The sequence below is a fragment of the Rutidosis leptorrhynchoides genome, chromosome 3, assembly GCF_046630445.1.
Source record: "Rutidosis leptorrhynchoides isolate AG116_Rl617_1_P2 chromosome 3, CSIRO_AGI_Rlap_v1, whole genome shotgun sequence".
NCBI classification, from domain to species: domain Eukaryota; kingdom Viridiplantae; phylum Streptophyta; class Magnoliopsida; order Asterales; family Asteraceae; genus Rutidosis; species Rutidosis leptorrhynchoides.
In genome coordinates this window covers 506,299,550-506,371,638 of record NC_092335.1, presented here as the reverse complement: position 1 = coordinate 506,371,638, position 72,089 = coordinate 506,299,550, and the positions used below count along the sequence as shown (strand labels likewise).

The 72,089-nt window shown below is 32.6% G+C and overlaps 4 protein-coding genes across 4 annotated transcripts; 2 read left to right on the top strand and 2 right to left on the bottom strand.

The window, feature by feature from the left end:
* Nucleotides 1–35,413: 35,413 nt before the first annotated feature.
* On the bottom strand, nucleotides 35,414–35,811 carry LOC139898253 (mitochondrial import receptor subunit TOM7-1-like). Its single transcript, XM_071880985.1, has one exon. It carries the CDS (start codon nucleotides 35,778–35,780, stop codon nucleotides 35,556–35,558), a length of 225 nt encoding a protein of 74 aa, XP_071737086.1. The 5' UTR covers nucleotides 35,781–35,811; the 3' UTR covers nucleotides 35,414–35,555.
* A 1,447-nt stretch (nucleotides 35,812–37,258) lies between these two features.
* LOC139898252 (uncharacterized) lies at nucleotides 37,259–39,111 on the top strand. Its single transcript, XM_071880984.1, has 2 exons — nucleotides 37,259–37,436; nucleotides 38,777–39,111. Exons 1-2 carry the CDS (start codon nucleotides 37,269–37,271, stop codon nucleotides 38,825–38,827), a joined length of 219 nt encoding a protein of 72 aa, XP_071737085.1. The 5' UTR covers nucleotides 37,259–37,268; the 3' UTR covers nucleotides 38,828–39,111.
* Nucleotides 39,112–47,652: 8,541 nt separating this feature from the next.
* On the top strand, nucleotides 47,653–54,941 carry LOC139901829 (uncharacterized). Its single transcript, XM_071884502.1, has 10 exons — nucleotides 47,653–48,001; nucleotides 48,230–48,708; nucleotides 49,064–49,452; nucleotides 49,546–49,805; nucleotides 50,127–50,277; nucleotides 50,377–50,642; nucleotides 51,107–51,229; nucleotides 51,347–51,649; nucleotides 54,598–54,723; nucleotides 54,841–54,941. Exons 1-10 carry the CDS (start codon nucleotides 47,653–47,655, stop codon nucleotides 54,939–54,941), a joined length of 2,547 nt encoding a protein of 848 aa, XP_071740603.1.
* Nucleotides 54,942–57,130: 2,189 nt separating this feature from the next.
* On the bottom strand, nucleotides 57,131–57,802 carry LOC139901827 (putative F-box protein At1g67623). Its single transcript, XM_071884501.1, has one exon. The coding sequence runs from the start codon at nucleotides 57,800–57,802 to the stop codon at nucleotides 57,131–57,133; it is 672 nt and encodes a 223-aa protein (XP_071740602.1).
* Between the last annotated feature and the right edge of the window lie 14,287 nt (nucleotides 57,803–72,089).

The window sequence follows — 72,089 nt, the reverse complement described above, 5'->3', positions numbered from 1 at the left end:
ACATCATTCGATTCATATATATAAAACTATCTTATTCGAAGGTTTAAACTAGTAATCACTAGGACATAGTTTAGTTAATTCTAAACTTGTTCGCAAACAAAAGTTAATCCTTCTAACTTGACTTTTAAAATTAACTAAACACATGTTCTATATCTATATGATATGCTAACTTAATGATTTAAAACCTGGAAACACGAAAAACACAGTAAAACCGGATTTACGCCGTCGTAGTAACACCGCAGGCTGTTTTGGGTTAGTTAATTAAAAACTATGATAAACTTTGATTTAAAAGTTGTTATTCTAAGAAAATGATTTTTATTATGAACATGAAACTATATCCAAAAATTATGGTTAAACTCAAAGTGGAAGTATGTTTTCTAAAATGGTCATCTAGACGTCGTTCTTTCGACTGAAATGACTACCTTTACAAAAATGACTTGTAACTTATTTTTCCGACTATAAACCTATACTTTTTCTGTTTAGATTCATAAAATAGAGTTCTATATGAAACCATAGCAATTTGATTCACTCAAAACGGATTTAAAATGAAGAAGTTATGGGTAAAACAAGATTGGATAATTTTTCTCATTTTAGCTACGTGAAAATTGGTAACAAATCTATTCCAACCATAACTTAATCAACTTGTATTGTATATTATGTAATCTTGAGATACCATAGACACGTATACAATGTTTCGACCTATCATGTTGACACATCTATATATATTTCGGAACAACCATAGACACTCTATATGTGAATGTTGGAGTTAGCTATACAAGGTTGAGGTTGATTCCAAAATATATATAGTTTGAGTTGTGATAAATACTGAGATACATATACACTGGGTCTTGGATTGATTCAAGATAATATTTATCGATTTATTTCTGTACATCTAACTGTAGACAACTAGTTGTAGGTTACTAACGAGGACAGCTGACTTAATAAACTTAAAACATCAAAATATATTAAAAGTGTTGTAAATATATTTTGAACATACTTTAATATATATGTATATATTGTTATAGGTTCGTGAATCAACAGAGGCCAAGTCTTACTTCTCGACGAAGTAAAAAAAATTTGTGAAAGTGAGTTATAGTCCCACTTTTAAAATCTAATATTTTTGGGATGAGAATACATGCAGGTTTTATAAATGATTTACAAAATAGACACAAGTACGTGAAACTACATTCTATGGTTGAATTATCGAAATCGAATATGCCCCTTTTTATTAAGTCTGGTAATCTAAGAATTAGGGAACAGACACCCTAATTGACGCGAATCCTAAAGATAGATCTATTGTGCCTAACAAACCCCATCCTAAGTACCGGATGCTTTAGTACTTCGAAATTTATATCATATCCGAAGGGTGTCCCGAAATGATGGGGATATTCTTATATATGCATCTTGTTAATATCGGTAACCAGGTGTTCACCATATGAATGATTTTTATCTCTATGTATGGGATGTGTATTGAAATATGAAATCTTGTGGTCTATTGTTACGATTTGATATATATAGGTTAAACCTATAACTCACCAACATTTTTGTTGACGTTTAAAGCATGTTTATTCTCAGGTGATTATTAAGAGCTTCCGCTGTTGCATACTAAAATAAGGACAAGATTTGGAGTCCATGTTTGTATGATATTGTGTAAAAACTGCATTCAAGAAACTGATTTCGATGTAACATATTTGTATTGTAAACCATTATGTAATGGTCATGTGCAAACAGGATATTTTAGATTATCATTATTTGATAATCTACGTAAAGCTTTTTAAACCTTTATTTATGAAATAAAGGTTATGGTTTGTTTTAAAAATGAATGCAGTCTTTGAAAAACGTCTCATATAGAGGTCAAAACCTCGCAACGAAATCAATTAATATGGAACGTTTTTAATCAATAAGAACGGGACATTTCATTACTGCCTCTATTGCATAGACAGTGTATAGATAAATTCATATCTTAGCATATCTGTTATTGTTACCTTTGCCTGACAGCTTCCGTAGATTCCTCCATAACTTATGGAATTTTAGTATTATATATACATTTGTAAATTATGTATTGCAGGGTACTAATCTACATCCTATAATCTATTTCTTATCGAAAATCCTTCATCTGATCGTACGAGATGAATCCCTCCACCAGTTCGAGTCCCTCAGATTCCGACAGCTATTCCGATATGGATTTCCACTCGAACTTCGAAAGCAGTGTAACCGGAATGAATCAACCAATCAGCCATCCCCAATTCATCTGATGGGTTTGTAGTCTACTAGATCATTGGAGACAAGAAGAAGGTGATCCCTTCCATCCACCGATTTTCCCTCTTGGCGAAGAACCTGAAGCACTTACCGGCGAACCTATTCGTAATACCATTTCCTCTCTCATTTTTGGAGTATATTGCCACGACTATATCACAAGTCAGATTCAAAACCTTATTCATTCGCTCGTTCCTACCGACAATCATCCCGGAGTAATAAAGTCAATGAGTTTCACGCCCGAGTTGTAGCCTTGGAAAATATGGTGTAAAACGTACCAGCTTCAGCAACATCAACGGCATCAACTGTACCACCAACAACAACACAAACCACAACAACACACGCCTCAACATCACAATATGTACCTCGAGCATAATCATCGTTCTACATGACGTTCTACATCATTTATCTTCGTTCGACATGGCGATTATGTAATCTCTAATGTTTTAGAGATTATATATTCTTGTTCTAATGGTAAATCAAATGAGTTTAATATCATATTGACTCATTAAATCCATGGTTACATCTGAAGAAAATATATATGTATATATGTTTTCATAAAGATTGTAATTAAAAATTCTTTTTTACAAACTATTAATGATGAAAATATTTTAACGGGTAAGTAATACCCAAGGAATATTTAGATTTCACATTAATAAATTACACTATACATTCTTCGAATCTGATTCAACAAGCCATTTACTATCCTACTTACATCCACAGATATACGTATCCGTTCACCGCAGAATAATCCTTTTCATTCAATTTCATATTTGGATTTTGACCTATCAGAATCCGACAAGTGGCATAATGAAGAAAACATTGGACAAAATAAAATTTGTTAGAAACAAACAAATTAACTATGAGAAATTTTGTTAAGAATTCACGCTAACAAAATCCTAGCTAACTGTTCCTAGCTAACTATTAATTCCTTATTACATTTTATTATCGCAATTTATTTATCGCAGTTTATTTATCGTAATTTATATTCTCGCAATTTTATTTATCGTCATTTAATTTCTGTTATTTATTTTACGCACTTTATTTGTCGTCATTTAAATACTGTTATTTACGAATTTTAAATATCGGGACACGTATACAATGTTTTGACATATCATATCGACGCATCTATATATATTATTTGGAATAACCATAGACACTCTATATGGAGTAATGATCGAATTAGCTATACAGGGTTGAGGTTGATTCTATAATAATATATATACTTTGAGTTGTGATCGAGTCTGAGACATGTACACAGGTCACGATATGTATTAATTAATTCGAATATTATATATTAAACTATATATGAATTATTGGACTGTTAACTGTGGACTATCGACTGTGGACTAATAACATTGGACAATTTAAAATGAATTAAAATATTGATTATAACATATGAAACTAAATATTTCTTCAAGTTTGCCACTTGATTTCATCTTAAACCTCATTTGTATCTTGACGATTACAATCTGCGTTCAAACCTTTCATGATTATTGAAAACACCTCAATCGAGAGGATGAACCAACCGCACTTCATCTACGGAAAAAAAGATTGATGCATATGGTTATGCACCTGAAAAACTCTCGAAATCTGAGTAAACGTTCAAAACATATCTGTGCTAGCTCCTTTGCCATTGTTATTACCGAAATAACATTGCAATTCCTTTCCAAAGTAGTAAATTTTGTCACAGCTCCAGCAAATCAACATCGACCTTTCATTCGAATAAGCCTTATTATAACCTTGATATATAAGTCTACCTTTCATCATCGTTACCAGGGAACCGTTCATATTCCACCACATTAGTAGTGACCTTACCAACAACTTCATTACTCATTGATCTAAGACTCTCCGAAAAACCAATATATTTGTTCATTAAAACCCTATCATACACTCATCTGCATCTTGTAACGATAGTTGCCATATCAAATACCGAGAAGCATTAATCATTAATTCTCAAATATCTCAGCGTTCCTACGTCAATAGTTATACATCTGTATATAACGTATATCTTCTAGACTGATGAATTTCAATTCAGAATCCCTGAATTCCTGAAAAGCACTCTAGCTTACGAATCAGATCTCCGAATTCTGAAAAAGCTGATGAAGCGGCGAAAACTGAAGACTGCCTTAACAGTTAAAAGTTTGATGATAAAGAATGGAGTGTTGAAAAAGCTCAAAAGTTTTGATTCTGAAAAATGAATTGAGCAAACAATGAAGGAGGCTATGGATAAATCACAAAGTCTAAACCTGCTTCAAAGAATCCAAATGATCCAGTATATGCTGAAGTCATTAACGAATACCATGCTCCTGACTCTACACTTTTACAAATAAATCTTCATCAACATCCATCGATATTAGAAATTCTAAGATATCATCGTATCTTTCATTATAAATATCCTCGATATTTCTGAAGATATTTTCATAACTATTCTTACCTGAAATTATTAATCTATTCGTGCTATCAGTGTTACATCATATAAGAAACTGTTAGTTTCTATATTCTGTAAACTTTCGAGTTTAAACTATGAATGTTTTCGAAGTAGTGTTGGAAATTGATGCATAAGTTAGTATAATATAATGACACTTGATCAACGTGATTATATTACAGTAAGTCATGCTGAGTTTCTAATGGAACGTGATGATTCACAGATCATAATGTCATCATGTGCCATATTACATGTCTCTTGCATTCTACCTAATCTTCGAACATATCGAGAACATATCTTCCTAATAGTTCTATCTTTTCTCTTGAATTCTGGTAATATAACCAATCAAGATCATGCTATTACAATCTCTCTCTTAGAACAATAGTCATATTCATTCGAAACTTCATACCTACGAATTCTGGATCATTAATCGCTTGACTTAAAGTCGGGAAGAGAAAACAAAAGTATGGAACTCCAAAATATAAAGGAAATGGAGAGAGTGGATTTATAGTGAAATATTCGACAGAGCAATCAAAACAAATTATCTCATTTAATCAAAGAAGATCCTAATTTCCTTAAATTCCGAAGAATCAAATCTTATTACAAAGATTTTCTCCAAATTCCTTGAACTCCGGAAATCAACCATATCTACATCAAAGGATATGACGAAACATTATTTTCTCATTTCACTCTTTTGTGATAGCTTCACTTATACTCTTCGCGTAATCGAATTGTTTTATCCATATTACTTAATGATGATAAAACTCAAATTTCCAACTCATATGAGTCATGAAAACATATTTATTGTCAGCCATGACCATCCCAATCAAATTTCGGGATGAAATTTCTTTAACGGGTAGGTACTGTGACGACCCGAAAATTTCCGATCAAATTTAAACTTTAATCTTAATATGATTTCGACATGATAAGCAAAGTCTATAAAGTTGAGTCTCAAAATTTTTGAACTATTTTAATATATTCGTTTGACCTTTGATAAGTTCCGACGATTCACGAACAGTTGTTTATGATTAGATGTGAATAGATATATAAAAATGACATTAACAAAGTATTAAATGATATATTCTGAGTTTAATTATTTCAATCTATAATCTGGAATATTGAAACAGAATATTAAACATGGTAGTTTGAATATATATATATATATATATATAAAAGATACTTACAAATTAAAATATAGTGATATATTATAAAAATAAATATTAAAATTAATATCAATATTATTATAATTAATAATAAGAATTATGAATTTAGTTAATATTAAGATTATCATTTTTCATTTCTTTTATAGTTACCATTATCATTAAAATCATTATTAATTCTATAAATACTATTATAAATACAATACAAATTATTATTATTATTATCATTAATAATAACATATGTATGAGTGTCTTAAATAATTATTTTTATTATCAATGATGCTAGGATTATTAATAACTATTAATATTATATTTATTTATACAATTACTATTAATATTAATATTTTTACTTATTATTAATGAAATTATCCATATATTTAAATAATTATTAGTAATAATTTTTATTAAAAAAAATTATTAAAATCATAAAAAAAAAACTTGATAAACTGATTACGTATGAATTTTTTTTTTGTTTTCATTCAATTCCGTTGCACATCACAGTCATACTATAATCAAATTTGTTTTCTATCACAGATCCTGGTTACCAGTCGAATATATCACAAATACAAAAATACAAAATATGTTGAACATCTCTTTCACTTTTATTTTATTTAATTATATTTCTGTCCTTGATAAATAAATTCTGTCGACTAATAATACTATAAGATTTGATCAAATTCAGTATAATGAATGCATTCAAATTTTCCACCATCACTAACAACTACACAAACTCGATTCCAGTTTTTATTTAATTAAATTTAAATAGAAAAAGGCAAAGTTACAGCTCGTTTCTCTGTTTTTGCTCCTATTTTTCAAATTGAACAATTTCAAAATCAAATTCAAAATGTGTAAATGAGGTTTTGTTAGAAATCCTAAACTCAAACTAACTGCAAGTTTTCAAATCGTAATTCGTGAAATCAAAGTTTAATTTCGAGGTCAAAGTTTTAATTTTAAAAGTCAACGAAATTGTTCATCAAGAAATTGGTGATCGTTTTGGATGTTTTTGTTGAAATTAACGGTCCACAAAGTTTCTAATGATGATTTAAAACATATTTCATGTTGTAAGTATATTGTAAAACATCTTAAATTTTGAAATCAATAATTATTTTTTTGAGTTTTAGCGAAGCAATAACAGTTGCTGTAATGTTTTAAATTTTTTTTTCTTTTGATCCAAAACAATAACGGAGTGGTATCTGTTTTCGTTTAATCTCTAAAACTCAAAAATTTATTCGTTGTATATTTGGATTTGGCTTGGGTCGATTGTTTTGATGAAAGTGAAGAAGATATATAGACAAAAAATATATACGGGTTACATATATGAAAAGATAAAGTAAATCAGAAAAATAGAATTGGAGCCATGGTTAAGGAGTTTGACGGGTGAGCGAGTGGTCGAGGGTTCGAGTCTCGGCTTGGACAGTTTTGTATTTTTGAGCCTTTAAAGGTAGTTTACTTATCAACCTATTATTATTATTATTATTATTATTATTATTATTATTATTATTATTATTATTATTATTATTATTATTATTATTATTATTATTATTAATATGATCAAGATTACTAATATTATTGAAAATATTATAGTCATTATTAGTTTTGTAATTATTATTATTATTATTATTATTATTATTATTATTATTATTATTATCATAAATTATTATTGTTGTTATTATGTTTATCATTATTATTAACGAGATGATTTAAGATATTATCATTATCAATACTAGTATAATTTAAAAAGTTATTAGTAATATCATTACTACAAATATTATTGTTATTATTAGAATTATTATCATTATATTATTATTGCTAGTATTATTATTATGATTTCAAGGTTATTAAACAAGTTAATAACACAAGTATATAATAAAAGTTGTTATATTAAAGATTATAAAAATTTGTTGTAATTATATGAATACATGTAAAATTATAATTTTGATACAAATTAAGGTTATGAGAAGCCATAGTTATTAACTACGAAGATTATGATTATTATGACAATGAAAATAAAGGTTTTCATAATATTATTAAAAATTAAAAATAGAAATTTTGATATAAATATTATTATTATGAAAATGACTAGAATCTTAATCAAAATATGATTTAATGGAATTATTAAAATTATTATAACTATTCTTATCATATTTATTATTATTATTATTATGATACAATTTAGTATTATTATCATTATCATTATTTTAATTAACATTATTATTATCACTTTTATCATCATTACTATAAAATAACATTATTATTACTAATATTGATGTTATCATAATTAATAATTTAACAAACAAATAGAAATATACTTAATAAACATACTTAAACTATATTAATATCTTATTTATTAAAATATATAAAATGAATAAACCTAATTAAATAATGAAATATGTAAGTATTAATATAAAAATTATATCACTAATAATAATATATATATTTGTTCGATTACAAGTATATGTTTTAATATATATGAATGTTATAGGTTCGTGAATCCGAGGCCAACCCTGCATTGTTCAATGTCGTCATATGTATTTTTACTACAAAATACAGTATTGTGAGTTTCATTTGCTCCCTTTTTAAATGCTTTTGCAATATATATTTTTGGGACTGAGAATACATGCGCTATTTTTATAACTGTTTTATGAAATAGACACAAGTAATTGAAACTACATTATATGGTTAAATGGATCGAAGCCGAATATGCCCCTTTTAGCTTGGTAGCCTAAGAATTAGGGAACAGACCCCCTAATTGACGCGAATCCTAAAGATAAATCTATCGGGCCCAACAAGCCCCATTCTGAAATTTGGAATGCTTTAGTACTTCGAAATTATCATGTCCGATGGGTGTCCCGGAATGATGGGGATATTCTATATACATCTTTTGAATGTCGGTTACCAGGTGTTCAATCCATATGAATGATATTTTTGTCTCTATGCATGGGACTTATATTTATGAGAAATGGAAATGAAAATCTTGTGGTCTATTAAAATAATGAAAATGATCGATTATGATAAACTAATGAACTTACCAACCTTTTGGTTGACACTTGAAAGCATGTTTATTCTCAGGTTTGAAAGAAATCTTCCGCTGTACATTTGCTCGTATTAGAGATATTACTTGGAGTCATTCATGACATATTTCAAAAGACATTGCATTCGAGTCGTCGAGTTCATCAAGATTATTATCAAGTCAATTATAGTTGGATATATTATGAAATGGTATGCATGCCTGTCAACTTTAGATGTAATGAAAGTTTGTCTTTCAAAAACTAATGCAATGTTTGTAAAATGCATTATATAGAGGTCAATACCTCGCGATGTAACCAAATGTAATGTATTCGTCTTGATGGATTAGGACGGGTATGAAATGATTAGGATGTTGATGACGATAGAAAGCTTAACGATGGTGATGGTGACCGTTTGATGATGATTAAGATGATTGTCGATGGTGATGTATTAAGGTTAATGATGATGATGATACATACTGATGATGAGGCGATGATAATATAAGCGAGATGAAGATGAGATGGTACAAGATTATGACAGTAAATGATGATGATGATAAATGATTCGATAATGATATTAAATGGTGTGATGACCCGAAAATTTCTGACCAAATTTAAACTTAATCTTTGTATGATTAACATTTCCGACACGATAAGCAAAGTCTGTAAAACTGAATCTCAAAATTTTTGAACTACTTTTATATATTTAAATACCCTTCGGTTGTTTTTGACGATTCGCGAACAATTATATATAAATAGATACATATATACTATAATTTGAAAAGGTAACAATGTATTAATTGTTTGAGACCGTACATTAAACTTATTGATTTAAATATCTATTTAAATATATATGATAAGTTGGAATATTTATTATTAAAATTTATTTATAAATAACTTCCAATGTGTATTTAAAAACTGATTTATGTATATTAAAAAGATATATACATATATATAATTTCAAGTTATTTAGTAAACAATAGTAACACTCGTTTATTGATTCGATTGATATTTAGATAAGTTAACTAAAGCATTTAAGATGAACCAGTAAAACACTAATTTGCTACAGTATTTTCAAATTGCTACAGTACTCAAAATGCTACAGTGTTTTCGAAAATCACTACTTGCTACAGTGAAATTGACTTTGCTACAGTAACTTTGCTACAGTAAACACTATTTTAAAATGTATTTTAACAAATAGCGAGACAATGATTTATAGATCTAAATAACCAAAACACTCAAATGTATAAGTTATATTTTGAGTGATATAATTTAGGGATAATTTAAGGCTATATTTTGACTAAGGTACGTGTCCCAAAATGTAATGTACAAGTTTTCTCAGCGTACGAAGGGACATTCGAAAAACCGGAACTGGGACATAAGTCGAGTGACGACGTACGACTTATCGAAACAAAAATTACAAATCAACTATGCACGAGAATAAAATATAATATATAATTAATTAATTTAAATTATATATTATATATATTATAAAAATATGTCGACGAGCTAGTTGCCAAAACATTGTGAGCTGGAAAAGTTTCCCATGCGATCGCATGGGAATTACACTGCCCAGCCATGCGATCGCATGGCAGTGGAAATCAGGCCAGGTCTATAAAGCTCGCAAGTTTTGTTCGAATATATTTACTTTTTTTCTCAAAATCTCTCTGTCTCTCAAATATATATATATATATATATATATATATATATATATATATATATATATATATATATATATATATATATATATATTATTAAGATTAATATTATTATTATTAATCTTATTATTTTTATTAGTAATATTATTAGTATTATACATAAAATACTACGACGAGGTTATGTCCAAATGATTTCAAAACAAGTTTACGAGCAAGCTAGAGTTAAGGAAATTATGGGTTATTGCCAAGGAGGTTATGGGTAATGTTCGGGGGTATATTTGTGAATCAAACCTAGTGTTTATCATCTCCGTTACGTCTACGTACTTTTCTACAATATTAAATCTCAATATTGATACGTTGAGATCTATGGTTATTCGATACTCTGAGCTTCGATCACATTACGATGAACGACTTTATATGCTGATAAGGTGAGTTTCATAGGATCCCTTTTACTCTCTACATTTTTGGGCTGAGAATACATGCAAATGCTTTATTAACTGATTTACAATATTTATATGCATGAGTTTCATAGGATCCCTTTTACTCTCTACATTTTTGGGCTGAGAATACATGCAAATGCTTTATTAACTGATTTACAATATTTATATGCGTGAGTTTCATTGATCCCTTTTTAATTGCTTTTGCAATATATATTTTTGGGCTGAGAATACATGCAATTTATTTTAAACGCAATGGATACTAGTACATACTTAATTCTACACTGAGTTTAAACCGAAAATCCCTTAGCTTTGGTAACTAGTAACTACCAGTACATAGGATGTGGACTGGTGGGTGCGAATAATAGTATATGGATCCATAGGGCTTGACATCCCCGTCCGAGCTAGAGCGCTAGCCTTTTAACGGACGTATGTTATTTGAGTTTAAGACACGTTGGTTTGCGTGTATTAGAACGAATGGGGTAATTATCCTTATAGCGTTAAGTTTAGTTACCAGGGTGCTCTATCTTGTAGAATATTTTGATAAACGTTTCTGGATAAAACAACTGAAATCTTGTGATCCACCTTTATATACAGATTATTCGAAACATTAAAACTATGAACTCACCAACCTTTGTGTTGACACTTGTTAGCATGTTTATTCTCAGGTTTCCTAGAAGTCTTCCGCTGTTTGCTTATATGTTAGACAAGCTATGTGCATGGAGTCTTACATGGCATATTTATCAAGAAAATGTTGCATTCACCAAATCATCACCATGTATCTTATTTTGACTGCATTGTCAATGGAAGTACTATTGTAAACTTATTTACGGTGATTGTCTATATGTAAAAATCATCAGATGTCGAAAACCTTTGATTTAAATATTCATTTATGGTGTGCCTTTTCAAAAGAATGCAATGTTTACAAAACGTATCATATAGAGGTCAAATACCTCGTAATAAAATCGATGAATGACGTGTTCGTCCATATGGATTTGGAGCGATCGTCACAAATGGGTTTGTTTTGAAGAAGGAGAGGATAACCGAATGAATGGTTAAATAAATTTAGGATGCGAAATAAAATAGAAAAACAGAGTTAGATGAATGGTTAAGAGGGGTGTCGGGTTAGCATTGTAGTGACCCGAACTTTTCCATGTTTATATATATTAATTGAGATTGATATTTACATGATTAAATGTTTCCAACATGTTAAGCAATCAAACTTGTTAAGACTTGATTAATTGAAATATGTTTCATATAGACAATTGACCACCCAAGTTGACCGGTGATTCACGAACGTTAAAACTTGTAAAAACTATATGATGACATATATATGGATATATATATATAGTTAACATGATACTATGATAAGTAAACATATCATTAAGTATATTAACAATGAACTACATATGTAAAAACAAGACTACTAACTTAATGATTTTTAAATGAGACATATATGTAACGATTATCGTTGTAAAGACATTTAATGTATATATATCATATTAAGAGATATTCATACATGAAAAATATCATGATAATATAATAATTTAAAATCTCATTTGATATTATAAACATTGGGTTAACAACATTTAACAAGATCGTTAACCTAAAGGTTTCAAAACAACACTTACATGTAACGACTAACGATGACTTAACGACTCAGTTAAAATGTATATACATGTAGTGTTTTAATATGTATTTATACACTTTTGAAAGACTTCAATACACTTATCAAAATACTTCTACTTAACAAAAATGCTTACAATTACATCCTCGTTCAGTTTCATCAACAATTCTACTCGTATGCACCCGTATTCGTACTCGTACAATACACAGCTTTTAAGATGTATGTACTATTGGTATATACACTCCAATGATCAGCTCTTAGCAGCCCATGTGAGTCACCTAACACATGTGAGAACCATCATTTGGCAACTAGCATGAAATATCTCATAAAATTACAAAAATATGAGTAATCATTCATGACTTATTTACATGAAAACAAAATTACATATCCTTTATATCTAATCCATACACCAACGACCAAAAACACCTACAAACACTTTCATTCTTCAATTTTCTTCATCTAATTGATCTCTCTCAAGTTCTATCTTCAAGTTCTAAGTGTTCTTCATATATTCTACAAGTTCTAGTTACATAAAATCAAGAATACTTTCAAGTTTGCTAGCTCACTTCCAATCTTGTAAGGTGATCATCCAACCTCAAAAAATCTTTGTTTCTTACAGTAGGTTATCATTCTAATACAAGGTAATAATCATATTCAAACTTTGGTTCAATTTCTATAACTATAACAATCTTATTTCAAGTGATGATCTTACTTGAACTTGTTTTCGTGTCATGATTCTCCTTCAAGAACTTCGAGCCATCCAAGGATCCGTTGAAGCTAGATCCATTTTTCTCTTTTCCAGTAGGTTTATCCAAAGAACTTAAGGTAGTAATGATGTTTATAACATCATTCGATTCATACATATAAAGCTATCTTATTCGAAGGTTTAAACTTGTAATCACTAGAACATAGTTTAGTTAATTCTAAACTTGTTCGCAAACAAAAGTTAATCCTTCTAACTTGACTTTTAAAATCAACTAAACACATGTTCTATATCTATATGATATGCTAACTTAATGATTTAAAACCTGAAAACACGAAAAACACCGTAAAACCGGATTTACGCCCTCGTAGTAACACCGCGGGCTGTTTTGAGTTAGTTAATTAAAAACTATGATAAACTTTGATTTAAAAATTGTTATTCTGAGAAAATGATTTTTATTATGAACATGAAACTATATCCAAAAATTATGGTTAAACTCAAAGTGGAAGTATGTTTTCTAAAATGGTCATCTAGACGTCGTTCTTTCGACTGAAATGACTACCTTTACAAAAACGACTTGTAACTTATTTTTCCGACTATAAACCTATACTTTTTATGTTTAGATTCATAAAATAGAGTTCAATATGAAACCATAGCAATTTGATTCACTCAAAACGGATTTAAAATGAAGAAGTTATGGGTAAAACAAGATTGGATAATTTTTCTCATTTTAGCTACGTGAAAATTGGTAACAAATCTATTCCAACCATAACTTAATCAACTTGTATTGTATATTATGTAATCTTGAGATACCATAGACACGTATACAATGTTTCGACCTATCATGTCGACACATCTATATATATTTCGGAACAACCATAGACACTCTATATGTGAATGTTGGAGTTAGCTATACAGGGTTGAGGTTGATTCCAAAATATGTATAGTTTGAGTTGTGATCAATACTGAGATACGTATACACTGGGTCGTGGATTGATTCAAGATAATATTTATCGATTTATTTCTGTACATCTAACTGTGGATAACTAGTTGTAGGTTACTAACGAGGACAGCTGACTTAATAAACTTAAAACATCAAAATATATTAAAAGTGTTGTAAATATATTTTGAACATACTTTGATATATATGTATATATTGTTATAGGTTCGTGAATCAACCAGTGGCCAAGTCTTACTTCCCGACGAAGTAAAAATCTGTGAAAGTGAGTTATAGTCCCACTTTTAAAATCTAATATTTTTGGGATGAGAATACATGCAGGTTTTATAAATGATTTACAAAATAGACACAAGTACGTGAAACTACATTCTATGGTTGAATTATCGAAATCGAATATGCCCTTTTTTATTAAGTCTGGTAATCTAAGAATTAGGGAACAGACACCCTAATTGACGCGAATCCTAAAGATAGATCTATTGGGCCTAACAAACCCCATCCAAAGTACCAGATGCTTTAGTACTTCGAAATTTATATCATATCCGAAGGGTGTCCCGGAATGATGGGGATATTCTTATATATGCATCTTGTTAATGTCGGTTACCAGGTGTTCACCATATGAATGACTTTTATCTCTATGTATGGGATGTGTATTGAAATATGAAATCTTGTGGTCTATTATTATGATTTGATATATATAGGTTAAACCTATAACTCACCAACATTTTTTGTTGACGTTTTAAGCATGTTTATTCTCAGGTGATTATTAAGAGCTTCCGCTATCGCATACTTAAATGAGGACGAGATTTGGAGTCCATGCTTGTATGATATTGTGTAAAAACTGCATTCAAGAAACTTATTTTGTTGTAACATATTTGTATTGTAAACCATTATGTAATGGTCGTGTGTAAACAGGATATTTTAGATTATCATTATTTGATAATCTACGTAAAGCTTTTTAAACCTTTATTGATGAAATAAAGGTTATGGTTTGTTTTAAAATGAATGCAGTCTTTGAAAAACGTCTCATATAGAGGTCAAAACCTCGCAACGAAATCAATTAATATGGAACGTTTTTAATCAATAAGAACCGGACATTTCAGTTGGTATCCGAGCGTTGGTCTTAGAGAACCAGAATTTTGCATTAGTGTGTCTTATCGACTTTGTTAGGATGCATTAGTGAGTCTGGACTTCGACCGTGTTTACTTGAAAAATGATTGCTTAACAAATTTTGTTGTAAACTATATATTTTTAACATGTGAATATTATGTGATATATTAATCTCTTAACGCGTTTGATATTATGTGATAGATGTCTACCTCTAGAACAAGTCCCATTGACTCACCTAATAATAATGAAGAGTCAAATGTAAATTGGAATGATTCGTGGACTGATTCACAAGTTCCCGAAGAGGAACCGGAAGAAGAGTCGGAACCGGAAGAAGAATCGAAACCGGAAGAAGAATCGGAACCGGATGAAGAAATAGAATCGGTGGGGGAAATAATAAAACGGTTAAGTAAAAGAAAATCCTCAACCAACTGACCAAGGTTAATTATGGTCAATGGTGTTTCCGCCAAGGAAGCAAAATATTGGGAGGATTACCAATTCTCCGATGAATCGGATTCCGACGAGAATTCCGATGATGTTATAGAAATTACCCCAACTGAATTTAAAAAGGCAAAAGAAAATAATAAGGGAAAGGGCATAAAAATAGAGAAATCTAATTCCAACCCCGATGAACTTTATATGTATCATCAACCCCCGAAGTCCTTAAGTTGTAACAATGACCCGGGAACCTCTAAACCACCAGGTTTTTCTAAACCAATGTGGAAAACGACGGCTTGTATTAGGGGAACATCATATATCACTAGAAACTTGGCAAAACGAACCAAAACCGAAGAAGAAGAAACAAGCGAGTCGGAATAAGATAGTTGTATTCGTGTGGTGTAATATATGTAATATAGTGTGCTTATGCTTTATGATATATGTAAAAATTGCTTGTATTAATAAGTATTTTTTTTTATGAATCTAACTCTTGTCTATTTTACAGTATAAAAACACAAAATGGATAGACAACCCAATATTTTAAGAGACCTACCCGGAGACATGATTGATGAAATCTTGTCTAGAGTCGGTCAGAATTCTTCGGCACAACTATTTAAGGCGAGATCAGTTTGTAAGACATTCGAAGAACGTTCCAAGAATGCCTTGGTTTATAAAAGGCTTTCGTTCGAAAGATGGGGGATATCACATTGGGAAATCCATAAGTTACGATGTGTTTATTTTGACGCATATATTGCGGGGAACCCAAATGCTATTTTACGCAATGGGTTAAGAAATTATTTTGACTCAATATATCCGAATATTGGACTTCGTGATTTAGAAAAAGCGGCTAACATGCAACATAAAGAAGCATGTTATGCTTACGGATTAGTAATGTTCGCTTCTCACCAAAGTGAGAACAAGAACATCGGGCTACAACTGTTAAACAAAACGTTCCCACAAGTGACAGAGTCGGTAATTGGGGTAAGAAATGAGGTTTTTAGATTGTTACGGGACTGTTGGTGTGACGACCCGGAAATTTCCGACCAAATTTAAACTTTAATCTTTATATTATTCCGACACGATAAGCAAAGTTTGTTAAGTTAAATCTCAAGAATTTTAAACTGTGTTCATACATTCATTATAACCTCGACCAAATTCCAACGATTCACGAACTGTTATATATAAATAGATATGTATATATATATATATATATATATATATATATATATATATATATATATATATATATATATATATATATATATATATATATATATATATATATATATATATATATATATATATATATATATATATTATAACTTGAGAATATTAATAAAGTATTAAACGTATAATACTTTACACGAACGTATTTGTTTCAATATGATTTTTGACGAAATTAAAAAAAATATATATTAAATGATTGAATTATCAAAAACATTGAATTATGATTACAAGTCTCTGTTGAGAGGTCCACTATGATTTGAGAAAAATCTATTCCTCTTAACGATATTCAGAATAATTTGTAAAGCTATTTATAAATAAAAACAAAACGTGTCATTTACGAAAGTTAGACAAAATTTATTGGAGAATTGGTTTCCATAATATTCTATTAATCTATTTTCAAACGTACAAACACGTTTTCAGTTTAAAAAGAACTTTATTATTAAAACGTATATAACTTTTATAAATATCTAGAATCACTTTTGACAACTCATTACTTAACCAGTATAATAAATATAACGATATTTATATTTTATTTCATTAAATATATATAACGATTTAAATTAATATTATATATATTTATACGCGTATTATACATACATAGTTTTTATACTTTTACTATACTTTAACTTTACCTTTACTTTACTTTTACTTTACTTTAACTTTAATAATTCACTTTAATAATTCATACTTTAATAATTCACTTTAATAATTCATACTTTAATAATTCACTTTAATAATTCATACTTTAATAATTCACTTTAATAATTCATACTTTAATAATTCACTTTAATAATTCATACTTTAATAATTCACTTTAATAATTCATACTTTAATAATTCACTTTAATAATTCATACTTTAATAATTCACTTTAATAATTCAAAAATCTATTATAAATAGAATTCAGTAGGTTTCATTATTTCATAGAAACTTGAAAATATATTTCTCTAAACTCTCTCAATCGATTTATATATATAATTATATATATTTGCTCTGTATTATTTCAAGATATTATTAGTATACATAAAATATTACGACGGAGTGCTGTCCGAGTGATTTCAAAATAGTTTTTTTGAATGAGTCGAAGCTAAGGAAATTATGGGTTATAGCTATGGAGGTGATGGGTATGTTTCATGGGTATGCTCGTGAGGTCAATCTAGTGTTTATCATCTCCGTTGCGTCTACGTACTTTCCTGCAATATTGAATCTCAATATTGATACGTTCGTGAATCCGAGGCCAACCTTGCACTTGTTAAATGACGTTATATGTATTTTTACTACGAAATACAGTATTGTGAGTTTCATTACTCCCTTTTTATATATATTTTTGGGCTGAGAATACATGCGCTGTTTTATAAATGTTTTACGAAATAGGCACAAGTACTAAAACTAATTCTACGTGGGTTTAAACCAGAAATATACCCTTAGCTTGGTAACATTAAACTACTTGTCTATGTACGGTAGGCGCGAATCCTAAAGATAGATCTATTGGGCCTGACAAACCCCATCCTGACTATGGGATGCTTTAGTACTTCGAGGTTATTTTAAACACACCTGATCTGGTGTACTTCAGAGGGTAAAACATGAACGTTAAGGCTTGTTACCTGGTGCCTACAACTTATAGAATACTTTTATACACTTGCGAGTGTACATATATTTATAAACGAAAATCTTGTGGTCTATTAATATATTGAAATGATTGTTATGATAAACCTATGAACTCACCAACCTTTTGGTTGACACTTTAAAGCATGTTTATTCTCAGGTATTAAAGAAATCTTCCACTGTGCATTAGCTCATTTTAAGGATATTACTTGGAGTCATTCATGGCATATTTTGAAAGATGTTGCATTCGAGTCATTGAGTTCATCAAGATTATTATTAAGCCAAATTATAGTTGGATGTATTATGAAATGGTGTGCATGCCGTCAACTTTTGTTGTAAAGAAAGTTTGTCTTTTAAAAACGAATGCAATGTTTGTAAAATGTATCATATAGAGGTCAAATACCTCGCGATGTAATCAACTATTGTGAATCGTTTATAATGTATATGAACGGGTCCTTTCAGTTGGACATTACGTAACCCTCATCCCTTTGACAACGTTACAACACGCTGTCTTATCAACGGCCATAACGGTTATGTTCCACAAGACCAAGGATGGGAAGTAATCCTAGTAAAACCAGAATGCATGACTTGTTTCTGGACGTATGAATTACGTGTCTTTATTGCCTTTGATGAACGACTTGTGTACTAGCTAGAATTATCTTCACAACCATCTTGTATCAAATTTATTGTGTGCTATATTTCATGCTATATGTAAAATAAGCGGTATTGTAAGTTTGTAAAATATTGTGTAAAAGTTTGAACGCGAAATATTATTATAATCAGTTTTTCATATAGAATTGTAGTAGTTGAATTGTATATTAGCTACTAAGTATGAACTTAACGGGTAGGTACTACCCGAATTTAAACTTATAAAATGCTAATATGAAGAAAAAGCTTTTATAAATGAGTTCATATTATGCTACGAAATACTATTAACTACTCTTAATATTCTGTATGATTAACTTGTTCCATTTGACTATTTTGAAGGAAATGGCACCGACTACTCGACACACCGTGAATATGAATGAAGAGGAATTCCGTACTTTTCTAGCTTCAAACATAGCCGCAGTACAGGCTGCGCTACATACCAACAATAACCTTGGATCTAGCAGTACAGGAAATCGTGTAGGATGCACCTACAAAGAATTCACTGCCTGCAAACCTTTGGAATTTGATGGAACCGAAGGACCGATCGGATTGAAACGGTGGACCGAGAAGGTCGAATCGGTGTTTGCCATAAGTAAGTGTACTGAAGAGGACAAAGTGAAGTACGCTACGCATACCTTCATAGGTTCTGCGTTAACATGGTGGAATACCTATCTAGAGCAAGTGGGACAAGACGATGCGTACGCACTACCGTGGTCAGCATTCAAGCACTTGATGAACGAGAAGTACCGTCCCAGAACCGAGGTCAATAAGCTCAAGACAGAACTTAGAGGGTTACGAACCCATGGATTTGATATTACCACGTACGAAAGACGATTCACAGAATTGTGCCTATTGTGTCCGGGAGCATTCGAAGATGAGGAAGAGAAGATCGACGCGTTTGTGAAAGGATTACCGGAAAGAATCCAAGAAGATATAAGTTCACACGAGCCCGCCTCCATACAACAGGCATGTAGAATGGCTCACAAACTAGTGAACCAGATTGAAGAAAGAATTAAAGAACAGACTGCTGAAGAGGCCAATGTGAAGCAAGTCAAAAGAAAGTGGGAGGATAACGGTGATAAGAATCACCAATACAACAACAACAGCAATTACAACAATAATCGCAACAATTATCCCAACAATCGCAACATCAATCGCAACTACAACAAACGGCCCAACAACAACAACAACAACAACAACAGAAACTACAACAATCATCCCAATAACAATAATAACCGCAACAATAACAACAATCAGAAGCAGCTATGCCAAAGGTGTGAAAAGTATCACTCGGGGTTCTGCACCAAATTTTGCAACAAGTGTAAAAGAAATGGTCATAGCGCGGCGAAGTGTGAGGTCTACGGACCAGGGGTTAATAGAACGAAAGGAACAAATGGTGTCGGAACGAGTAATGGCGGAGCAAGTAGTGTCAGAGCAAGTTATGCCAATGTAGTTTGTTATAAATGTGGAAAACCGGGCCACATTATTAGAAATTGCCCGAACCAGGAGAACACGAATGGACAAGGCCGCGGAAGAGTTTTCAATGTTAATGCGGCAGAGGCACAGGAAGACCCGGAGCTTGTTACGGGTACGTTTCTTATTGACAATAAATCTGCTTACGTTTTATTTGATTCGGGTGTGGATAGAAGCTATATGAGTAGAGATTTTTGTGCTAAATTAAGTTGTCCATTGACGCCTTTGGATAGTAAATTTTTACTCAAATTAGCAAATGGTAAATTAATTTCAGCAGATAATATATGTCGGAATCAAGAAATTAAACTGGTTAGCGAAACATTTAAGATTGATTTGATACCAGTAGAGTTAGGGAGTTTTGATGTGATAATCGGTATGGACTGGTTGAAAGAAGTGAAAGCAGAGATCGTTTGTTACAAAAATGCAATTCACATTATACGAGAAAAAGGAAAACCCTTAATGGTGTACGGAGAAAAGGGCAACACGAAGCTACATCTTATTAGTAATTTGAAGGCACAAAAACTAATAAGAAAAGGTTGCTATGCTGTTCTAGCACACGTCGAGAAAGTACAAACTGAAGAAAAGAGCATCAATGATGTTCCCATTGCAAAAGAATTTCCCGATGTATTTCCGAAAGAATTACCGGGATTACCCCCACATCGATCCATTGAATTTCAAATAGATCTTGTACCAGGAGCTGCACCAATAGCTCGTGCTCCTTACAGACTCGCACCCAGCGAGATGAAAGAACTGCAAAGCCAATTACAAGAACTTTTAGAGCGTGGTTTCATTCGACCAAGCACATCACCGTGGGGAGCTCCTGTTTTGTTTGTCAAGAAGAAAGATGGTACATTCAGGTTGTGTATCGACTACCGAGAGTTGAACAAACTTACCATCAAGAACCGCTACCCACTACCGAGAATCGACGACTTATTTGATCAACTACAAGGCTCATCTGTTTATTCAAAGATTGACTTACGTTCCGGGTATCATCAAATGCAGGTGAAAGAAGATGATATTCCAAAGACTGCTTTCAGAACACGTTACGGTCATTACGAGTTTATGGTCATGCCGTTTGGTTTAACTAATGCACCAGCTGTGTTCATGGACCTTATGAACCGAGTGTGTGGACCATACCTTGACAAGTTTGTCATTGTTTTCATTGATGACATACTTATTTACTCAAAGAATGACCAAGAACACGGTGAACATTTGAGAAAGGTGTTAGAAGTATTGAGGAAGGAAGAATTGTACGCTAAGTTTTCAAAGTGTGCATTTTGGTTGGAAGAAGTTCAATTCCTCGGTCACATAGTGAACAAAGAAGGTATTAAGGTGGATCCGGCAAAGATAGAAACTGTTGAAAAGTGCGAAACCCCGAAAACTCCGAAACACATACGTCAGTTTTTAGGACTAGCTGGTTACTACAGAAGGTTCATCCAAGACTTTTCCAGAATAGCAAAACCCTTGAATGCATTAACGCATAAAGGGAAGAAATTTGAATGGAATGATGAACAAGAGAAAGCGTTTCAGTTATTGAAGAAAAAGCTAACTACGGCACCTATATTGTCATTGCCTGAAGGGAATGATGATTTTGTGATTTATTGTGACGCATCAAAGCAAGGTCTCGGTTGTGTATTAATGCAACGAACGAAGGTGATTGCTTATGCGTCTAGACAATTGAAGATTCACGAACAAAATTATACGACGCATGATTTGGAATTAGGCGCAGTTGTTTTTGCATTAAAGACTTAGAGGCACTACTTATATGGGGTCAAAAGTATTATATATACCGACCTCAAAAGTCTTCAACACATATTTAATCAGAAACAACTGAATATGAGGCAGCGTAGGTGGATTGAATTATTGAATGATTACGACTTTGAGATTCGTTACCACCCGGGGAAGGCAAATGTGGTAGCCGATGCCTTGAGCAGGAAGGACAGAGAACCCATTCGAGTAAAATCTATGAATATAATGATTCATAATAACCTTACTACTCAAATAAAGGAGGCGCAACAAGGAGTTTTAAAAAAGGAAAATTTAAAGGATGAAATACCCAAAGGATCGGAGAAGCATCTTAATATTCGGGAAGACGGAACCCGGTATAGGGCTGAAAGGATTTGGGTACCAAAATTTGGAGATATGAGAGAAATGGTATTTAGAGAAGCTCATAAAACCAGATACTCAATACATCCTGGAACGGGGAAGATGTACAAGGATCTCAAGAAATATTTTTGGTGGCCGGGTATGAAAGCCGATGTTGCTAAATACGCAGGAGAATGTTTGACGTGTTCTAAGGTCAAAGCTGAGCATCAGAAACCATCAGGTCTACTTCAATAACCCGAAATCCCGGAATGGAAATGGGAAAACATTACCATGGATTTCTTCACTAAATTGCCAAGGACTGCAAGTGGTTTTGATACTATTTGGGTAATAGTTGATCGTCTCACCAAATCAGCACACTTCCTGCCAATAAGAGAAGATGACAAGATGGAGAAGTTAGCACGACTGTATTTGAAGGAAGTCGTCTCCAGACATGGAATACCAATCTCTATTATCTCTGATAGGGATGGCAGATTTATTTCAAGATTCTGGCAGACATTACAGCAAGCATTAGGAACTCGTCTAGACATGAGTACTGCCTATCATCCACAAACTGATGGGCAGAGCGAAAGGACGATACAAACGCTTGAAGACATGCTACGAGCATGTGTTATTGATTTCGGAAACAGTTGGGATCGACATCTACCGTTAGCAGAATTTTCCTACAACAACAGCTACCATTCAAGCATTGAGATGGCGCCGTTTGAAGCACTTTATGGTAGAAAGTGCAGGTCTCCAATTTGTTGGAGTGAAGTGGGGGATAGACAGATTACGGGTCCGGAGATTATACAAGAAACTACCGAGAAGATCATCCAAATTCAACAACGGTTGAAAACCGCCCAAAGTCGACAAAAGAGCTACGCTGACATTAAAAGAAAAGATATAGAATTTGAAATTGGAGAGATGGTCATGCTTAAAGTTGCACCTTGGAAAGGCGTTGTTCGATTTGGTAAACGAGGGAAATTAAATCCAAGGTATATTGGACCATTCAAGATTATTGATCGTGTCGGACCAGTAGCTTACCGACTTGAGTTACCTCAATAACTCGCGGCTGTACATAACACTTTTCACGTCTCGAATTTGAAGAAATGTTTTGCTAAAGAAGATCTCACTATTCCGTTAGATGAAATCCAAATCAACGAAAAACTTCAATTCATCGAAGAACCCGTCGAAATAATGGATCGTGAGGTTAAAAGACTTAAGCAAAACAAGATACCAATTGTTAAGGTTTGATGGAATGCCCGTAGAGGACCCGAGTTCACCTGGGAGCGTGAAGATCAGATGAAGAAGAAATACCCGCATCTATTTCCAGAAGATTCGTCAACACCTTCAACAGCATAAAATTTCGGGATGAAATTTATTTAACGGGTAGGTACTGTAGTGACCCGAACTTTACCATGTTTATATATATTAATTGAGATTGATATTTACATGATTAAATGTTTCCAACATGTTAAGCAATCAAACTTGTTAAGACTTGATTAATTGAAATATGTTTCATATAGACAATTGACCACCCAAGTTGACCGGTGATTCACGAACGTTAAAACTTATAAAAACTATATGATGACATATATATGGATATATATATATAGTTAACATGATACTATGATAATTAAACATATCATTAAGTATATTAACAATGAACTACATATGTAAAAACAAGACTACTAACTTAATGATTTTTAAACGAGACATATATGTAACGATTATCGTTGTAAAGACATTTAATGTATATATATCATATTAAGAGATATTCATACATGATAATATAATAATTTAAAATCTCATTTGATATTATAAACATTGGGTTAACAACATTTAACAAGATCGTTAACCTAAAGGTTTCAAAACAACACTTACATGTAACGACTAACGATGACTTAACGACTCAGTTAAAATGTATATACATGTAGTGTTTTAATATGTATTTATACACTTTTGAAAGACTTCAATACACTTATCAAAATACTTCTAATTAACAAAAATGCTTACAATTACATTCTCGTTCAGTTTCATCAACAATTCTACTCGTATGCACCCGTATTCGTACTCGTACAATACACAGCTTTTAAGATGTATGTACTATTGGTATATACACTCCAATGATCAGCTCTTAGCAGCCCATGTGAGTCACCTAACACATGTGGGAACCATCATTTGGCAACTAGCATGAAATATCTCATAAAATTACAAAAATATGAGTAATCATTCATGACTTATTTACATGAAAACAAAATTACATATCCTTTATATCTAATCCATACACCAACGACCAAAAACACCTACAAACACTTTCATTCTTCAATTTTCTTCATCTAATTGATCTCTCTCAAGTTCTATCTTCACGTTCTAAGTGTTCTTCATATATTCTACAAGTTCTAGTTACATAAAATCAAGAATACTTTCAAGTTTGCTAGCTCACTTCCAATCTTGTAAGGTGATCATCCAACCTCAAGAAATCTTTGTTTCTTACAGTAGGTTATCATTCTAATACAAGGTAATAATCATATTCAAACTTTGGTTCAATTTCTATAACTATAACAATCTTATTTCAAGTGATGATCTTACTTGAACTTGTTTTCGTGTCATGATTCTGCTTCAAGAACTTCGAGCCATCCAAGGATCCGTTGAAGCTAGATCCATTTTTCTCTTTTCCAGTAGGTTTATCCAAGGAACTTAAGGTAGTAATGATGTTCATAACATCATTCGATTCATACATATAAAGCTATCTTATTCGAAGGTTTAAACTTGTAATCACTAGAACATAGTTTAGTTAATTCTAAACTTGTTCGCAAACAAAAGTTAATCCTTATAACTTGACTTTTAAAATCAACTAAACACATGTTCTATATCTATATGATATGCTAACTTAATGATTTAAAACCTGGAAACACGAAAACACCGTAAAACCGGATTTACGTCGTCGTAGTAACACCGCGGGCTGTTTTGGGTTAGTTAATTAAAAACTATGATAAACTTTGATTTAAAAATTGTTATTCTGAGAAAATGATTTTTATTATGAACATGAAACTATATCCAAAAATTATGGTTAAACTCAAAGTGGAAGTATGTTTTCTAAAATGGTCATCTAGACGTCGTTCTTTCGACTGAAATGACTACCTTTACAAAAACGACTTGTAACTTATTTTTCCGACTATAAAACTATACTTTTTCTGTTTAGATTCATAAAATAGAGTTCAATATGAAACCATAGCAATTTGATTCACTCAAAACGGATTTAAAATGAAGAAGTTATGGGTAAAACAAGATTGGATAATTTTTCTCATTTTAGCTACGTGAAAATTGGTAACAAATCTATTCCAACCATAACTTAATCAACTTGTATTGTATATTATGTAATTTTGAGATACCATAGACACGTATACAATGTTTCGACCTATCATGTCGACACATCTATATATATTTCGGAACAACCATAGACACTCTATATGTGAATGTTGGAGTTAGCTATACAGGGTTGAGGTTGATTCCAAAATATATATAGTTTGAGTTGTGATCAATACTGAGATACGTATACACTGGGTCGTGGATTGATTCAAGATAATATTTATCGATTTATTTCTGTACATCTAACTGTGGACAACTAGTTGTAGGTTACTAACGAGGACAGCTGACTTAATAAACTTAAAACATCAAAATATATTAAAAGTGTTGTAAATATATTTTGAACATACTTTAATATATATGTATATATTGTTATAGGTTCGTGAATCAACCAGTGGCCAAGTCTTACTTCCCGACGAAGTAAAAATCTGTGAAAGTGAGTTATAGTCCCACTTTTAAAATCTAATATTTTTGGGATGAGAATACATGCAGGTTTTATAAATGATTTACAAAATAGACACAAGTACGTGAAACTACATTCTATGGTTGAATTATCGAAATCGAATATGCCCTTTTTTATTAAGTCTGGTAATCTAAGAATTAGGGAACAGACACCCTAATTGACGCGAATCCTAAAGATAGATCTATTGGGCCTAACAAACCCCATCCAAAGTACCAGATGCTTTAGTACTTCGAAATTTATATCATATCCGAAGGGTGTCCCGGAATGATGGGGATATTCTTATATATGCATCTTGTTAATGTCGGTTACCAGGTGTTCACCATATGAATGACTTTTATCTCTATGTATGGGATGTGTATTGAAATATGAAATCTTGTGGTCTATTATTATGATTTGATATATATAGGTTAAACCTATAACTCACCAACATTTTTTGTTGACGTTTTAAGCATGTTTATTCTCAGGTGATTATTAAGAGCTTCCGCTATCGCATACTTAAATAAGGACGAGATTTGGAGTCCATGCTTGTATGATATTGTGTAAAAACTGCATTCAAGAAACTTATTTTGTTGTAACATATTTGTATTGTAAACCATTATGTAATGGTCGTGTGTAAACAAGATATTTTAGATTATCATTATTTGATAATCTACGTAAAGCTTTTTAAACCTTTATTGATGAAATAAAGGTTATGGTTTGTTTTAAAATGAATGCAGTCTTTGAAAAACGTCTCATATAGAGGTCAAAACCTCGCAACGAAATCAATTAATATGGAACGTTTTTAATCAATAAGAACGGGACATTTCAAGCATGATGTCACGGGTTCAATCCCTGTTGTGCCATTTTTTTTAGAAAAAGAACCAGAAATATGTTGGGCCGAATTCCTTCCTTTTCTAGTTGGGCCGAGTAATGGTTGATAGTTGGGCCGAGATCAATTTAAATAAATTGGGCCGATTACTATTTATCACATGGGTCAGTGATTGATATTTAGGCTTGTGAATGTTGGACTAAGTTATTCATGTTGGGCCGTGATTAGTTACTTGGGCTGAGAACTAAGCTCATTTATTGGGCCGAAATTATAGGATAAGAGATTTAAGGGTGTAAATTAAACCAGAAAGTAAGCAACAGAGGAACGGTTAAGGATGTTATCGGGTTAGCGGGACGCCGCGGGTTCAAACCCGGACTTAGGCATTTTTTAGGGCTACTTCTTTGAGGTAGTTTACTTATTACTCTATTATTATTATTATTATTATTATTATTATTATTATTATTATTATTATTATTATTATTATTATTATTATTATTATTATTATTATTATTATTATTATTATTATTATTATTATTATTATTGTTATTAAGGTTATTATTACTATTATATTAGTATTATCATTAAGGATATTATTAGTATTATCATTATGATTGAGACTATCATTATTATTATTATTATCATTATTATTATTTTCATAACAAATAAATATTATGTATATAAAAGTATACTTATATTAATACTACATATAATTATATATTGAACATATTTTTATAACAAATTATTGATTTTTGATAAATTACTAACTATATATATATGTATATATATGTATATATGTATATATATATATGTATATATACATATATATGTATATATATATATATATATATATATATACATATATATATATATATATATATATATATATAATCATATGTATATATATTAATTACTTTAAATATATATACAAAAATAAATATAGATAACATATAATTTAAGATATAAAATATACATAAAATATATATATATTAATTAGGATTTATAATAAATTTCATATAACTATAACACTTAATATATAAATATTATAAGATTAATAAATGAAATTATTTGATTACTATTATATGTGTTAATATACATAATTGATATAGGTTCGTGAATCTGAGGTCAACCCTGCATTGTTCAGTATCGTTGTATGCATATTTTTACTACAAAATATCGTATGGTGAGTTCATTTGATTCCCTTTTACTCTTTACATTTTTGGGACTGAGAATACATGCGCTGTTTTATAACTGCTTTACAACTGTTTTATTTAAATGTTTTTGCAATCTATATTTTTGGACTGAGAATACATGAGATACTTTTATAAATGTTTGACGAGATAGACACAAGCAAAACATTCCTCGAATGAATTATTATACAGACGAGAGGTTCTGTTGATTATTATATTTGAATTATTTGGACGTTATAATTGCCACTAATTGATGTGAATATTTTCCCTGATTATTATAGCTTGGTAACCTAAGAATTAGGAAACGGGTATGGCCCCTAATTCACGCGAATCCTAAAGGTAGCTACCGGGTTTAACACCCCCACCCAGAATGTTCACTAGACGAAAGATCTAGTGGGCGTGGTGTTTAGTACTTCGAGGTTTATATATTATTAAAGACTGAAAGTTCTGTTTATTTTGGGGATATTATGATGAGCATTAAATGTTAAGGTCGGTTACCAAGCCAAGCAAAGAAAATGTTATATAAAGAGAGAATGATTTTATACACAGGTTATGTGTATGATATTTTGTACACGAGATATGTGTACGGTTATAAAGAATTGTTGAAAAATGATTTCGTACACGAGATATGTGTACTGTATTTAAAAGAAATCGCATGTACATTACAGGTGAGTGTAGGATTCGGGCCCATTTGTACCATGCACATTTAAATCTTGTGGTCTATCAAAATTATGAATTTTATTGTTTATGATAAACCTATGAACTCACCAACCTTTTGGTTGACACTTTTAAAACATGTTTATTCTCAGGTCTGAAAGAAATCTTCCGTTGTGCATTTGCTCATTTTAAAGTTTGCACTTGGAGTCGTTCATAGCATATTTAGGTCAATACCTCGCAATGAGACCAAATGTTGATGACTTCGTTCAGGAGGATTAGGACGGGTCTCTTTAATTGACAGCAGAGCGAGAACATTAGAATTACAATTGAGAATACAAAAACATAGAACCACCAAGCCTAAGTCTACAAACATACACATAAACCCGACCCCGTATCCAACCTCGCATCTTCACTCCGCAGAAACTGCAAACTCAACCCAATCACCGAGCAACTCAAGAACACCTAACCCGAGGCCTATTTACCGAAGTCAACTAAATCAACGATGCCGACAACAACATCAAGCCCACAAAATACCCAACGACTAGAAAAATGGAATGAAAGAACCAAATACGCGGCAACCGAACAGATCCAAATACAAAATCAAACCGAAAGGAACCAATCATCTACACTAGTTTTCTAAGGACATATACAAACCCCCAGATACAAGTAGTCAGCAAACCTCGACCAGCTTCAACCACCACCTTCTCTATCTTAGGTCACCGACAACCACGACCGGTCGGCAACCACAAATGGTAACAAACAACCGCCAACCTTAGTTCACCACCACACGCAACCACCATGAACCGGAACCAATTGCTAGCAACCACCCAAAGCTGCCAACAGCTGCTACCCGCCTCTGGTAACCGCGGCAGCAGCCCAACCACCGAAAACTGCTGGATTTCAACACAAAACACGCAAACCTGCAGCCACCCAAATCGACCCTGAACCCACACCAACCCGAAGTCCAACTAAGAGAAATGTAGAGTTCCCCCGGAACTCGTCGCCTACAACCGCGGAAGAGAAGAAAACGGAGGCCAGGAACGGAGTAAACGACCTAGAGATCAACTCAACCCCACCGGAACAGCAACAACCCAACAAACACCTCGAAAACACAAAAAGCACCCAGAACCCGTATAAAGAACATACGAATTCGTTGTCTGGTCGCCGTAAGTGTGGCCGGAGGTGATTAACGGGCCATAACCATCGTCGAAAAAGGGATAAGAGCGGTGTACCTTATTGAAACGAAAAGCGGTAATGCCAAAACACCGGCGAGATGCCGGTGGTCGGAGTGAGGAACAGAGTGAGGAGAAAAGACGAGTAGATATGCGCATGTTTAGAGAGAGTAATTATTATTCTATGTAGATTGAGAATTCTATCATTATTTCAAAATGGGTTGGTCAAAGACGATCAACGCTGATAATATTTTTACTTTTACTATTGCTATTATTATTATTATTATTATTATATTATTATTATTATATTATTATTATTATTATTATTTGAATTCGCCGCTGGTCTATCGACAGGGAACGAGGAATTCTCAACGAAAAAAATGCTCTATGAAACCGAATGTGAAGTATTCCAAATTACATTCATGGGTCAATTTTTTTTAACGTAACCATCATCTTTTCTATCTAGATAATACACACACATGTGTGTACTATTTAAGTCATATTTTCGAACTCATTTTGATCTATTTTTTGAACAAAATAACAAATCAACACCACTTGAAACCGTCGTTGGACCCACATATTTCACCAAACGTTCCCCCCTTATTTGAGCTTTCTCTTTGAAATCATGTGTATATATTATTGAATTGAATATTGAATTGAATATTGAATGAATAAAAAGGTATAACATAACACTTTCTATTTATTTTGTGTAAATAATTTTACTGAAGTTATATGTTATTTAGAAGTTTATGAAACTATATGAAAGATTCTTCTGAATATATATACATATTTAAAGATTTTAAAATATTTTGTGAAATCAAAATATTTTTTTTTTTTTTTTTTAAATTACATGTATGTTAATGTTAATATATCTTAAGATTAGTAGAAAATTTGCATAATATGTTAAACGGTTATAATATTTGTGAAATTTGTTTAAGGTCTTTTCTTAACATTGTATTGTTAGAATTTTATAAAATTACAACCTTTGTTAATATGTTGACTTTGTGAGTTAAATACAGTAATGTAAATCTTGTTCAACACTTTTCTTACTTGGATAAGTTTATATTTTGTATATATTCAGACAAGAAAGTAAAATTTCAAATAAATTAATGTTAATTATATCTAATATCTAATGGATATAAAAAATAAATAGTCTTTAATTTTAATCTTACAACATTATAGATTGATTTTTACATTTAATAAAAGAAAAAAGTATTTGACGAAACTTATAAGAATGAAAATACGTTTTGAATATAGTCATCATTTGAATTTCATAATATATTATATAACATAAAAATCATTTAAGGTAAAAAAGTCGAGAATAAAAACTTTTAAAAGTCAAAACGCACCAATTATTTTAAATCGGAGGAAGCACTATTTTCTTTTGGTCATTAATATTTAATTTAATAACAGCTGTATTATTCAGTAAAATTATTTTTTAAATGACAGTATAAAATTAGAAATTATATAAGAGGAAATATTTTTGTGGTTAATACTCAATTTTATTTGTTAATACATATGCTATAAGTTAGAAATAATATAATATTGAACCTAATAAAATAATATTGATTAAAATATTGACTTCTAATTATTAATTGAATTCTAATTTTAAAGGTTAAATATGGAAACTATTTTCTACAGAATAATTTTTAGATAAATAAATTATTAGTTCAAATTAAAGTTATACTAGATAATTCTTTGTCACCAAAATAATTATCTAAAAGAAGAATTATCAGCAAATACTAAAACCAGTAGTACATTATAAGTTAAGTTGCAAAAGTTTTACTGTAATTATTTGAAATTTTATAAACCACCTTTGAACTTGAACAATAGGTAAAACAAATAAAACATGGTGTCGAATGCAAGTATGTAACAACATTAACTCTAGAATCTCGGGTTTAAATATATGAAGCTAAAAGTAACATGATAACAAACTTGTTTCTTAACATCATAGATTGGTTAATCTTATGACTAATGTCCTTAAAACAAAAGCCCAAAACGTTATTTTCTTCTTCTTCTTTATTATAATCAAGGTTGCAAAAAAGGTTGAAAGAAAGCTGATCAGAAAGTAATCGGTCAAAGACTTTGAAGTGAGTAATTGGCAATTCAATGACTAATCGGATGTTAACTAAGTTTGACTTTGACTAATTTTGACTGATTAATTTATACGTTGAGTGATTAATCCCAATTAATCACGTATGACTTAGGATCAATGAGTTTTTTTGAGTTTTTTTTTATCGATTTCGATTAATCGGTTAAGACCTCTTCAATCGCCGAGTAATTTCGAGTTTTACAACATTTTTGATCACTAATTATGATATTATCATAGACTTACGATGCTATAAGAGTGCTCCAACCATGACAACACTTCCTCCATGACTAGCCAACCCTTCAGCGCCACATCAGCACTTTCATCCCACTTCATTCCCAGGACTAAACCCAGGACTAAACACTCCCAACAATGACACTCTTCCTTCCATATTTTTATTTTCTTTTTCAATTTTTTTATATTATCAAATAATTACAATTATTTATATAAAACTAAACTTTTTATTAAAAATTAAAAAACATTACAATAATTTAAAAAAAATACATTAAAATAAAACATACAATTAAAAATAAAATTACATGAAAATATAAATAAAACTAAACTTTTATTAAAAATTAAAAACACTACAATAATAAATATTAAAAGTCTTATTCTTCATCGTCGTCTTCTTGATCTTCTTCATCCTCGTCATCAGGAATGTGTGAAGGTCCGGCGTCATCTTGATTGTTTGGATTTCTTGTCAGATCATGTCGTATGCGATAATTAGGTGGAAGATTATGTATGTGTTCTACAAGCATATCTCGTAGTAGTCGATGAATGCCCGCATCTCTTATTTCCGCGTCCATGTATTTGAGCATGTAGAGTGATCAAACGTTGCACATCTTGTGCAGTTGGTTTTCTCAAATATTCGGATCCGTACAAGTGGAAAACACATTTGCAAAACAATCATATGAGGTTTGTTCACCCATATGCAAATACTCATCAAAAACATCGCCCGAAGCGGCATAAGATAGTTGACGCATGGCGGATGTTTTTTTTGAACAATATTAAAACCAAGTAATCCTGTAGCATCACGTCTTTGAATAAAATAACTAAATTATTTTGAAACCGGAGTTTGAGAAAAGTTCAAAATACCTTGACATATACGAAGAAATAGAGGTTTGCTCATTCGAAAACAATTACGAAAATAATCGGCCGAAAATGTGGGATCGTCGGAAAAATAATCATTCCATAAAGCCCTTGCACGGCCCTGACGATCTCTATCTAAATATCTTCCAGGTGCCCGTGGTATTGGTTCAACTTCTTCGTTATCACTTAATTCATCTAACGCGTCAAGTAATTCGAGTGCTCGATTCGTAGTGGTATTCGTGATCGATAATACCATATTTACGTCGGGATCGGGATTTGTGTTATTGGAACTCATATTGTTTATTTGAGTGTAAAAATGATGGAATGGGTAGAAAATATGAAATGAGAGTGACGGAAATGAAAAAGAAATGTATGTTTGTGTGTGAAAATAATGAGAATGGGAGTAATATATAGTGTAAAAAGGAAAAAAAATAAAAAAATAAAAAGAGCCGTTAACTAGCCGTTGGGTTTTTATATATTTTTTTTTTTGTTTCAAACGATAAAAATCCGTCCTCAATTGTGATTAAAATGGACGAAATGGTGGACGGATGAGCTGGGCGACGGGCTGGGTTCAAGCTGGGCGGGGGTGGTGCCATCGGCGCCCACCTGGGCGAGGAGCTGGGCGGCTCCGTGGACGGATGGTTGAGAGCACTCTAATAATCATTACTTATTACTTATATTATATTCGATTAGAAAACAGCCTTGAAATCAATATTAGTGCACACATAAAAAAACAGGGATGTTGTGATATAGAGCACCGGTCATGAATCAGTACAATAACACATATTTAGAATGCCTCAAGTTTAAAGAAAAAGGTTCCGAACGCAACACTTTATCTTCTTATCAAAGATGGTAGTGATGCTGTATAACACTCAACACGCTCACACACTCGCATCTGCGTAGTTTGTAGTTCATGAAAACCAGTATGTTCACATATGATTTATCATGTACCTCATCCAAGCCCAAAAACACCCCTAGAAATATACAAGATTCAACATGTTGTTTACAACGAAGAACATGATAATAACTTCATCATCCGATACAATACTTTTACACGCATAGGATAATAGGGGATATTAGCATGTTATCTAAAGTCTAAACACTTATATTCCATTAAACGCACTAGTAACCATTTTCACCATTATGTTATAGATACTTTGACCTATTCAATTCTTTAGTTATTCTGATATCCCTACATAAAATACACACCAAGCCCAAAGAACCAAACGATTTAAAAGTGTTAAAGAAAATACGTTCTAAGGTATGCGTCTCAACTTGTATCTAACTGCGAATGAAGGCCAACAAATAAGTTTCAACTTGCACCATGTATATTTATACCTATGTAAGTAACAGTTAACCTAAAAGCAAGGCAATCATGATCCAAAAATTGTGCTTCGTATCATGATGCACATTTTATTCAACCACCATCCCTAGTACTCATAGAAAGTAAACAAATACATACAAAGACAAACTTTGCGTGTAGCACGTATACATATATATGAATAGCTACTAAATTTGATACATAACATAAGATCAAATATTTTCATAATTTGATTTAATAGACCGCAAACAATAAATCAATATTTGATCAAATATTTTTGAATAGCAATTTCTCGAAATATTATTTTTAAAAGCAATAACTAATATCTTTTGACATATAAGAGAACAACAATAAATAACCCTGCTTGTACGCATATGTAGCTCATACAAACAATAAATCAATATTAGAAACTTGTATACATCACAAAAGCTCATGAATTTTATTCATTCAAAACAAACCCAGTTCAATAGATAAGAAAAAAACCATAAAGTGGATACAAAACTCACATCCCCAAATTCAGAAAAACACAAACCCTAGATTCAAATTAACCAGTATGACGATTAAAGTCGACAAATACAAAACATATTACCAATCACATAGGGCTAAGAAGCTGAGAAAACGATGGTTTGGGTTCTGAATTCATGCCGATGATGATGATTAATGGAATGAATCCATAATGAGTGATGACTTTAGCTTTCTTCATACCCCATGTGCTCCATTCTTTCAATATCTTTGATGCTGAATTCTCATTATCCTTTGATGCTTTAGATCCTTTTGTTGATTTTCCTTTTGCTTTCAAACTCGGCTTCGATGACATGATGATTTTGCTTCTTGTTTGATCGATAGATTTCTCAGTGTTTTTATGTGCTTAAGTACTGTTGAAATTGTGAGCCCTAATATTGGTGTGACTACTATCAGGCCCGTTATATTGTTGTTTAAGGAACACAGACCCACTCAAATTTAGTTCAAGGAACAGAGGCCCATTGAACATTTTTTTTAAAAAAAAAAAAAAAATTTATTTCAACCTCAACTAGTTCATTAAGTTTATTTATCAAATAATATTGTGGCTACTTAATATTTATGATCAATGCCAATTATATTGTTTGTTTATAGCATTTGTGCTATGTGTTGGAGTCGTGATTAGTCAATAATCAATAGTTTTCAGTTGTAAAACATTGAGTTGTAGTTCAACTGATATTGGTCCGTGTCTCTCTTAGCGAGATGCAGGAGTTCGACTCCGATGAGCTGCGATATTGCACTCAATGTTATCACCGAGTTTCCTCCAGAACAGTAGTTGAGAGCGAGTTATACAACTACAGGAGATGAACACGTGAGTGATTTAGTCTCTCTGAGTGATCTCAAACTTATGTAAAAAAAAAAAAAATAGTTTTCAGTTGTATGCTAATGGTGTATCCTATCGTATACACTCATAAAAGGCGTAATGGTTGCATAAAAGTAGCATCAGGAAGGCTGTAAACAACAGTTTTGTGGAGTTGTCCGTCCAGCAGACTGCTCCGTCATGCGTAAGCCCTGAAGGCCGCCTAGCGTGTAAGCCCTGGCCGGAGAACTCCACCTTCAGCATAAATTTCAGATCACGAATAACAGAACGTATCATCATTTGACACGTGTCCCCGAGCAATCTGGTGGATCTGACACTATAAATAGACCCCTTGGGTCGTCATTTTACAGAGTTCAGTCATTCTGACAACTTTGAGAGCTGAGACTTCACTTCTCTCTCTCTCTACCTTCTCTCACTAGAAGTCATCCGGCTAGCACTTTTACGCTCTACGGACGACAGATTGATTAAGCCACCCCACAAGTTTCTACACTTGTGAACCGGGTCCGCAGAGATTATTTCCCAAGGGTAAACATCAATCGGCAACACTCCGCCCTCCTAAAGCCAGACTACTCCTAGTATTGAGTTGACACACTAAGCCTTACCTCATAAGAAAATAAGTGTTAACATATGCATAAAATGGATTGTCAAGTTCTTGTTAATCAAATTGTCTAGAGTATGAATCAATTTGTATATCAAGTATTAGATCTACTTTAATTTATTTATGTTTGTTTTTGGAAGAAAAAAAAAACACCGTCCGAAAGCAATTAAATACAAGTCAAGGGGTCAATGGGACAACTTATATATTCTCTAAGGACTAAAACTGTCAATGACTTGTTAACCTTGCATCCAAACAACCTCCATTTCAACAAGGTTGAATTGAAAACATCAAACTAGCAACACAGTTACTGTGTGTATCTGTCCAACAAAAACACATCCACGACTTCGTCCAGAAATCAATTAATCAAAATGGGAGGAGGAATGGAAGCAAACAAGAACAAATTCATAGAAGATTGGGGAACAGCAAGAGAGAATTTGGAACATAATTTCCGATGGACTCGTCGTAACCTAGCTATCGTTGGAATTTTCGGAATCGCTATTCCTTACTTGGTCTACAAAGGCACTGTTCGTGAATTTGTAAGTATATATCTAAATATATGAATAAATTATTAATTTACTTGTTTGACCAATTTGATGATTTATTTAGTTCTAGATCTGAATTGTAGTTTTATATGCGTGTTTATACACCGGTGCTAAGTTGAGAATTTAATTGGAGAATTGATTTCTTATTATTTGGATGTGTGATGAGTGATGTGAATTTACCTAACAGGACTGCTGTATAATAACAATTTGTCAGATTAGAAGAATTTAGGGGGTGAATTTACCTGACTTTATTTTTAGGGCTTACAGACTTTTTGAAAAACTTAGAGGATTTGGTAAGTTTATTTTTTGCAGCTTATGACCTAATTAAGTTGATAGTAGTATGTATTAACTAAATAATTCATAAGTTAATTTGTACATGTACAGTTTTTTTCCACAGAATAAGTATGATGGATCTTACTTATACTATTTTGTAGTGATAGAGAGAATGCAAACAAGAGGAAATTTTATTGAGTTATGATTTATATTGAACTTCAGTTTTAGGATTTTTTTTTATCAATGGTGATGTGTTGTTTGAGTTATGTCATTGTGATTGATACTGTAATCGTCGTTGAAATCTGTTGTCTAATGCTTACTAACTGTGACTGTGGTTTGTAATGTCAACCAATATGTGACTCCAACTGTTCAGTATAGCTTCGAGAACAATCAAAGGCACTTTTTTTTTTTTTTTTTAATTTTTTTTTTGGGAATTTTCATATGCTTTAGTAGATTCTAAACCTTGTTAGTTATGTTTGTGCTTATTCAAGAAACTCCATTATAAGGTTACCAAAACATGTATATGAAAGAATTGTAAGTAAACAACTTAACATGATTGATACTAACTTCTAAGTTGCTGCATTCATAATTTATAAACAGTTTCATATGTAAAAGAATTCAGGACTATATGATTTAATGAGTCACTTTCTAATTGTCGATTATATGAACATAAGCAAACAAAAATCTTAATAATTCATTGATTGGAATTATAATTTAAATGAGAAAAAGTCAATCAATGGAAAAAATAATCTTGATTGCAGTATGTTTATAATAATGAATATGGTTTTTATATGTGTAGTTTATATACTTAAAATGGAACCAAATCTTTAGATTTACACATATGACCTGTTAGAGATAAAACATAATTTGAGTTAATCCGTTCGGGTGTAAAGTACCACCTCTTGTTAGACAGGTTTCTTTTCCACTAACTCTATTCCTATGTTTGGTCATTGATTTACATCACTATAATATATCTTCATTTTGTGGTGACATACATTGAGGTTAGGTATACATGTCAAATTCAATGTATTAGCATTAATAATTATGCATCATTATTACAGCATATGCAAGATGAAGACAACAACAGACCATACAGGAAGTTCCTTCCCTAAGATGCCCGCTCAAATCAATAAGTCTATTCTCACCAACTAGATGCGCCTCTTTGTGAGCTCGGACTACTTTTATTTTGTCTTTATTGGGAATTAATGATTTGTGTTTTGTGAAACATGCAAGTTGATACTTTTTCTATAATAATTTGCAGTTCGTTAAAAAAAAAAAAAAAATCAGTATCTGCTGATTGGGTAATTGTGTCTGTGAATACTCTTACCTTCTTTATATGAAACAATGTGTGGTTGATCCAATGGAATGTAACTGTTGGTTCAGTTTTACAGGTACAAAGAGAAAATCGACATGTTAAGAATGATGTTGAGTATATAGTATACATTCAAGTAGCATGATTCTTTATGATAAACTCAAACAACACATGAGTTGTCACGTTATATTACGTCTGCCTTACAAATGACCCATTTTAGTTTTGGTTCTTATAAAGGGTAAGAATTGATTGAGAATGTTGAAGGCTGTAGCCTGTAGGCATGTGTGCTGTTTGGTTTAGTTGATTATTGATCATAGACAAATACACACGGATTGTCTCTGTAGTTTGTTCAAATCTTCACAGAGAGTCCCTAATCTTTTTTTTGCATAGGTAGTCCTCATGGTTTTCAATTTTTGCATGGATAGTCCATCTGTTAGAAATCATTACATTTCTCCGTTAAATCTAGTCATATGCCGGACATGAGGGTATCTTTGCCTTGTTATATCTTTCTTTCATAAACTTCATCTTCATCCCCAATTATTCACAAGTAAATTAAACCTATAACCCAATTCTTATTTTTCACATAAAGAATATGAACCCATATCTCATCTGCAAACCGATCTGATGAACATACCTATTACTTATTTTAGCTTATCCTTTCAACCCTTTCAAGCTTGCATATCGATTTTGTACACTAAATCTAGCTGATGAACGCATCAAACCCTTGAATACAATAAAAGTAAATAACATGTGATCCTCATAGATGAGATTTGATTTGAAAGTTACAAACCTTTTATAAATAAAATTAATAATAATAGATCTGATAGAAAGGTCATTACCTGCATTTCGATCACCAACTGTATACATTATCCACCATGCTACCCACACCATCATCATCCATGTTTTCTCACCTAAGTCACCAGAAAACTCCGACCGAAAATCGTTGGTATCAAAACTCACCGGTATACTCCAGCCCGAAACCTACAAAAGTCGATGATGATGAGTTCCTTGTTTTAGATTTCTTAGGATCTGGTGAGTTCCCCGTTTCAGATTTCTTCCAGATTTGGTGAGGATTCTGCTAAATTGAGTTTCATCATTTCAGATTTCTCTATCATCGTTTCGTTTTGAGAAAGATTGATGGTGGTGAATAAGATGAACTCAACCGGAAACCACCATAATTTTTGAAAAAATTGATGGTGGTGATGAAGTTGGCCTCGTTTCAGTTTTCTCTCTGGTGATGAAGAAAGATCGACGGTGGTGCTAAATTAGGGTTTGTTAATTTTTAGGGGATAAAGATGAAGGTTGGTGCTAAATTAGGGTTTGTTAATTTTTAGGAGATAAAGATGAAGGTTTGTTGATTTCTTTGAAAATGTCAGTTTTGATTTTGATTACATTTTTGGTCATTACACTTTTGGTCAGATATTATAGGTTTTGAAATGTAATACCCTATAAAAGTAACACTATAAATTTTATAATATTTAAAACATATATTTTGAGAAGTAATTATTTATGATAAAAGAATTATATTTTATCATAAGTTTAATATAATAAATATTAACCTAAGATTGTTCAACAATTTAGTTTACCTAAGTTAAATATTAATTATGTTGTCACATGTTAATGAATTCTTTAAGCTATGTGCTATTACTTAATTCACTTTAAGATGTATAACTTTCAACATTAGCTTCCTTTTATCATAAGCTTAAACTTTAATCAACTATATACCTATATACCATGTATGATTTAATATTGAGCCATATACATGTATAGATACATTAAGAAGACCCTTGGATACCATTAGATTATAACTAATTAATAAGTAGTGTTAATACCTCATTTACTTATAAATTTAATCACCATTAATCTTTAAAATAATGGTCTTTTATGAGAAGACCTTTCAACACACTTAGAGTTTTTCTCTCTTTTTCTCATGTTTTTCTAACCAAAAAATTCATCACATTTCACTTCTCAATTTTCTAAGAGTTTGATCCATTTTGGTGAGAAAACAAGGCGTTTTGGATGTTCAAGTATTAAGGTAATGTTTATATCTTTTGTACTACATTTTTAAGAGTATTATTATCATTATATAAACTCTATATTTCTTAATTAAAATCACATAAAAATTATACCAAAACTTTGTTTTACAATCATACTTTTAGTGGTTAAAATATAATGAAAATAATGGAGTTTTAATCAACTTATTAAAATTGAAACAATAAGAATAAACACATAAACATCATATGGTAATATTATAGAATAAATAATATTTCATACTCTCTACTTGAATGTGTTTTGTGATCATACTTTTGTATGTGTTAGATTCGTTTCGGTGATCGCATCTTTGGTGGTTCTTCCATCTTTGCAATTATTGATATTGGAATAAAGTACGGATATTCTAGGTGGTACTAGGATCATTTTGGTAAAATCTTTCCTCTTAAAATCTCGTTTGAATTATGTATACATCTTATTCGTATGACATGCTTGTTTAATAAAATTATATTTTGTTAATTAGTCTTTGATTGTGTTATGATGTTCCTCATTTTTGATGTACTAACGAGTTTGCTATTTATGTTTGTTAACTGAGGAATCATAATACTTTGGTCTTTGTAAATTGTGTCAAAATCGTGTCTCAAAAATCCAACCAAAATAGTCCCGAAAACTGTTCTGGACAGCCCCAAAATCAACCCGTAATTGCTGCTATTTCAGCCGGGAAACAACCTGAAAAGGTTACAAAAACATCCCCGAAAAGTTTTGAAATAACCCGGTAAAGAACGTGTGTGAGTGTGGCGAGTGGTACGGTGATTCGTATCGAGTGTCCCTCATTCTATGTGGCTTTACATGTCCCGCTAAATTACGTATAAGTTGTATTATTCAATAAAGGGCTCAAAAAGTATGTAAATGAATAGTAGCAAAAGTTAGATAGAATGGTTGGGTTGACACGTGATTTAGTAATAAAACGACATACCATTTTATATAATATTATTAGTATTGTTCAAATGTAAAATATTTAAGCGTATTTTATTAATTCTTCTTAAATATATTTTAGTGTTCATTAATCACTTGAAAAGTATTTGGAATTTTGTAAACATATTTTAGTAAAACGGTTTCTTAAAATGTGCCTAAGAGTAACCTATTCATGGAGGTCCCATGATCGCATTATTGTGACACCGATAATGTGGGATCGACCGTAGCTGTGTATTTTGTTATATTTACAGCGTCTCCTTTTGATTACCCAGTGGTGGTACGAGCTCTTTGTATATGTTATTTGATTTTGTTAGGAGGCGTATGGATCGATCCTAGGATTTTGTTTTGACGGTGGACGTTTATCGTAGTGTCATGCGAAACGTCAATGATATGAATGATTAGTAGAGTAGCTACTCTATGATTTCATTTTGATACTTTGTAAGATATTTGTTTTGACTCTTAGTGCATTATTTTATGAAATTGGTGTTTTGTTATACGTTTTGATATATTGACATCTTTGTTATTGTGGATTTATACATATTCATACTTTGCTTTGAAAATAAGTTCGTTTTGAAAATAAGTTCCTTTTGGTAATAAGTTCGTTTTGAAAATTAGTTCCTTTTGATAATAAGTTCGTTTTAAAATAAGCTTTTGTATGTCATACTATACTCTTGCATTTGTTATATCCGTTCACTGGGCTTTGGCTCAGTCATATTCCGTTTTCTTTTTTTTATACGACAGGTGATCAAGGGGCGTTGCGAACGAGGGAAGAGTGTAGACTTAAAGTAGACTTAGCACCTTTGCCTTAGAGATTTTCAAACTTTATTACTTGTAGTTGAATATCAGTTACCTTTGACTTAAATTATGGTTTGACTTTGAATAAGATTAAAAAACGCTTTTTTTGTATGTTAAGTTCATTTTTCATTATTATTTAGTAAACTTTGTAAGATAGGGTCGTTACATGAAATTCTTGTATTGAATTTTGATATTTTGATTAGGAGTTTGAAATTGTAAAAGTTGTGAGAATTTTTGTAGTTTCTTGTTCAACTTTGGGAGAGGTTACTGTAATAAATTTATGAGTTAATTATACCGATGGTTCCCGTGCTTTACACAAAATTACACCGGTAGTTCCTAACTCTTTAAAATTATAGCATTAGTCCCTGTGGTTTTAAATACGTGTGGCGGTAGTCCAATTAGTAACTTCTGTTATCTAATTCCGTTAAGTGATGGCATATACCCATCACATGATGGACTTATATGTAATTTAACAATTAATAGTATGATACAAGCCCCTCTTTTATCCCTAATCGGTCTTAAAAAAACCCTAAATCAACCACGCTATATCCAAACGATTCATAAACCCTAATCATATCGGTCTCCAATTCCCAATACTCATAAAGATTCGTGTTTGTTAAATCACAAACGATTACCTTAAATCACACCAGACACAAATGATTCGTAAATCAGTAGTCATTAAGTTGATTTAGGGTTTTTTTTCAAATCACCAATCTGTCACAACACTCTAGCTTTTCCAACTTAAGTTGTCTAGTTTGAATTCTTTAAGTTACAATTTCCAACTTGACGAGTAAATTTGATAATTTATGTCTTGGTCTATTTTAGGGTTTGTATAACTCTAAGGTTGCATTTAGGTTTTACTTGTCTAAGTGTTGGCTCGCACATCTTGCACAATGTTCTGAAAACCTAGCTTATCACCATAAACCCTAGACTTGTAATCTATACCTTTATATATAATAAATTAATAAGTAAACTTATAAGTATTTGAATTAAAAACTTATAACTAATTCACTCTCACCTTAGATCATAAGTTAAGACATCTCAACACTTCATCATTCTTACACCTAGACTTGATCACTTTGTACTTAGCCATTTCTTTCACTTACCCAACCTTAACCTATCTTGATTAGAACATAATCTTAGCTTACTTTCTAAACCCTAAACATAGAATTTAACACCTTAGATTATACATTACAAGTACATGCACATTTAAGAACCAAAAATTGACAAAAACTCTCCCACCATCATCATCTAAATCGTCCATCATCATCATCCTTACCATCATCATCTCTAAATATCTTAAAATATCTCCATGCAAGAACTAACCATGCAATCTTCCATGAGAAACCATGCAAACATTAATTAACCATGCAAAACACCATGATGGTGTTATGCATGGAGAATTAATGAAGTTTAGTGAGTCATGCTCCTCCTTTGTTCTCCTAATGCCACGCCACCACCACCTTTCTCTATATAAACCTTCTCTTGATTATCCCTTATCTTTGATCACTCTCTCACACACTAACACTTCAATTTCCAGATCTAAAACTATCATCTTCATAAGCTTAAGAGAGCCCTTCTCTTCAAGGTATAACAACCTACTCTAATTCTATCATCTTTACTAGTCATCTTCAAGAGAAATCAAGGTGTAAAAGCTTGATCTAGAGTGCTTAATCACTCAATGATGATTACATGGCTAGACTTGATTTTGATATTAGATCAGTAACCTTAAGTTTCCTAGATGTCCAATGACTTAAGATGAACCTAAACTATGAACTAAAGTGGTTAAAAACATAAAACAATTTATCTTGAATCTGTCCAAACTTTCTACTTGAAGTTCATGACTTAAAAACCAACTTATACTTGGTCTCAGGAACTCATATTTTAGTATGATGTTCATATATATGTCCATGACTTCCAGTAAAGTTTCCATGATTTATTTCAAAGAAAAAGTTATTTTTCATTTTTATTTGGTGACCCAAGGTCCAGATTTGAATCAATTTGACCAAGAGTCCAAAAATCATGCATAAATCGAATTATAAGATAGATCTTGAAATATAGACTTTTAATTTGGAAACTATACATAATAAGGAAAACATGGAAAGTTGAAACACCAAAAAACATTGAGTAATAATTGAGAAATAGTCCCAACAAGTTGACACAAGATTTTATTGTAGTCAGATTTTGATCTAAAAGCCTATCTCTAAAAACTAGGTTAATGAAGACCTGTAAATGATTCCTTTTAAAAATGAGTACTTTCATATGTCCTAAACCCTCTGTAAAAGTCTTGAGTCAAAAAAATGTATTTTGCTATTTTTAAACTTGCATGGAAACTTATAGTGCAAACCTGAGCAGTTTTGCACACTTGTAAAAGAGTGAATTTTTGACCAACTTTTATTTTGAGTCTAGAAGCTATCCTTACATGGTTGGAAACGAGATTCAATAAGCTTTCCATAGGTGGTAATCTCACCTTAATTGGATGTCTATATTCATAGAAACACCTAGCCTAAAGTAATGGTAAAACTAGTCAAAACAGTCAATATTTAAACTATGAACTATCTAATCTTTTGAAACCAAGAATCGAAATGGACATGTAAGATCACTTAAGAAATTGATCTTAGATCTAACCTAAATACTATATTAGATAGTATGACCTCTGACCTTATAAATATTCATTAGGTCTCAAGCCCGGAACACCGCACACAATCTAACCGACTACAGTGTACGCTTTGCACCGCATTAATTGTGAGTTTGTAGTCCCATTTTTAATAATTCTTTTATACATTTGAGATGAGATAATACTTGTTTACTATTTTTACATATTGGACTCGAGTACATATAACTATATTCTATGTTTGAGTAACAAAGGTCAAATTAGAAATCCCGATTTTAATATCGTTAATTTTCGATTTGGTGAACGCGAATACTATGAATAGATCTATTTGAGGGTGAATAGATCTATTTGAGGGTGAATCCTCACATCAGGATAGGCCTTCTAGGCTATCGGATGCATAACCTTAAACCATATGCACTTAGACCTTAAGTGACGCTTGTTTTTGGGTACTGTTACGTTAACGTTCGATATCGAAAGCTCATAAACTAGAATAGCTTTTAACTATTTTGAACTGAAATATTGAGGTCCATTAACTTATGAACTTACCAATATTTATATTGACGTTTTTAAGTATTTTTCTCAGGTACTTAGCTTTTGGAGCATTTCAGGCGGGGCATCGTGGAGTCTCTCTTTTGTTTAAATCTAGTATTGATAGTATAGATTATGATGCATTTGCATTTGTACTATGTTTGTATTTGTACTTTTGTAACCACGATGTACCAAAACTAAAAACAGAGACCGTGATGTAATAAAATTTATGTTTCCGCTGTTGAAGTTAACTATAACCTGGGACACTATGTTAAAGTTCACACCACGTCTTGAGAAATCGAGATGGGGGTCGTGACAGACATGGTATCAGAGCTTGGGTTATAGGAAATGTGGACGGCATTAGTGTGTCTAGACCTGGCCAACTAGGATTGCATTAGTGTGTCCAACCTATAACCGAGTCAAAATTTTCCGGTCTCTACTATTTTTCGAGTCATATATTATTATTTTTACTCGTCAGAAATCCTATAGGCTAACTTTTATATGTTATGTATGTTAAGATGGAATCATCTAGTTCCATGGGATCCAACACTATGACCGCACCTATAATCATTAGCGACAATTCGGACGACAACTCTAACTTGAATGAGTTCGAGATGTACCAGCCATTCTGGCGACGATGGATGTGGGTTCGTGAACTTTTAGGTAGATGGTATCAACAAGAGGGAACCCCATACCATGAGCATAATGTGCCACCGACCATTAATGGCATGGATGGATTAATGGGTCAATCACAACATGACACGATTTACACTTTGTTAGCTAGAATTTTTAGACATGAGGGACGGATTGAACGACTTCAAGTAATGGTTGACTATTTGTACATCCAAGAGAATCAGGATGGTAACTATTCTCATTTTAATGAGATTGAGGGAGTACAGTGTACGCAACAGGAGGAGATCGAGTTATTAAAGTACCGTGTGGATGATTTGTCAGCAAGGAATCGTGACCTTGCTGCACAAGTGGCTAGTTTGAAAGTTCATTTAAACGAAGTGATTTCGGTGGTTAACACCATTGTGCCACCTTAGATCCACTGTTAGTAACTAAGAGTGTTGATTTTCTAGCTTACACTCTTAAAGATGTTCTTATATTGCGGATACTTTAATGTATTAGTTATTTATATGAATGGAACTTACGGGTAGGTTAGATACCCAAATTTTGTAATATTAAAAGGCCGATCTTAATTAATGACTTCTATGTTATGATTGTTTAAAGTTCATTTTCATAGTACGAACAAGTATGCATATATTACTTATAAAATATCTCAAATATTTGAATTGTCTTTCTTTTGTTAGAAAATGCCTCCGAAAAGAAATTCAAACACGGGAATGAGTGCTACTCAGATTGAGGAGATGGTAGCTCAAAGAGTAGCTGAAGCGATTGCTAACGCTGAAGCAAGACGCGCAGCAAATGCCGCAAACGAAAGAAGACCCGAAGTGGCAAATGTTCAGCAGCGATGCAGTTACAAGGCATTTATGGGTTGCAAGCCCCATAGTTTTTCAGGAACGGAAGGACCCGTATGGTTAATGAGATGGCTTGAAAAACTAGAATCGGTATTTAAAATTAGTGAGTGCGCAGACAATGATCGAGTGAAGTTCGCATCATGTACTCTTTCAGATGGAGCCTTAACCTGGTGGAATTCTTTTGCTAAGTCTGTGGGTATTGATGTTGCATATAATACGCCATGGTAAGAATTCAAGAAGCAAATGATTGATGAGTATTGCCCTAGGAACGAGATTCAAAGGCTAGAAACTGAGTTTTGGAGCTTAAAGTTGGAAGGAACTGATATCGCAAGATATACTAATCGATTCCTTGAGTTAGATTTAATGTGCCCAATTATGGTCACTCCCGAATATAAGAGAACTGAGAGATATATTTGGGGTTTGTCAGAAGACATTCAAGGGAATGTTTTGTCATCAAAACCAGAAACGATCCAGAGTGCTATTCGTATGGCGCATTATTTAATGGCGCAAGTAGTGCGACGTCAACCAATCAATGTTAAGATGGATGTGAAGATTACAACTGAGAAGCGTAAGTGGAATGGGAACCAGGAAGGTAATTCCAAGAAGCAAGGAACTGCCAAGGTTGAGAGTTCGAATAGTAGATATGTAGGGAAGAAACCCTAGTGCAGCAGGTGCACGAAACATGATTTTGGTGTTTGTACTGTAGTTTGTGATCGATACAAGAAGCAAGGACATCTCGCAAAGGATTGTATAGTTCGTTTATAAGGAAATGATAAAAGCGATAAGAACAATTAGAATGGTTGTTTTGGATGTGGATAAGCGGGGCATTTTAAGAAAGAATGTCCTAAGGCGAAAAAGGGCGAAACAGCTAAGGGCCGAGCTTTTCAGATCTCAACGAAAGAAGCTCGTGAGGACCCAGAATTAGTCACGGGTACGTTCCTCCTCGATAATCATTTAGCATCTATTTTATTCGATACCGGAGCATATAAAAGTTTTATAGCTAAAAATTTTAGTGTTGCGATTAATAGGCCTTTAACTGCCCTAAACACTAGATATGCTGTAGAATTGGCAAATGGTAAATTGATGAAAGTAGATGAGATTATGCGAGGTTGTGTCTTAAATTTGTCAAACAATGTGTTTGAAGTTGATTTAATTCCCGTTGAGTTAGGAAGTTTTGATGTTGTTATTGGCATGGACTGGTTGTCTAAGAATCGTGTGGACATTAATTGTGCGGAAAAGTCTATTCGTATACCTCTTGAGAATGGTGAGGAATTAATAATCCAAGGAGATAAGAGCAAGGTGAACCTTAATATTATATCTTGTATGAGAGCTTGAAGATATCTAAAGAAGGGATATCCTTCCATTCTCGTGAACGTGAAAGAACTCAAAACCAAAGAGATTGGATTGGAGAATGTTCCAGTTGTCCGAGAGTTTCCTCATGTATTTCCAGAAGATTTTCCAGGTCTACCTCCTCATAGGCAAGTTGAATTCTAGATTGATTTAATTCCAGGAGCCGCGCCAGTTGCTAAATTGCCTTATCGGTTAGCTCCTTCAGAACTACAAGAATTATCAAATCTACTCCAAGAATTATTAGATAAGGGATTCATTCGGCCTAGTGTTTCTCTGTGGGAGTGCTCCAATTTTGTTTGTCAAGAAGAAGGACGAAACTTTCAGATTATGTATTGACTATCGAGAGCTGAATAAGATTACAATCAAGAACCTTTACCCGCTACCAAGGATAGACGATCTATTTGACCAATTGCAAGGGTCAAGTGTATATTCCAAGATTGACCTCAGATCAGGGTACCATCAGTTGAGAGTCAAAGAGGACGATGTGCCTAATATAGCGTTCAGAACACGCTATGCTCATTATGAATTTTTGGTTATGCCATTTGGTTTAACCAACGCCCCTGCAATATTTATGGATCTGATGAACAGACTGTGCAAGCTGTATCTAGATAAATTTATCATAGTGTTTATCGATGATATTTTGATCTACTCCAAGGATAAGGATGAGCACGAGCAACATTTGAGATTAGTTCTGTAACTTTTGGAAAGAGAGCAATTATATGCTAAATTTTTGAAGTGTGGTTTTTGGCTCGATTCAGTCCAATTCTTGGGTCATGTGGTTAATAGAGAAGGCATTTATGTTGATCCCTCAAAGATCAAGGCTATTAAGAATTGGAAAGTGCCTAAGAACCCATCTCAAATTCATCAATTTTTAGGACTTGCTGGATATTATAGAAGATTTATTCAGAATTTCTCTAAGATAGCACGACCGTTAACTGTGTTAACGCACAAGGATAAGAAATTTGAATGGTCCTCAGAACACGAGTCTGCTTTTCAAATGTTGAAACAGAAGTTAACTACCGCACCAATACTATCACTACCGGATGGTAATGAAGATTTTCTAGTTTATTGTGATGCGTCTCGACAAGGGTTTGAATGTGTTTTAATGCAACGACAGAAGGTCATTGCGTACGCATCACGTCAACTGAAGAAACATGAGCATAATTATACAACTCATGATTTGGAGTTAGGAGCCATTGTGTTTGCATTGAAAATATGGAGACATTATTTATATGGAACCCAGTGTACCATATATACGGATCACAAGAGTCTTCAACATATTTTTGATCAGAAACAACTAAACACGAGGCAACGGCGTTGGGTAGAGCTTATAAACGATTACGATTGTGATATTCGATATCATCTAGGGAAAACGAACAATGTAGCTGATGCATTGAGTCACAAAGAAAGGGTTAAACCTCTGAGAGTTAGGTCATTGAATATGACTATTCAGACAAACCTTATGTCTCGTATTCAAGATGCACAAATGGAAGCTATGAAGGAAGTGAACGTGAAAAGGTAAGGAATTAGTGAGAAAGATAAGAAGTTTGAGATTAAGAGTGACGGAACTCGATATTTTACAGACAGAATTTAGATTCCAAAGTTTGGTGGATTAAGAGAGCTTGTGATGGATGAAGCACACAAGACGAGATATTCAATTCATCCAGGGTCTGGGAAAATGTATCATGACCTAAAGGAATTTTATTGGTGGCTGAACATGAAGGCTGAGATTGCAACTTATGTAGGGAAGTGCTTAACATGTTCGAAGGTTAAAGCTGAAAATCAGAAACCATCAGGGTTATTACAGAAACTTGAGATTCCCGAATGGAAGTGGGAGAAGATTACCATGGACTTTATCACAAAACTACCAAAGATTGCGAATGGTTATGACACAATTTGGGTAGTACTTGATCTTCTTACGAAATCTGCACATTTCTTACCAATGAAAGAAACCGACAAAATGGAAAAGTTGGCAGGTTTGTATATCAAGGAAATTATCTCTAGACATGGAGTCCCAGTTTCTATTGTCTCCGACCGAGATAGCAGATTTACGTCAAGATTTTGGCAATCTTTGCAACAAGCCTTTGGTACTCGTTTGGACATGAGTACAGCTTATCATCCCCAAACCGATGGGCAGAGTGAGAGAACTATTCAGACTTTGGAAGACATGCTCCGAGCATGTGTAATTGATTTTAGAAGTGGCTGGGATAAGTATTTACCTTTAGCCGAATTTTCATATAACAATAGTTATCATTCAAGATTAAGGCTGCACCATTTGAAGCTTTGTATGGAAGGAAATGTAAATCACCATTGTGTTGGAGTGAGATTGGTGATTCACAATTGACAGGACCAGAGATTGTCCATGAGACAACCGAGAAGATCTTTCAGATTCAAGAAAGATTAAAGACGGCAAGAAGTAGGCAGAAGAGCTATGCCGATGTTCGAAGAAAATCTTTGGAATTTCAAGTGGGTGACAGAGTCATGCTTAAAGTTTCTCCATGGAAAGGAGTAATAAGGATTGGAAAGCGAGGAAAGCTGAGCCTGAGATATGTAGGACCTTTTGAAGTTATTGAAAGGATTGGTTCAGTTGCATATAGATTGAAACTACCACAAGAGCTTAGTGGTATTCATAATGCTTTTCATGTTTCGAACTTGAAGAAGTGTTTCTCAGATGAGAATTTAGTGATTCCTTTGGAAGAACTAAGTATCGAAGACAAGTTGCATTTTGTCGAGGAACTAGTAGAAGTGATGGATCGTGAAGTGAAAAGATTGAAGCATAGTAGGATTCCAATTGTTAAAGTTCGTTGGAATGCCCGGAGAGGTCCAGAGTTCACATGGGAACATGAGAACCATATAAGGCAGAAATATCCTCATCTATTCGATAATCGAAGTACCTCCTAAATTTCGAGGACGAAATTTTCTTAACGGTTAGGTAATGTCACAACTCTAGCTTTTCCAACTTAAGTTGTCTAGTTTGACTTCTTTAAGTTACAATTTCCTACTTGACGAGTAAATTTGATAATTTATGTCTTGGTCTATTTTAGGGTTTGTATAACTCTAAGGTTGCATTTAGGTTTTACTTGTCTAAGTGTTGTCTCACACATCTTGCACAATGTTTTGAAAACCTAGCTTATCACCATAAACCATAGACTCGTAATCTATACCTTTATATATAGTAAATTAATAAGTAAACTTAATAACTAAGTATTTGAATTAAAAACTTATAACTAATTCACTCTCATCTTAGATCATAAGTTAAGACATTTCTACACTTAATCATTCTTACACCTAGACTTGATCACTTTGTACTTACCCATTTATTTCACTTAACCAACCTTAACCTATCTTGATTAGAACCTAATCTTAGCTTACTTCCTAAACCTTAAACATACAATTTAACACCTTAGATTATACATTACAAGTACATGTACATTTAAGAACCAAAAATTGACAAAAACTCTAGCACCCTCATCATCTAAATCGTCCATCATCATTCTTACCATCATCATCTCTAAATATCTTAAAATATCTCCATGCAAGAACTAACCATGCAATGTTCCATGAGAAACCATGCAAACATTAATTAACCATGCAAAACACCACGATGGTGTTATGCATGGAGAATTAATGAAGTTTAGTGAGCCATACTCCTCCTTTGTTCTCCTAATGCTACACCACCACCACCTTTCTCTATATAAACCTTCTCTTGATCATCCATTGTCATTTGATCAGTCTCTCACACACTAACACTTCAATTTCCATATCTAAAACTATCATCTTCATCATCTTCATATGCTTAAGAGAGCCCTTCTCATCAAGGTATAACAACCTACTCTAATTCTATCATCTTTACTAGTCATCTTCAAGAGAAATCAAGGTGTAAAAGTTTGATCTAGAGTGCTTAATCACTCAATGATGATTACATGGCTAGCCTTGATCTTGATATTAGATCAGTAACCTTAAGTTTCCTACATCTCCAATGACTTAAAATGAACCTAAACTAAGAACTAAAGTGGTTAAAAACATAAAACAGTTTTATCTTGAATCTGTCTAAACTTTCTACTTGAAGTTCATGACTTAAAAACCAACTTATACTTAGTCTCAGGAACTCATCTTTTAGTATGATGTTCATATATATGTTCATGACTTCCAGTAAAGTTTTCATGATTTATTTCAAAGAAAAAGTCATTTTTCATTTTTATTTGGTGACCCAAGGTCCAGATTTGAAGCAATCTGACCAAGAGTCCATAAATCATGCATATATCGAACTATAAGATAGATCTTGAAATATTGGAATTTGATTTGGAAACTAGACATAATAAGGAAAACATGGCAAGTTGAAACACCAAAAACCATTGAGCAATCATTGATAAATAGTCCCAACAAGTTGACATAAGAATTTATTATAGTCAGAATTTGGTCCAAAACCCTATCTCTAAAACCTAGGTTAATGAAGACCTGGAAATGATTCCTTTTGAAAATGAGTACTTTTATATGTCCTAAACCCTCTGTAAAAGTATTGCGTCAAAAAAATGTATTTTGCTATTTTTAAACTTGCATGAGAACTTATAGTGCAAACCTGAGCAGTTTTGCATACTTGTAAAAGAGTGAACTTTTGACCAACTTTTTGAGTCTAGAAGCTAACCTTACATGGTTGGAAACTAGACTCAATAAACTTTCCATAGGTGGTAATCTCACCTTAATTGGATGTCTAGATTAATAGAAACACCTAGGCTAAAGTAATGGTAAAACTAGTCAAAACAGTCAACATTTAAACTATGAACTATATAACCTTTTGAAACCGAGAATACAAATGGACATGTAAGATCACTTAAGAAATTGATATTAGATCTAACCTAAATAGTATATTAGATAGTATGACCTCTGAACTTATAAATATTCATTAGGTCTCAAGCCCGGAACACCGCACACAATCTAACCGATTACCGTGTACGCTTAGCACCACATCAATTGTGAGTTTGTAGTCCCATTTTTAATCAATCTTTTATACATTTAGGATGAGATAATACTTGTTTACTATTTTTACATATTGGACTCGAGTACATATAACTATATTCTATGTTTGAGTAACAAAGATCAATTTAGAGAGCCCGATTTTGATATCGTTAATTACCAGTTTGGTGAATGCGAATACTGTGAATAGATCTATTTGAGGGTGACTCCTCATATCAGGATAGGCCTTCTAGACTATCAGATGCATAACCTTCGACCATATGCACTTAGACCTTAAGTGACGCTTGTTTTTGGGTACTATTACGTTAACGTTCGATATCGAAAGCTCATAAACTAGAATAGCTTTTAACTATTTTGAACTGAAATTTTGAGGTCCATTAATTTATGCATTATAACTAAACCTATGAACCCACCAATAGTTATATTGACGTTTTTAAGTATTTTTCTCAGGTACTTAGCTTTTGGAGCATTTCAGGTCGGGCATCGTGGAGTCTAAAAACGTCTTTTGTTTAAATCTAGTATTGATAGGCTAGATTATGATGTATTTGTATTTGTACTATGTTTCTATTTGTACTTTTGTAACCAAGATGTACCAAAACTAAAAACAAAGACTGTGATGTAATAAAATTTATGTTTCCGCTGTTGACGTTAACTATAACCTGGGACACTATGTTAAAGTTCACACCACGTCTTGGGAAATCGAGACGGGGGTCGTGACACAATCGAAATGGTCTCAGTGTTTTTGTGGAAGAAATGCTTATATTCGCACCTCTTAGAATGTATATTTATACATGTCAGGTATAAATTAAGCTGTAAGTGTTGACTTTTTTTAATCCAAAAATTGATTCCTTTTACAATTTGCAGGTGTCAAGATGCTCAATTGTTCGAATGAGAGGATACCTGGATTGATGCGAGTTAAGAACAAGCTTGATGGCAATGTTAAAGCTAAAGATGATGAAAATCAGAGACTTAGGATTAGTTTGTGGATTTGTTTGTTTTTCATAGTGATTATGATTATGATTCTTTTAGATCATTTTTTGTAGAATTAACAGTGTAATTGTTTATTGAAACTCATGTTTGTAATCGTTTTTTGACTACCCATGCAAGGTTCTGGCTTTGTTCACTACAAGAAAACTGTGTTCTTAGGACCCTTCGTCTGGACCCCTGCGAAAAAGTATCCTAAGCAACTAAAAATTAGGACGGGGTAATTCTTGGGGTCCCATAAGATATATGCAAAAGTAGTGGTGTCATAAGCTAATAAAGTGGGGTCCTAAGAATAGGACACATAATATTTTGGTTATATTATTGATACGTTTATAAATCTTTGTCCTAAAAAGTTGTTTAATATGACACAATTTGTTGGGGTCCTATTTTTTATAGGACACTTAGAAGGTGAGTCGCATGGTGTCATAAAATCTATATGATAGGACACATAATTTTTTGGTCCTATTATCATACGTGTTTATAGACACTTGATATGTTCATAGGACACTTTATTTGTGAAGTCATATTATAATGCAACGTGTTGGGTCACTTTTATAATAAGGTCACAAAAATAGGACGCTTGGGTATTTGAGGTCCTAATTATCATATGACTATACATGACTCTTAAATTTGTGGTTGCATAAAAATGTACTTAATAGGACAATATCTTGTTGGTGTCTCATAATGATCAACCAACAAGATAATAAGGTCACAAAAATAGGACGCTTGGGTATTTGAGGTCCTAACTATCATATTACTATTAGGACCCTTAAATTTGTAGTTGCATAAAAATGTACTTAATAGGACACTATCTTGTTAGTGTCTCATAATGATCAACCAATAAGATAATAAGGTCACAAAAATAGGGCGCTTGAGTATTTAAAGTCCTAACTATCATATGACTATATATATGACATATTAGGACCCTTATTAAAGTCGTATTATTTCACTTTTGTTACAAAAATGATTAAAGTGTTATATAAGTTAACTTCCATTAAATATTCAAAAGTATTCATAGCGTTGTGGCTTGTGTGTTATTTACTCAACTGATTGACCTGGGTTCAAATCCATTTTATGTGCTTTTTGTTTCAAAAATTAAAAATGTATAACAGATCGGACTTTCATTGGGCCAGATTTAATGGATTCATTTTTTATTGTTGGACTTTTAGCTGGGAATTGTAGTTGGGCCAGATTTAATAGAATCATTTTTTATTATCGAAATTTCAGCTGGTAATTGTAGTTTGACACTCATAGGTGTTACCAAGTTTTGACACTTAAGATTATCAAAAAGAAAACTTTTTGACACTTTAAAGGTGTCAAAAAGTTAATATAACTTCAAATTTTTTGACAACATATTTTTTAACACTTCAATTTTTTGACACCATATTTTTTGACACTTTCAATTTTGTGATACTTATAGTTGTCAAGAACATGTCAAAGTTATTCATGTTTTAAGTGTCAAAGATAATGGAAATGTCAAAAAATTAACTTTTATTTGTAGTGTCTTTACGTCTCTTATTGATTTCTCAACAACATTTCTATCCAATACACCCTTAACAATTCCTTGAATAAACATGGTTGTCAATCAATAGTTAAAATATAGCCCAAAAAACATGATTGTTTCTTTTGCAGGATAAACAATGAATGTGTAAATTTTTTTATGTTTCTTGATGAGCTCCCAAACCAACATTATTAATGCAGAATTGAAATAGGTTACAACAAGATGAACTAATTAAGAAATGTTTGTGATTCTTTCAATGCGTATTCATTGTATATTCAGTTTACATGATTGCAAAGTAACTCACCCAAACAATAGTTAATGATGTATTAAATGATGTTGAATTCACCCAAACATATATGATTGCAGTTAAGAAAATAAAAGAATACGAGTAGTTGAATTCAATTCTTCACTGAATTGAATTCTACAGTACGTAGACAAAACATACATAAACAAACAAAACAAATGGAATCCTTCCTTTTATGGTAGTTAAACTTTGGATCAGAATACAGTGTTCTCCATCATCTCCAAGTATAGAACAAATAAAACAAATGGACTAATGGCCGGTGAAAGTTTTAAGCAACAAGTCAACAGCAAATTGTAGACCAACATACAAGTAAAAGAGCAGCTAGTCAACAACAAATGTTAAAAAGGAATCACCTTTTTGGGTGTTCTTTTTTTTCTGTTAACATAAAGAATATAAATTCGTGCGGATCCATTGATTGGTTCATTTTAAAATGTACTAATTAAAAACTATGTTGTGATGATAAACTCTAAGCAAAATGGAAGCAATCCAGATAATACGAAGGAAAAATGGACGCAAATAAAATGATCTTATGAGTAATAGAAATTACTACTAATATTTACATTAAATGTGTAAACTTTATACAAAATCTACAAAATACTAACATAAATCTAGCTATAGGCAAATCGGTTTGCAAAAACACCCAACTCATAGGCCCAAAAACACGACATACATTCTGGTATCACGATTTCAAACCCATGAAATTGTGGAAAATAACCATCATTGTCGGAAATAGGGCACGTCGTTGCCACATCATCAAAAGGGTGGCGGTTAAATAACCATAATTGACGCAACAAATCAAAAACCTTTATTCTCACCGCCACCACCAACTCCGGCACTGGTGGGAATGTTTCATTCAAAAGTTGTAAACCGTTTTGCTTTGCCTCTATTTGGTGAGAGGCAAACATAATTAAACCATAAACATAAACAGCCTCTTTAAGTTGGCTGTTCGAAGCTCGTTTTAAAAACTCAAGCCCTAACTCGGTGTATTTAGGGTCAAAATAACCTATCAAACCCAAGCGAAAAATCGCATTAGGGTTTCCAAAAACCGTACAAAGATTGAAAAGATAAATCAATTTAGGGTTTCCCCAAGGTGAGAGTCTCCATCGATCTAAGGAAAGCCTTTTAAATACCAAAGGATCTTCGAAAAGCTTCAAAAAGCTTTTGCAAACTAACTTAAGGATGAACAACTGGTTGGATGAATTCTGACCAACTCGAGATAAAATTTTCACAAGCATATCTTGTGGAAGAGTTTCGAGAATGTTCGCTTGAGTAACTTCCATTTTTTTTTTTTAACTAAAAGATAAAAAGGATGAAATTTTTTTCGTGTTTGGTGTACTTGAGAGAGAGGTTTCTGTAGATGAAGATGATGGGAAAATAAAACACATAGAAAATATTCAACTTGCTTTCTGCCATTTAAAGTTGATTTTTGGTGATACTGAATTGACGGCTTAACACGTGTGCATTTAATGATGATTTTATTTAAGTATAAAATTTCATTCTAATTTTATTTCAATTACTATCTATATCTATCTATATTTACGGGTATAACAAAGTCAATATTTGCCAATTTATGAGATATATCATATATAGATTCAAAGCTAATTTTTTGAATTTAAATTTCATGATTAATCTCTACTAATCTATATCTATCTACACATAACTAAAAAGTGACTCCCAATGTCAATAAATGAGCCTCATTAAGCCTTTTAGTAATCAAATAAAAAAAAATTAATTTTAAGACTAATAAGCCTTTTAATTGGTATTTAATTTGTAGAATTCATTCATAAATTAATAAATATCTTTCTATACATAACTTTTTGGGTGTGCATGTTTCATTTAGTTATCTGAGTAAGTCATCATGCACTTCATATTGTATCATAAATTTGAACTTAATGTTGAGTTTTTCATTAGTTTTGTATACATGTTGTGTGATCTATGAGCGAGGGTTATATGAGCAACAACTTATTGAAACACATATCTTTTGTTTCATGAAACCGAGGAGTGTAAATTTGGCTCTAAGTTCTTATGGAAGTAACACTTGAATTTAATTGGATATATTAATGATCTCTTGATTGATTTGATGGTTAAAAGAATTAATAATATCCATTAGAAAGAAGAATAAAGCTGTTGTTATAGATCATAAGAAAGAAGTAAAATAGTTTGAACTTTGAAGCTAAAGAGGTTCGATTCACCGCAACATCCCATGTTAAGGCCACTTAGTTGTTTTGCCATTTATGGATATACTTTCTTTTATCACAATTGTTATTTATCACTTATCATTTGTATACCTATGTCACAATGCATTTTCTGTAAACAATAATCCTATATGCAAGTAATATAAAGGTCCGTTTGCATTGGATATTTCCATAACTATTTTTGTGCAACGCACTAGCAATGCACCTAGTCTTAAGTAATTTGGATTGACTTCAATATCTTTCAAACTTTAACTAAAGGTGTTTAAAAACAAGTGTTGGACCTTTCCGAATGTTCTTTGCAAAATTCAAGTTACCTCTTATGATTAGATCTCAAAAAGATGCAAAGGAAAGGTGATCGATTGGCACAATTGGCGACACAATCCTCAAGTGTTCCTATCGTGATCTTTATGTATGTTATAGATTGCTCGTGATTGTTTAGCTACTCTTGTTTAGGTTACTAACTTAGCATCCTCATAAGGTAATGCTTTCGTGTTCTTAGGTTGCCTAAACATTGGCATACCTCTGTGTATTAAATCTTTGATATTAATAATAATAATGTTTGCCTTAAAAAAAAAACTAAATATTAATAAATAAATTGACTAATTAATTAAAATACCTTATCTTGATTAACTGTAAACACGTAAATTGAAATAAATTTTAATTCAAAAACGTAAATAGAAATAATACATATATTAACTATAAACACTTTTGTTACTCCGTATATTTTTATTTTAAAGAAGACACTTTTGTTTTAGATTTATCTTTAAAAACATTCAAATTACTTCTTCCACCACAAACTGTGCAATAAATAATTGTACTGTACAACTCAATAATGCATATATTTGGTGGAATGAGCATTTGTAAATTGTACAGAGTACTTGCAACGGTCTATTTTTTTAACGGATACATTTGCAGTTATATATATATATATATATATATATATATATATATATATATATATATATATATATATATATATATATATATATATATTTATAACACCATATACATAAACAAAACACTTCAAAATAAAAAAACACACACTTCACACATGCATCTTCAAAAATGGTGACAATTCCCCCGATGATCGTCTCGTTCAATGTTTATTACGGCAGTGGATTCGACTACGAATCCAAATTTTACGATTACAAATGTGGTTCAAAAATTTCATTTGAAGACATCGACATTCGAGACGTTTGTTTAGACGAGTTGCTTGAATTTTTGAAGATAAATGTACCGTTTGAGCATACAGACGTGTTATTTTTTGACGATGACTGTGTTCTGAAATTGTTCGCTCTCTACCTTCGGACCGAGGAACAATGGAATGGTATAAAAGGAACTCTCCTCTTCCGTTCATTCTGATTTTGATGACTAAGAATATTCAGATGCTCTCTGCAATCAAAGTAACAAAAAGAGAATAATGTACATTATCATCAAAATTACACAATATCATATAAAAAATAATCTCATAACATAGTAAATTTAAATAACGTAAGAAATCTATTTCACTACAATTGAACACACATGTGAGTGTGTAATAGCCAAAGTGTCATAGCCGAGTTTTACTACATTTGTTGCACCAATTGGTCGACCAGCCATACAAAATATTGGTAAAACAGTCTCATCACCACCATCATCATGATTTTGGCTAGTCTTATTATGTATGGTCTCGACATCACTGGCTAAATACAGAGAACAAAATGACAAACACTCTTCCGCTAAATATCCTTCTACAATTGAACCCTCGGGTTTACTCTTGTTTCGCACATAAGATTTTAATGTACCTAAATACCTGAGTGGTCCAAAAATGTTTATATCAGATTCAAAAAAAGTTGTATTCAAATGAGTATAATTTACTACAGAATAAATGGTCACCTCTCGATTGGATACATCCAACGGTAATGAACATGCCCCCTAATCTGGCCTCTGAAGCTAGATGAACCGATAGATGAATCATGACGTCAAAAAATGATGGTGGAAAAATCCTTTCTAAATCACAAAGTATTTTTCCAATATCTTTTTCCATCTTTAATAGATCAGAAGGTTTAAGAAATTTTGATCATAATTGTCTGTAGTACCGACATAACTTCATGATAACAGAACGCACATGCTTAGGTAAAATATTTCTTATGGCCACGGGAAGCAACTGCTGCATCAAAATATGATTATCGTGACTTCTTAGGCCTGTAATTTTTGGAGATTTTCCCTGAATGCACCTAGAAATATTAGCTGCATAACCATATGGCACTTTCACACTTTTAAGCACATCACAAAATGTTTCTTTCTCTTTTTTATCCATTAAGAAACATGCAGGAGGCAAATACACTTTGCCATTTGATAAAGGTTGTGGATGAAGTTCATGTCTAATACCCGTTTCTTCCAAATCACGACGTCCTTTTAAGTGATCCTTGGTCTTTCCATCTATATTCATTAACTTTCCAATGAGACTGTCACATACATTCTTTTCAGTATGCATTACGTCTATATTATGACGTATTAAGTTATTTTTCCAGTATGGTAACTAAAAAAAAATACTTCTCTTCTTCCAGTTATATGGTAAGGATGGGTTATCCTTCACAAGTTTTTCAAATTTTATTTCAAAACCTTTCAGCTCCGCAAGCACTTGTTCCCCTGATAAGCAACGCGGTCACCCTTCATGTTCTACCGTGCCGTCAAAACAATCTTTATCTATACGGAAAGCATGCAACAATTCCAACCAGCGACGATGTGCCATGAAGATATCTTTGTGGGAGTTTGATAACTGTATTGACCTGGTTAGCTTATGGCATAAAGGACAAGCTAATTTACCTTTAGTGCTCCAACCCGATAAATTCGCATAAGCAGGAAAGTCACTTACCGTCCATATCAAGCCAGCACGCAGTGTGAAGTTACTCTTATTTGATGCGTCATAAGTATTAACTCCAGTATCCCACAACTCTTTCAACTCATCAACTAGAGGTTGCATATAGATGTCTATATTTTTACCTGGAGCAGATGGACCGGGTATAAGTAAAGTTAGGAATAAAAAAGGTTTTTTCATGCACAACCATGGAGGTAGATTATATGGCATCAAAACAACATGACATGTACTATGTGAAACACTCATGTTTCCAAAAGGGTTAAACCCATCACTCGCCAAACCAAGCCTCACATTACGAGGTTCTTTAGAAAATTCACTATTCTGATAATCGAATGTTTTCCAGGCTGGTGAATCTGCAGGATGTCTTAATATACCATCTTTCGTACGAGCAAGATCACCCTAAAATGGCCGAATGAGCAAGAATCTCTGAACGTGCTTGCCATTCGAGGTCGTATAGATTCTGAAAATGACATCTTTCCTGACAAATTCGCACCACGCACCAAATACCACCGACGGTTCGTGGTGCTTGGTGTCTTAGGCCAAAATGTTAGATCTATCGTATCTTTTGACTCCTAGCTCCGATTAGTCACCGTTTTTTTTAAATCATGTATTTTTTCAAGATCTATCCATTGGCAAACTGCCGTAGGCGGTTTATCTCAAATTTTTTTCGAAACGAGACCTCTAAAGCCTTCAATTTTGCCTTTTTAGACGCTCTTTTGACCGTTTTCAATTTCTTTAATGTTATTCCTTTTGTGTATGAATCACTTTGCATGGTACATATTTAACTCACAATGTAATTATATATAACACATATAATTTTGAATCAAATGTAAATTTATTAACACGCTTTTTAAATCACAAAGATGCGCCACCAAATGGAGTAACATTTGGTGACCCTAACATCAAGAATCTCGGAAAATGTCTTGCCATTCGAGGTCGCCAGGATGCCGAAAAAAGACATTTTACTCATTTCTAATGTTCTCTTTGAACGTTTTCAATTTATATCGTATTATTAGTTTTGTGTATGCATGAGTTAGCATGGTATATATAGTTTTAAGGCCTATTATTTCACTCACAATGTAATTATGTATGACGCATATAATTTCGAATCTAATGTCACTTTATTAAACACGCTTTTTAAATCATTAATATGCGCCGTCAGATGGAGTAGCATTTGGCGGCGCATAACCTTCGGTTTCAGATTGTGCTGAAATTCTCAAGATCACCCTAAAACGACCGAACGAGCAAGACTCTCTGAATGTGCTTGCCATTCGAGGTCGTATAGATTCTGAAAAAGACTTCTTTCCTGGAAAATTCGCACCACGCACCAAACACCACCGACAGTTCATGGTGCTTGGTGTTTTGTGTCTTTGGGCAAAATGTTAGATATATCGTATCTTTTGACTCGTAGCTCCGATTTAGTCACCGTTTTTTTTAGATCGTGTATTTTTTCGAGAACTCTCCGTTGACAAATTTCTGTAGGCGGTATTTCCCAAATATTTTTCGAAACGAGACCTCTAAAGCCTTCAATTTTGCCTTTTTAGATGCTCTTTTAACCGTTTTCAATTTCTTTCATATTATTTCTTTTGTGTATGCATGACATTGCATGGTACATATAGTTTTAAGGCCTAATATTTAACTCACATTGTAATTATGTATAATGCTTATAATTTTGAATCTAATGTAACTTCATTAACACGCATTTTAAATCACAAAGATGCGCCGCCAAATGGAGTAACATTTAGCGGCGCATCACCTTTGGTTTCAGATTGTGCTGAAATTCTCCAGATCACCCTAAAACGACCCTATCATCAAGAATCTCGGAAAGTGTCTTGCCATTCGAGGTCGCAGGATGCCAAAAAAGACATTTGACTCATTTTTAATGTTCTCTTTGAACGTTTTCAATTTATATCGTATTATTAGTTTTGTGTATGCATGACTTAGCATGGTATATATAGTTTTAAGGCCTATTATTTCACTCGCAATGTAATTATGTATAACGCATATAATTTTGAATCTAATGTCACTTCATTAAACACGCTTTTTAAATCTTTAATATGCGCCGCCATATGGAGTAGCATTTGGAGGCGCATAATCTTCGGTTTCAGATTGTGCTGAAATTCTCAAGATCACACTAAAATGGCCGAACGAGCAAGACTCTCTGAACGTGCTTGCAATTCGAGGTCGTATAGATCCCGAAAAAGACACTTTTCCTTGAAAATTCGCACCACACACCAAACACCACCGATGGTTCGTGGTGCTTGGTGTTTTGTGTCATTGGCCAAAATATTAGATCTATCGTATCTTTTGACTCGTAGCTCCAATTTAGTCGCCGTTCTTTTTAAAACGTGTATATTTTCGAGATCTATCCGTTGACAAACTGCCGTAGGCAGTTTTTCACAAATATTTTTCAAAACGAGACCTCTAAAGCGTTCAATTTTGCCTTTTTAGATGCCCTTTTGATCGTTTTCAATTTCTTTCATATTATTCCTTTTGTGTATGCATGACTTTGCATGGCACATAGAGTTTTAAGGCCTATTATTTCACTCACAATGTAATTATGTATGACACATATAATTTTGAATATAATGTAACTTCATTAAACAGGGTTTTAAATCACAAAGATGCGTCACCAAATTGAGTAACATTTGGCGGTGCATCACCTTTGGTTTCAGATTGTGCTAAAATTCTCAAGATCACCTTAAAACGACCTTAACATCAAGAATTTCGAAAATTTTCTTGCCATTCGAGGTCGCTAGGATGCCGAAAAATGAAATTTTACTCATTTTTAATGTTTTCTTTGAACGTTTTCAATTTATATCGTATTATTAGTTTTGTGTATGCATGACTTAGCATGGTATATATAGTTTAAGGCCTATTATTTTACTCGCAATGTAATTATTTATGACACATATAATTTCGAATCTAATGTCACTTCACTAAACACGCTTTTAAATCATTAATATGCTCCTCCAGATGGTGTAGCATTTGGCGGCGCATGACCTTTGGTTTCAGATTGTGCTGAAATTCTCAAGATCACCCTAAAACGGCCGAACGAGCAAGACTCTCTGAACATGCTTGCCATTCAAGGTCGTATAGATTTCGAAAAAGACACTTTTCCTGGAAAATTCGCATCACACACCAAACACCACCGATGGTTCGTGGTTCTTGGTATTTTGTGTCTTTGGCCAATATATTAGATCTATCGTATCTTTTGACTCGTAGCTCCAATTTAGTCACCGTTTTTTTAAAACATGTATTTTTTCGAGATCTATCCGTTGGCAAACTGCCATAGGCGGTTTTTCACAAATATTTTTCGAAACAACACCTCTAAAGCGTTTAATTTTGCCTTTTTAGATGCTCTTTTGATCGTTTTCAATTTCTTTCATATTATTCCTTTTGTGTATGCATGACTTTGCATGGCACATATAGTTTTAAGGCCTATTATTTCACTCACAATGTAATTATGTATGACACATATAATTTTGAATCTAATGTAACTTCATTAAACAGGGTTTTTAAATCACAAAGATGCGTCGCCAAATGGAGTAACATTTGGCGGCGCATCACCTTTGGTTTCAGATTGTGCTAAAATTCTCAAGATCACCTTAAAACGAGCCTAACATCAAGAATCTCGAAAAGTGTCTTGCCATTCGAGGTCTACAGGATGTCGAAAAAAGAAATTTTACTCATTTTTAATGTTTTCTTTGAACGTTTTCAAATTATATCGTATTATTAGTTTTGTGTATGCATGACTTAGCATGGTATATATAGTTTTAAGGCCTATTATTTCACTGCAATGTAATTATGTATGACACATATAATTTTGAATCTAATGTCACTTCATTAAACACACTTTTAAATCATTAATATGCGCCTCCAGATGGTGTAGCATTTGGCGGCGCATGACCTTCGGTTTCAGATTGTGCTGAAATTCTCAAGATCACCCTAAAACGGCCAAACGAGCAAGACTCTCTGAATGTGCTTGTCATTCGAGGTCGTATAGATTCCAAAAAGACATCTTTCCTGGCAAATTCGCACCATGCACTAAACACCACCGATGGTTCGTGGTGCTTGGTGTTTTGTGTCTTTAGCTAAAATGTTAGATCTATCGTATCTTTTGACTCGTAGCTCCGATTTAGTCACCGTTTTTTTAGATGGTGTATTTTTCGAGATCTATCCGATGGCAAACTTCCGTAGGCGGTTCGTCCCAATTTTTTTCCGAAACGAGACCTCTAAAACCTTTAATTTTGCCCTTTTAGACGCTATTTAGACCGTTTTCAATTTCTTTCATTCTATTCCTTTTGTGTATGCATGACTTTGCATGGTACATATAGTTTTAAGGCCTATTACTTCACTCACAATGTAATTATGTATAACACATATAATTTGAATCTAATTTAACTTCATTAAACATGCTTTTTAAATCACAAAGATGCGCCGCCAAATAGAGTAACATTTGGCGGCGCATCACCTTTGGTTTCAGATTGTGCTGAAATTCTCCAAATTACCATAAAACGACCCTACATCATGAATCTCGAAAATTGTCTTGCCATTCGAGGTCTCTAGAATGACGAAAAAAGACATTTAACTCATTTTTAATGTTCTCTTTGAACGTTTTCAATTTATATCGTATTATTTGTTTTGTGTATGTATGAGTTAGGATGGTATATATAGTTTAAGGCCTATTATTTCACTCGCAATGTAATTATGTATAACGCATATAATTTCGAATCTAATGTCACTTCATTAAACACGCTTTTTAATTCATTAATACGGGCCGCCATATGGAGTAGAATTTGGCAGCGCATAAGCAACGGTTTTAGATTGTGCTTAAATTCTCAAGATCACCTTAAAACGGCCGAACGAGCAAGACACTATGAACGTGCTTGGTATTGGAGGTCGTATAGATTTCGAAAAAGACATCTTTCCTGGCGAATTCGCACTACGCACCAAACACCACCGACGGTTCTTGGTGCTTAGTGTTTTGTGTCTTTGGCCAAAATGTTAGATCTATCGTATCTTTTGACTCGTAGCTCAGATTTAGTCACTGTTTTTTTTAATTATGCATTTTTTCGAGATTTATCCATTGGCAAACTGCCGTAGGCGGTTTTTCCCAAATATTTTTCGAAACGAGACCTCTAAAGCGTTCAATTTTGCCTTTTAAGATGCTCTTTTGACCGTTTTCAATTTCTTTCATATTATTCCTTTTGTGTATGCATGACTTTGCATGGTACATATAGTTTTAAGGCCTATTATTTAACTCACAATGTATTTATGTATGACACATATTATTTTGAATCTAATGTCACTTCATTAAACATACTTTTTAAATCACAAAGATGCGCCGCCAAATGGAATAACATTTGGCGGCGCATCACCTTTGGTTTCAGATTGTGCTGAAATTCTCTAGATCACCCTAAAATCAAGAATCTCGGAAAAGTGTCTTGCCATTCGAGGTCACCAGGATACAGAAAAAAACATTTTACTCATTTCTAATGTTCTCTTTGAACGTTTTCAATTTATATCGTATTATTAGTTTTGTATATGCATGAGTTAGCATGGTATATATAGTTTTAAGGCCAATTATTTCACTCGCAATGTAATTATGTATAACGCATATAATTTAGAATCTAATGTCACTTCATTAAACACACTTTTTAAATCATTAATATGCGCCGCCAGATGGTGTCGCATTTGGCGGCGCATAACCTTCAGTTTCAGATTGTGCTGAAATTCTCAAGATCACCTTAAAACGGCCGAATGAGCAAGACTCTCTGAATATGCTTGCCATTCGAGGTTGTATAGATTCGGAAAAAGACATCTTTCCTGAAAAATTCTAGCCACGCACCAAACACCACCGACGCTTCGTGGTGCTTGGTGTTTTGTGTCTTTAGCCAAAATATTAGATCTATCGTATCTTTTGACTCGTAGCTCCAATTTAGTCACCGTTTTTTTTAAATCGTGTATTTTTTCGAGATCTATCCTATGGAAAACTGCCATAGGCGGTTTTTGAAATGTCCCGTTCTTATTGATTAAAAACGTTCCATATTAATTGATTTCGTTGCGAGGTTTTGACCTCTATATGAGACGTTTTTCAAAGACTGCATTCATTTTTAAAACACCATAACCTTTATTTCGTAAATAAAGGTTTAAAAAAAACTTTACGTAGATTATCAAATAATGATAATCTAAAATATCCTGTTTACACACGACCATTACATAATGGTTTACAATACAAATATGTTACATCGAAATCAGTTTCTTGAATGCAGTTTTTACACAATATCATACAAACATGGACTCCAAATCTTGTCCTTATTTTAGTATGCAACAGCGGAAGCTCTTAGTATTCACCTGAGAATAAACATGCTTTAAACGTCAACAAAAATGTTGGTGAGTTATAGGTTTAACCTATATATATCAAATCGTAACCATAGACCACAAGATTTCATATTTCAATACACATCCCATACATAGAGATAAAAATCATTCATATGGTGAACACCTGGTAACCGACAATAACAAGATGCATATATAAGAATATCCCCATCATTCCGGGACACCCTTCGGATATGATATAAATTTCGAAGTACTAAAGCATCCGGTACTTTGGATGGGGCTTGTTGGGCCCAATAGATCTATCTTTAGGATTCGCGTCAATTAGGGTGTCTGTTCCCTAATTCTTAGATTACCAGACTTAATAAAAAGGGGCATATTCGATTTCGATAATTCAACCATAGAATGTAGTTTCACGTACTTGTGTCTATTTTGTAAATCATTTATAAAACCTGCATGTATTCTCATCCCAAAAATATTAGATTTTAAAAGTGGGACTATAACTCACTTTCACAGATTTTTACTTCGTCGGGAAGTAAGACTTGGCCACTGGTTGATTCACGAACCTATAACAATATATACATATATATCAAAGTATGTTCAAAATATATTTACAACACTTTTAATATATTTTGATGTTTTAAGTTTATTAAGTTAGCTGTCCTCGTTAGTAACCTACAACTAGTTGTCCACAGTTAGATGTACAGAAATAAATCGATAAATATTATCTTGAATCAATCCACAACCCAGTGTATACGTATCTCAGTATTGATCACAACTCAAACTATATATATTTTGGAATCAACCTCAACCCTGTATAGCTAACTCCAACATTCACATATAGAGTGTCTATGGTTGTTCCGAAATATATATAGATGTGTCGACATGATAGGTCGAAACATTGTATACGTGTCTATGGTATCTCAAGATTACATAATATACAATACAAGTTGATTAAGTTATGGTTGGAATAGATTTGTTACCAATTTTCACGTAGCTAAAATGAGAAAAATTATCCAATCTTGTTTTACCCATAACTTCTTCATTTTAAATCCGTTTTGAGTGAATCAAATTGCTATGGTTTCATATTGAACTCTATTTTATGAATCTAAACAGAAAAATTATAGGTTTATAGTCGGAAAAATAAGTTACAAGTCGTTTTTGTAAAGGTAGTCATTTCAGTCGAAAGAACGACGTCTAGATGACCATTTTAGAAAACATACTTCCACTTTGAGTTTAACCATAATTTTTGGATATAGTTTCATGTTCATAATAAAAATCATTTTCTCAGAATAACAACTTTTAAATCAAAGTTTATCATAGTTTTTAATTAACTAACCCAAAACAGCCCGCGGTGTTACTACGACGGATTAAATCCGGTTTTACGGTGTTTTTCGTGTTTCCAGGTTTTAAATCATTAAGTTAGCATATCATATATATATAGAACATGTGTTTATTTGATTTTAAAAGTCAAGTTAGAAGGATTAACTTTTGTTTGCGAGCAAGTTTAGAATTAACTAAACTATGTTCTAGTGATTACGAGTTTAAACCTTCGAATAAGATAGTTTTATATATATGAATCAAATGATGTTATGAACATCATTACTACCTCAAGTTTAGTAGGTAAACCTACTGGAAGTGACAAGAAATGATCTAGCTTCAAAGGATCTTGGATGGCTTGAAAGTTCTTGAAGTAGGATCATGACACAAAAACAAGTTCAAGTAAGATTTTTACTCGAATTAAGATAGTTTATAGTTATAGAAATTGAATCAAAGTTTGAATATGAATATTACCTTGAATAAGAAAGATAACCTACTGTATATAACAAAGGTTTCTTGATCTTAGATGATTACTTGGAATGGATTAGAAAGCTTGGAAGTAAATTAGTAAACTTGAAGGGATTTTTGAAGTGTTCTTGAAGTGTTCTTCCTATGATGATTATAGCTTGATTCTTGAAGTGATTTTTGATGAAGATGATGATTAACTACTGGAAAAATACGTTCATAATAGTGTGGGTGTGTTGAGAGACAATTAGAAAGAGAATTGGAAGTGAAATGGAGTGAATGATGAGTGGTAATTGGTGAGTGGTGAGTGGGGTTAAAAGGAGTTCTAGTTAGTTGACTAGCTCATGGTAGAAGTTAAAATTGATTAGTCATACATGACATAATCAAGAGTGGAATCCCATGCTAGTTCCTATTGGTATATACCCATAGTAAGTACGTTTTGAAGCTGTGTATAATACGGGTAAAAATACGACTAGAATTCTTGATGAAAGAAAAGAATGGAAAAGTAACTGTAACCATTTTCGTTAAGTATGAGTGTTTTGATATATGTCTTGAAGTCTTCCAAAAGTATTTTAATACATCTAAATAGACTACATGTATATACATTTTAACTGAGTCGTTAAGTCATCGTTAGTCGTTACATGTAAGTGTTGTTTTGAAACCTTTAAGTTAACGATCTCAATTAATGTTGTTAACCCATTGTTTATTATATCTAATGAGATGTTAAATTATTATATTATTATGATATTATGATATATTAATATATCTTAATATGATTTATATACATTTAAATGTCGTTACAATGATAATCGTTACATATATGTCTCGTTTCGAAATCCTTAAGTTAGTAGTCTTGTTTATATGTATATAACTCATTGTTAATATACTTATGGAGATACTTACTTATCATAATCTCATGTTAACCATATGTATATCCATATATATATCATCATGTCATTTTTTACAAGTTTTAACGTTCGTGAATCGCCGGTCAACTTGGGTGGTCAATTGTCTATATGAAACATATTTCAATTAATCAAGTCTTAACAAGTTTGATTGCTTAACATGTTGGAAATATTTAATCATGTAAATATCAATCTCAATTAATATATATAAACATGGAAAAGTTCGGGTCACTACAGTACCTACCCGTTAAATAAATTTCGTCCCGAAATTTTAAGCTGTTGAAGGTGTTGACGAATCTTCTGGAAATAGATGCGGGTATTTCTTCTTCATCTGATCTTCACGCTCCCAGGTGAACTCGGGTCCTCTACGAGCATTCCATCGAACCTTAACAATTGGTATCTTGTTTTGCTTAAGTCTTTTAACCTCACGATCCATTATTTCGAAGGGTTCTTCGATGAATTGAAGTTTTTCGTTGATTTGGATTTCATCTAACGGAATAGTGAGATCTTCTTTAGCAAAACATTTCTTCAAATTCGAGACGTGGAAAGTGTTATGTACAGCCGCGAGTTTTTTGAGGTAACTCAAGTCGGTAAGCTACTGGTCCGACACGATCAATAATCTTGAATGGTCCAATATACCTTGGATTTAATTTACCTCGTTTACCAAATCGAACAACGCCTTTCCAAGGTGCAACTTTAAGCATGACCATCTCTCCAATTTCAAATTCTATATCTTTTCTTTTAATGTCAGCGTAGCTCTTTTGTCGACTTTGGGCGGTTTTCAACCGTTGTTGAATTTGGATGATCTTCTCGGTAGTTTCTTGTATAATTTCCGGACCCGTAATCTGTCTATCCCCCACTTCACTCCAACAAATCGGAGACCTGCACTTTCTACCATAAAGTGCTTCAAACGGCGCCATCTCAATGCTTGAATGGTAGCTGTTGTTGTAGGAAAATTCTGCTAACGGTAGATGTCGATCCCAACTGTTTTCGAAATCAATAACACATGCTCGTAGCATGTCTTCAAGCGTTTGTATCATCCTTTCACTCTGCCCATCAGTTTGTGGATGATAGGCAGTACTCATGTCTAGACGAGTTTCTAATGCTTGCTGTAATGTCTGCCAGAATCTTGAAATAAATCAGCCATCCCTATCAGAGATAATAGAGATTGGTATTCCATGTCTGGAGACGACTTCCTTCAAATACAGTCGTGCTAACTTCTCCATCTTGTCATCTTCTCTTATTGGCAGGAAGTGTGCTGATTTGGTAAGACGATCAACTATTACCCAAATAGTATCAAAACCACTTGCAGTCTTTGGCAATTTAGTGATGAAATCCATGGTAATGTTTTCCCATTTCCATTCCGGGATTTCGGGTTGTTGAAGTAGACCTGATGGTTTCTGATGCTCAGCTTTGACCTTAGAACACGTCAAACATTCTCCTACGTATTTAGCAACATCGGCTTTCATACCCGGCCACCAAA

Coding starts and splice junctions, on each gene's coding strand:
- LOC139901829 (XM_071884502.1), top strand. CDS start 47,653: ATGATTGATGAGTATTGCCCTAGGAACGAGATTCAAAGGCTAGAAACT. Junction 48,002..48,229: donor GTGGAATGGGAACCAGGAAG/GTAATTCCAAGA, acceptor GATGTGGATAAG/CGGGGCATTTTAAGAAAGAA. Junction 49,806..50,126: donor AATACTATCACTACCGGATG/GTAATGAAGATT, acceptor GATATCATCTAG/GGAAAACGAACAATGTAGCT.
- LOC139898253 (XM_071880985.1), bottom strand. CDS start 35,780: ATGTCATCGAAGCCGAGTTTGAAAGCAAAAGGAAAATCAACAAAAGGA.
- LOC139898252 (XM_071880984.1), top strand. CDS start 37,269: ATGGGAGGAGGAATGGAAGCAAACAAGAACAAATTCATAGAAGATTGG. Junction 37,437..38,776: donor AAGGCACTGTTCGTGAATTT/GTAAGTATATAT, acceptor TCATTATTACAG/CATATGCAAGATGAAGACAA.
- LOC139901827 (XM_071884501.1), bottom strand. CDS start 57,802: ATGGAAGTTACTCAAGCGAACATTCTCGAAACTCTTCCACAAGATATG.